Raw genomic sequence first — 72,089 nt, forward strand, 5'->3', positions numbered from 1 at the left:
CACCAAACATCCATAATGTTTGCCTAGAAAACCAAGTGATAACTAACATAAACTAGGGGAATTGGAGAAAGGGAGTTTGTGGTGATGGTATAACAAGAGAAAGAGAAGAAGATAAAGGGAGAAGAGAAATATAGAAAATGAGAGAGAGAGAGAGAGAGAAGGCATCTTGATCGCCGATCGGAGGGGCAGAGTTTGTCGCGCCTGGGTCAGATAAGCGGGGAGAGAGGTAAGGAAGCCTTCTCTCTCTTTAGATGAGTTCCGGTTGCACATATACGTGCCTTCTCTCTCTCTGTCAAGAGGCACATATACGTGTAACCGGAACAAGATAGAAGAGGCCTATTCTATCTATACGTGCAACCAGAACTCATTTATCTTGTTCAATTGCAAGAGCCTCTTCTCGCCCGTTGCTTCCATGTCAATTTTCAACTTTCTAACTGCCCAGTTAGCTTTGTGTTCCAACTCAATAGGTAGGTGGCACGTCTTCTCATATACAAGCTTGTACGGTGAGGTACCAATCAGCGTCTTATATGTAGTTCTATATCCCATAGAGCATATCTATCTTTTTAGCCCAATCTTTCCTGTTTGTGCTCATGGTCTTCTCCAAAATTTGTTTGACCTCTCTATCCGGTACTTTAGCTTTTCTACTAGTCTATGGATGATATGCAATTTGCGACCTTATAGTGGACTCCATACTTTGATAGAAGGCTATTCAACAATCTATTACAAAAGTGCATCTCTTTATTACTGATTAAAGCATGTGGAGTCCCAAACCTTAAAAATATTTCTTCCTCAGGCCACTACTTTTGCGTCATTAGTAGGCATCGCAACAGCTTTCACCCATTTTGTAACATAATCCACTGCTAGAAAAATATACTTGTTCCTCGAGACAATGGGAATGGTCCCATGAAATCAATATCGCAAATATAAAAAAATCTCCACCTATAAAATTTAAGTCAATGGCATCTTGTGCCTCCATGTAATTATTCTCGTTCTCTGATATTGGTCACATTTCTTCACGAATGCATGAGTATCGCTGAATAATGTTGGCCAATAAAACCCCGTGAAATACTTCTGCAACCATTCTATCTCCCTCACGATGACCACCATAAGGTGACGCATGACAGCTGCACAAAATTTATTCCACCTTTTTTTCCGGAATACTCTTCTCATCAACTGCTTGACACATTATCTATACAAAAAGGGCTCGTCCCAAAAGTATAAGTTCACATCATGGAGGAACCGTTTCCTACCCTCAGATGGCATCTCCCGCGGAAGTACTCTACTCACTATAAAGCTCACATAATCCACGTACTATGGCGTGGGATCATGTGTGATGGCAAAAAGTTTCTCATCCGAAATATCTGCTTGAGTTTTTCTCTATCATCAAGATGCTAATGGTTCTCCAATCTTGACAAGTGATCATCTACTTGATTTTCTGTGCCTTTTTTATCACATATCTCCAAGTCAAATTCCTGCAACAATAAAACCCATCTCATTAATCTAGCTTTCAACTCTTTCTTAAAAAATAAATACCTGATTGCCGCTTGATCGGTGTGGACTATGATTTTGGTTCCTATCAAGTTGGCTCAAAACTTATCGAATGCCCAACAACCGCCAATTCGTTTGTGCATCACCAAGGGTCTTACTCGCATAATATATGGAGTAAAACATCTTGTCTTTTCTTTGGCCCCATACTACCCCAATAGTACGATCACTAGCATCACACATTATGGTAAATACCAATCCGGTGCTACAACAATCAGTGCAGCTACCAATTGCCCTTTAAGCTCTTCAAACACCTTGAGATAAGCTTCATCAAAATGAAACACTATACCTTTTTCTCGAAACCTGCATAAGAGAGTAGCAATTTTAGAAATATCTTTAATAAAGCATCTATAGAAACATGTGTGACCTAAAATAATATGAACACCCTTCACAAAATTTGGTGGTGGAAATATCTCAACCGCCTCAACCTTCACCTTATCCACTTTAATTTCATTCTTAGACACTCTATGGCCCAACACTATGCCTTCTTGCACTATAAAGTAATAATTTTTCCAATTTAGCACTAAATTCGTTTCTTCACACATCGCTAATATCTTCGCCAAATTTTTCAAGAAATCATCATAAAGATCAAACATTCATCCATGAAGACTTCCACAAATTCTTCTACCATATCGGTAAAAATGGCTATCATGCACCTCTGAAAAGTGGCCGGTGTATTGAAAAGTTTGAATGACATCCTCTTAAAAGCAAAAGTATCATAAGGATACATGAACGTCGTTTTTTCTTGCTTTCCGGATCTATAGCAATCTGATTATACCCTGAATAATCATCCAGGAAATAATAGTACTCGTGCCCTGCCAACCTATCCAACATCTTATAAATGAAACGGAGGGGAAAGTGATCCTTTCATGTAGCTTTATTGACCTACCTATAATCAATACAAACCCTCCAACCCGTTACAGTTCGAGTGTGATTTAGTTCATTATGCTCATTTGCCACAACAATCATTCTAATGTTCTTGGAACATATTGTACGGGACTCGCCCAATTACTATCCGAAATAGGAACAATAATACCAGCATTGAGCCATTTGATAATTTCTGTCTTCACTACTTCCTTCATGATAAGATTTAGCCTTCTTTGTTGTTTAATACTTGGTCGGTGCGCATCTTCCAAAAAAACTTTATACATATAAAACGAAGGACTAATTCCCTTAATATTTGCAATAGTCCACCTAATAGATCTATTATTCTCTCGAAGTACCCGCAATAACTTATCTTCTTGAAACTGTGATAGAGTAGATGAAATGATAACCGGCAAAGTTTTTGAATTTCCCAAATAAGCATAGAGCAAGTGCGATGGTAAGGGCTTAAGCTACAATTCTGTAGCTTCTACGATAGATGGCTTGTGTGGTGCCAATGACAATGGTATGTCAAGTGCTTCGAACAATCTAAGTCCATAAACATACTTACATGTCATATTAAGGACTTGCTAAATTTCCTCCACTAGCTCATCTTCACTTTCTTCTTCATCACCCAACAAGGCTCTTTCGAGGGGATCTTCTAGAGTCATATATGGAGTCACACTTGTCACATTGTCCTTCGCAACTGAATATGGCCAAATCTTCATAGTGGGCTAGAAACTTGAGTGCTCTATACACATTAAAAATATAATGACCCGGCCAGTTGTTTTGAGTTTTAGAACCTCATTCCCCTATTTGAGACTTCACGTAGGTTGGTTTGATGATTTATGACTTGTGGGGATGGATGATTTGGTTCCCAAGGGGATCGAGAGTGCTTTGAAATACTTAGTTCCAAACTTGAGGCTTAAAGTTGGAAGAGTTAACCAAAGTCAACATTATAGGTAAACGATCCTAGATTGATGTTTCAAAAGTTCTAATAGGTTCGTACGATAATTTTGGACTTATACACATATTTGGTTCGGGTCTTGGATGGCTCGGGGTTGATTCCACGCTTCTAGTCGAAAGTTGGAATTTTGAACTTAAGAAAGTTTGACATTTTTTATTTGATGCTTGATTCATAGTTTTGATGTTATTTTTAATATTTTGAGCCTTTGGACAAGTTTATATAGGGTATACATACTGGTTAGTATAATTAGACGGGGTCTCGGGAGACTCGGGTGAGATTTGAGGTAATTTTGGATCATTTTGAGCTAAGTCGGATTGCTGGTTTTCTAATGCCAGCAGTGTGAATCGCAACCACGTGACATAGGTCTCGATCGCATAGAAGGAGAGTAGGATAGGAGAGTTTAGGCTTCGTGGTCGCGTGGAGTGGCCTGCATTCACGTAGCTTGTGTAGTTGGTGAATCGCAATCGCGTGAGGGTTGATGGGATCGCGGGTAAGAAGACGCGATCGCGTAGAAGAAAGGACGACAACCCCACTGTGCATCGGGATCAAGAGTATCTTGGTCGCGATTGCGTAGACCAAAGTGCTGGCATGGGTATTTAATGTCCATATTTTGGGATTTTGCCAATTTTCAACATTTTCCAGACCTGAATATCGAGATGAGGCAATGTTTGAGGAGATTTTCACCCCAAGCTTGAGGTTAAGTAATTCTTACTTGGTTTTGATTATATATCTTGATTTCCCATGGATTTCTACACCTAAACATAAAATTTAAGAGTGAAAATTTAGGATTTTTTTCTGCAACTTAAGATAGTGTATTTTAAGATTTTGAACACCAATTTGGGCTTGGATTTGGAAACTAATCACTTATTTGGACCCGTGGGGTTATGGATCAATAAGATTTGACTTTGGACTTGAGTTTTGACTATGTGTGCCCAGGTTGACTTTTTGTTGACTTTTGAGATTTGATTAAAGATTGAAGTTTTATTGTTTGGAATTGGGTTCTATGAATTCATTAGACCTTGACTAGTATTGTTTGATTAGATTTAGGTCATTTGGAGGAAGGTTTCGATGGTCATTTGGAGGAAAATTTCAATGGAAAGGCGGTATTTGAGGGTTGAAGAAATTCCGGGAGGAGGTAAGTCTCTTGTCTAACCTTTTTAAGAGGAAATTTTCTACAAATTGAACTTATATGTTGTATGCTATGTGATTTGTGGGTGACATATATGCGAGGTGATGAATGTATATATGTACACTAAGGCTATATCATGTTTGAGGTAGTTTTAGGCTTCTTTATGCCTTGTTTAGTTGTTTGTTCTTCTAGACTTTGCTTTATTTGATTGTATAATTACGTGAGCCTATTTATTAATGCTACAAATTATGTTTTAGCTTATAACATCTTATTTGGGCATGATGGGATATTCTTGAGATGCTGATACACTTATTTTAGTCGTAGTCATATTTTATATCATGATCACTTATCTGCGTCTTTATTTATTATGTCCTTGTGAATTTTACTGGTTATTTCTTGAACATATACATATATTCGTAGAGATGGATATGTTGATACGTATTGATATGATTATGGCATATTTAAACATTTGAGCGGATTGATATTATTATGGCACGATAATTCATACTGTGCGATTATTGTGATATTGATATATTATGGCACGATGAATTTCTATGTGGTATATAGATCTGTCCCTCCAAAGTTAGGTGATTACCCATATTACATTGGGCCCTATGAGCGCAGGTGATATATATATCGTGTTGAGCACGTGGGACGCGCTGGATCATGTGGGAGCACATAGGATGTGCTGGATATTAGTTATGATTGAGTTTTGAGCATGCATAATCATCCTAGACTCATATAGAAGCATTCATATAGGTGTTACTTGGTGCATATCATCTTTATATGCGGATTTAGCAATTGAATTGTATTTTGGATATCTTGTTTGAGAAGCACACTTATCATATCTCTTATTTTTGTATCTCATTATTATATTTGTTATTTTTGGTTATTTTCTGTGATTGCATGCTATTATGGACGGTTCAAGTTGAGAAAGTGATACTCCCTCCGTTTCAATTTATGTGAACCTATTTTCTTTTTAGTCCGTGCCAAAAAGAATGACCACTTTCCCTATTTGGAAATAATTTACCTTTATGCAATGATTTATAGCCACACAAAATATATGTGCCTCATTTTACACCACAAGTTTAAAAGTCTTCTCTCTTTTCTTAAACTCTGTGCCCAGTCAAATGAGTTCACATAAATTGAAACGGAGAGAGTATTACATTTTTGTCAAAATCTCGCTACTACTTCTTCGATATTAGATTTGATACTTACTGAGTATATTTTTTTTTCATACTATACTTTTGGATATTTTTTGCAAATTCTGGTATGGGCACTAGTGGATCCCAGGAGAGTGTCAGTAGCTGACTTAGGAAACTTGAGGTACTGTTGTTGATCGGCCGCACGCTCTTGAAGTCACCTTCTTCTCATTATCATACTGCTATCATTCTAAACAGTATCTCTGTATTATGACTCAGTTGTATTTGATCTTAGTAGCTCATAACTTCGTACTACCAGGTTTTGGGAGTTATTATAGCATTTTCTGCTTTAGTTGATGTTGTGAGATTTATTATGCTTTATGTATATCATAATATTAGTTTACCCTGTATTTATCGTATTTTAGTTGATTTGGATGTTGGCTTACCTAGCGTGTTAGGTTAGATTACATCATGACCATTGGTGATATTTTAGGTCATGAAAGAAAAGGGCTACTCGATCACCCTCTCATCAACATATACCATTCACAAACATCAATGATAGCCCGACCAGTGGCCAAGAATGATTGTCCCAAAGTAAATAATGGGACTTCCATATTAGGTTCATAATAAAAAATAATGAAATTAGCGGGACATATGAATGACCCCACTTGAACCAACACATATTCAATCACCCCTTTGGGGCTAGCTAGAGATCGGTACGCCCAACTGTAAGATCATTGTTGTTGGTCGAGGATTTTCCAACCCCCACTGTTTAAACATGGATAAAGGCATCAAGATACTCGCCCCAAGATTATGCAAAACTTGCCCAACTGCATGCTTACCAATCGAAAGCTGAATAGAGAAGCTCCCTGAATCCTTCGACTTTTGAGGTAAATTGCTTTGCATTCTCGAACTACATTCTTCTGTGAGTGCCACAGTTTCGAACTCAGTTAACCTCCGTTTATTTTCTACAATCTCCTTGATGTATTTTGCATATTTTGACACCTCTCGCAAGATGTCCACCAATGGAATGTTGATTTGCATCCATTTTAAAATATCCATGAACCTCTTGTATGCAGCATTGTCCTTCATTTTTTGCAATCTCTGGGAGAAAGGAGGTAGTGGCTTCGCCACAACCTTTTTCTCCGACATTAACATGAGCTTTAAGGATTGGCCTTGGTGTCACTAAGAAGTGCCCTAGCTGGTAGGATATTTTGGGTGCTAGCAAGTCGACCCACTTATCTTTCCTGATTACAGATAACACTAGCTTGATTATGATTATCCGCCATTATCTTCTTAAGCATCTCTTCAGTACTATCCATCGAATTCTTGGACTGATCAACCTATGAAGGCTGAAACTGCCGTTGTTGAGCTGGTGGTCTACTATGGGTTTATGTCCTTTGATTGCAGCCCCATGAAAAGTTCGAGTGGTTTCTCCAGTTGAGATTATAAGTATCTCCATATTAGTTTATTTGGCCTCTATTTATATTACCCATAAAATATATCGACTCTGGATTTGCTGGGCATAAAGTGCTGGTGTGGCCTTCTCCAAATGCTTCAAAGAATGATTGTACTTGTTGTATCGGTTGACCTTGCTGTTTGTTCAGGACCATAGCCATTTAATTGAATTGGTTCGCCAAAGAAGCCATTTGTGCCAACAACGCAGAAACAATGTCTGACTCTAGTACCTGGTAGCCTCGTGAACTTTATGTCTACCTGATTCTCCTTGCTACTCCGGATTACTCTTAGAGAACTTACTTAGGAATGCGTAGATCTCATCAAAACTCTTCCAACACTTGACCACCTGCTGCATCATCTACCACTATTTTTGTTTCCAAATAAAGTCCTACAATAAAAGTATGAGCCAAGACTTTATTGTTTGATTAGGATGCGGACAATCTCGAAGCGGTCCCTTGAACCTCTCCCAAGTTGAATATAGTGACTCACCCTATTTTTGTGAAACTATTTCACTTCGGATCTTTGCTCTCTTAACGAATGGGAAGAACCTCACCAAGATTTCCATGATTTTCTTTTTTGGAGATGGGTGGATTTTCTTTTCTCCAGTGAGATTTTTGGCTTAGTTACCGGATTCTTCAAGTTTACAGGTGAGAGACACGATATTAGTTAGGGGAGAAGAAAAGAAAAGAAGAAAAAGAAAAGAAGTAGAAAAGTAGAAAAGAAATATTGTAAAATTTGAAAAACAAAATAAAATTAGTAATAAAAAGGAAAAATTACATGGCAAAAGATGGTTGGAGCGTGTATTACACTATTTCTTGTAGAACTGGTACTCATAAAAAAAGATGATATTTATTACCGTTTAAACAAAGACATGAGGGTTATAGGACCCCGCAAAGTATAAGAGTGCATATGATAAAGTGGGAGAATCCAAGGGGGTGATTATGTTTTTTCCAAATTTTAACTACAATTTTGGCAATGCATTCCATGGTATCAAAGTTTGTTACTATTATGCTTTCTCTTCACGAAGATCTGATTCTTAACAGCTTGTTTGGATGGTTGTTACCCATCATTTTATAATGTATTGTATTGTATTGTATTATATTATATTGTATCGTTTTATAAATACAATGTTTGGATATATTGTATTGTTTCAGTTGTTAAATAACATTTTACTGTTTGGTTTGACTGTATTGTACTGTACTGTAACTGATAAGTTTACTAAAATACCCTCAATTGTTTAAATATTAGATTTATCAATAATTACGCATAAAATTAATTTAATAAAACCCCGTTCTACAAATTTACACCAAATATGTCTTAAAAATAGATTAAGCAATTAAATTCATGCAAATTCTAACAAAATTAGCAATTTTAGGTTGGAGTTGGAAGCGACAGAATTTCTGGAAAAAAAGGGACGAAGACAAAGTAGGTTATAGATGAGAGATTTGGAGTTAAAAAAATTTAAAAAAAAAGAAGGTAAACGGTAAAATAGAATTATGGAGTAATAAATTAGGGCATAATTGGAAAGAAAAATAAGAAACAATCTCACCACACCAAATCGGTTGTTTCAAAAAATGAGACTTTTTATTGTTCCGAAACAATAAATTTAACAATACAATACAACCGATTTAAATGAAACAATCAAAACAAACATTGTTTTGAGATAACAATACAATACGATACAATGGGTAACAACCATCCAAACAAATTGTTAAAGTAATAGTGAGAAAGAAAACTTTTGACAAAAATGAAAATTTAACAAAGGTTTTAATCATTATGACTACTAATTTTGAGAAACAAAAACGAAAATTTAACAAAGGATTTTACTAAGATTAGGTTAGAAACATCTTGCTCCCAATATCGGCTTTCTTTATTATGAATACTGAGACTAGTGGAAGTGTATGATATTTGAAAAACATGATTTCTCGAATAGTCTCCTAATATGTGTAGTTGATTGGAGAAATGCTTATTACAGCAGGTTAAGCCTATTGCAGGAGCCTCTGGCTCTGAAATTATCATATTCCTCATAAAACTGGAGTAATTAAAAGCTCATATCACAGTTCGTATCCTGTAAATAAACCTGGTTCAAACAGTAAATAACGTTTCACTTGTGTCAGTAAAATCCCAGGCAATGTCAACGAGATATGAATTGTTATAAGGTATTCATGGAACAAGAAAGCATGATTATCCCGGTAGCTACGAAAAGGATCCAATTTCCAGTTTATTTACTGGTGGAGATCTGAAGACAAGTCTACTCTAAACATCCAAATCAAGTTAAACTTTTCGTTCAACTTTGCAGGAGCCTGCTCATAGACACCTTTCCCCGCAGTGCCTGCATATCTTATCCATACAGTATAAGTAGATTGAAGAGGAATAGAATCTACATTGCCTTTCCTAGATACTAATATAGAGATAAAGAAACTATTCCGGGAGGAAGTTCAGGTTGATTTAATTTTTCGCAATGGACGAAAGCCTGACCGAGTAATGCCGCGTGGAGGTAGAAGGCCCAAGGGTATCTGGGGAATAAGCATTGGCTATCTCTGTGCCAGTCGCCGCGGTAATACAGAGGATGCAAGAGTTATCCAAAATGATTGGGCATAAAGCGTATGTAGGTGGCTTTTTAAGTCCGCCGTCAAATCCCAGAGCTCAACCCTGGACAGACGGTGGGGAGAACTCATGTCATGACACATGGACACAGATATACATTGATGCATTGATGCCAGTTTCTGATGTTTAAATAGAAGCTCTTGAAGATGTCAAAATAGTTGTTGCAAGGCATAATGCAGGGATTGTAATGAAGTGATTAATAATGCATCGATAAGTTATCCCATGTTGTTAAGCAATACCAAATTCTATACCATGATTATTTTATCCAATCACTTGAACCATACGAGTATATTTGCAGTAAGAGAACAAGTTGATTCAATGTATAAAATGCAATAGCTATCAATTTTATCTCACTGGACCTGGTAGAATCATCAGCAATTAAGCTACTGAGAACTAAACTAAGGACACCTCCATACTCCATAAAATTTATCAGTTCATAATTGAAGATAGACTAGACCAAATATTCTCTACTCCTTTTCCTTTTTAACCAAGTCATGATCTTATTACCACTTGTAAATGCAAAAGTTACAGTTTGAAAGCAGGAGGGTATAGCCTGGCCTTCTTATATGAGCTGCGAATTTTTCGCAGCAAATTCATAAAAGCTGAGAACAAAAATTGAAACTTCAAAACAAAGAAGCGGTAATAAGGCTATGAATTCATGGTGATTCATAAACCTGAGCATCTTCTACTCATAGCACCAAATGATTTATATATCATATTCAACTCTATAAGTGCCAAATAATTTCGGCAGCATAGTTCTAATTCCTTATTATGAAGTAGAATTCTGTAGATGCACCGTGAGCCAGATGCAGTGCAGAAATCACAAGAGACTGAAATAACTGCAATTAATATTCAAGCATCTACCCAACTACATGCTCAAGCAGGTAAAAAGTTTACAAAAATATAAAAAAACAAAGATCACAGTGAATGACTTTTGAGAAAACAATATAGCACCCACATAACATTCTGCAACATGTACATGCATGTCAAGTCTCCTATTCCCCTGTTTAGTAAAACAAGTTACTTTTAGTACTTTTTCCATTGGCAGAAATGAATAGGAAAATTATTACTCCCTCTGTGTTTAACTAGACACGGAGCTTAAGAAATAAAGAATGATTTTTTAAACGTGTGATCTAAAGCATGCCATAGACAATTGTGTGGCTATAAAATTATATCATTAAGGGTTAAATAAAAAGTTTAAAGTTAAATTGTCCTCAAATATTTAAAAGCGTCATCCTTTTTTGGACAAACTAAAAGTAAAGTATTTCATACAAAATGGGACAGAAGGAGTATTAAATAAGCAATGGTAAGAAAATTTTGATCCCGTCATTGGACCTCAAAAGATGCCCTATAATGAAACAGACAAACCGAAAACCTGCTATGGATTTCTCAGGGTCATTTGTAGACAAAACCTGTTAGGAAGAAGGCAAAAATAGAAAAAAAGGGGATAATAGAAGAACAAACACAAGTACGGCAAAAAATAAAAGGATCAATGAGTAGTGGATAATAGAAAAAATGCAAATTAGCTAGTTCTTTGAATAATACAAATGAAAATTACAGCTAAACCTGTCGCAAGCAAATTTCTGAAAGAGATTACATATTACCAGCAAAAATCACTTATGTGAAAACAGTAAATATCAAGCTCGTTTGCCAGTTCTAGGTGAAGACTTTGGGGCGAGTTCCCATCGGCCCTTTGCACGTCTTCGCTTAATAACAGCTCTGCCGCTGGTGGTGCTCATACGCTTACGAAAACCATGAGTCCGAGCCAATGACTTCCTTGATCTATTCCTCTTAGTTTGACAAAGAGCATACTTCTTTGCCCTCACCACCAGCCCACGCCTTTTTGTGGTGCTCACTCCAATGTTGGAATTGAAACCAAATCCAAGTGATGAACCTAAGCCAGAAGTTAACTACTAAGTTTGCGCCACTCCCAATGCCAATTTAATACAAAATTTTGACCAGAACTACTTTCATAAAACTCGCATTTGTGACTAATGCAAACGCTACAAATTGGAAAAGATTTACACACTAACGGCTATGATAAGGGCAAAGTGATTAGAGTGCTGCATGCTGCACGGGTTTCTCATAAGATCGACCATAAGGATATTAAAGGATGAAAATAATGACGCATATTTAGCTGATTAGATCACAAGATAAAAGTTCAAGAAACATAAGTGGAAAACAAACGCTTTCATTCCATACTTAATACTAGGAAATATCAACACAATGTTAACCTGCATATATTTATCACATGTGAATGCCTTTTGGACCTTAAGGTTTTCCTCGCTTGAGTTTTATGGTTCAATTGTTTTATAATCTACCTTTAAACAAACCGAGTTTGACCATAAAACTAACAGTACGATTCAATATTTTCATTAGCATTCCAATTTCAAACCTATAACGTCCACAATAGAACACTATCAATGAACTGTAGAACGTTGAACAAAGGAAGAAACTAAGCGGACCATGGTTTAATTTCATACCTATTCCTAGGAAATATCAACATAGAATGTTAATCTGCATATATTTATCATATTCCCCCAGGTATCTTCCTTGTTCAAAATTTTACGGTTCAATTGTTCTATAATCTAGCTTTAGCCAATGGATTTTGACCATAAAACTAGCAATACGATTCAATGTTTTCAGTAGCACGCCAATGTCAGACCTAAAATATCTACAATAGACAATCCAAATGTGAATTATGTGGAATACAAAACATCACAATCAAGAATTGCAACGTACTCTTTTTCTCTCCTTTTTGGTCAAGCATTACTATAATACCTTCAAATCTATACGTGGATATAATCCAACAGTACTAGGATAACATAAGCTTCTTTAACCATAATCAATACAATTATTGGTAGTTACAATGTACCCACAAGAAGCAATTTGTTTTATGACAGTGGAGTCTAGGCTAGCTTACGCGCATCTCGACTATTCTATTGAGTACCTAGTAACTCCCCCAGAACAGGTAACGAATAAATTTGTCCACTAAGGCTTAGACAGATGGAAATCACTAGGGGATGTACTATTTTTATACATAGCAAACCATGACATTAGAAATACCATAATTTTTAATACATGGATAAGCATGTATAAAGATAGAACTGCCCTTTCAAAACCTTTACTATACCAAACCAAACAGTCGATAAGAAATAATCTCAGCATTACTAATATACCCTATTCAATACACCCTGCCAAACGACCCCTTAGTGTTTTTTGCGTCCCGTGGGATTGAAGTTGAGCTCATGGTTCTCCTCCCACCTCATTAATCACTAGGCTACGCTGTTAAGTAATTATAATGTATCCACACGAAGTAATTTAAAGCAACATTAACAGGAACCAAGAAACATCAACACATTACCAATCCAATCGACAACTGAAATCTCCAATCTCCACAAGACCCAATTCAGCAAACAGAATAAAATTAATAATTAATTTATCTTTTCCTATTTTCAAATCAAAATTGTGAATAAGATTCAAGTTGCAAAACCAAGATAGAAACTTTTCAGCTGAGGGTGTCGGCGAAAAGGAAAAAGTGATTGAAAATTTATAGGACTTACCGGAGAAAGAAGAAGAAGCAGATAGGGATGAAAGTGCAGAAGAAGGAACAAAAGAGCAGTGAAGCAACCCAGAACGAGTTGATGCCTTAGCAGCACAAGGTGCCATTTTCAAGGATACGGAGCCCGTTCTTGAAGAACCAGTGAGTAGAGAAAGTGAGGCTGATGGCACATGCCTTCCTATTCCTGAACAAACCATTGACAGAGAAGCCATTCTTTCTCTCTTTGACAAACTCTCCCTCCTCGTTATTCTATCTACAAAGGTACTTATGGCCGTTTTAACGCCTTATCTGCAGAGCTGGGAATCGGAGAAGGATAACGGGTCCATTGGTATTCAATATTCACCTCTTTTGCAATTCACACCCTAATCTTTTCTTTTTTCCTATTTACGGCCTAGTCTTTTCAAGTTCTTTTCTTTTTTAGGCAAATACCACTAAGCAGAGTACTTAGTGACTAATTTTATAAATACAACAATAACAACAACAACAACCCAGTATAATCCCACTAGTGGGGTCTAAGAAGGGTAGTGTGTACAGACCTTACCCCTACCCTGGGTAGAGAGGTTGTTTCCAATAGACCCTCAGCATCTTTCCCTCCAAGAACTCCCGACCTTGCTCTTGGGGTGACTCGAACTCACAACCTCTTGGTTGGAAGTGGAGGGTGCTTACCATCAGAGCAACCCACCTTGACTAATTTTATAAATAATTAAAATAAAAGCAAATTTAAGTATTACAAAGTGAAAGTAATTAGAACTTGCAAACGAATAAAGCCTAAGATTACCTTAGAAATATTAACATATTTTGGATTGAGAATTAAATAATAAAATCTAGCAACTACTAAGATGATCAAACATAATGTAACTCATTTTATTTTCTGGATTTAAAGTTTTCTACTCGTTTTTTTGTGGGGGCAAAATATGTACTCCCCCTATTCCAACTTACGTGATAATGTTTGATTTCGTACGAAGTTTAAGAAAGTTCAAAATTTGTGATTTAAAATAAAATATATATCTTTGCGTGGTTATAAATCATCTCATTAAAGATAAAATATACTTTAAAGTTATTATTACTAATATAAAAATATATTATTCTTTTGTGATCGACTAAAATAAAATAGTAGACAGAATAGATAGTTTATTCTTAAGTTTGAGACTACATTCCTATAACACACCTTTTACACACTAATTTTTTTCAAAATGTGCCTAAATACACCACTTGAGTGAAGTGGCATGGGTGTTTCTAACAAAAAAAGCAGCGCGTTAGTCTTGTACTCCTGTATAAAGTTTGTCCCAACACTTATTTAAGTATCATATGTCAAAATTACTGTATTTTTTATTTGGTACCCAATCCCTTCCCATCATCTTCTCCACCCTAATTATTTGGTCCCCTTCTTAACTAGCCACCGGCCAAGCCTCCCTCCTCTAATCTTTTCTTTTCTCTTTCTCATATTAAACCACTAACAACCCCATATTTAATTTATTACCTCCATAAATTCATTAATTCTTTAAATTTTTTAAACCTTATACAGCTCAAAATTCTTCTGATCTTTCATTTCAAAACTCATTCCTTAATAAGTGTATCTTCATTTCCTCTCCACTGAAAAATCCAATATTGCTTTGAATTATGGGTTTTGCTTCTTTGCATTCTGTTTCTCTAAATATGTATTCATCACTTTTTTGCTTTTTCTATTAATGATTTAAGTGATTTAAACAAAAAATCATGGTATAAACCCATTTATATTTTAGTTCAATATATCTTCAATAATCGATATTACTTCCATTCAGCTAACCCTCCAACAAGAAGAAAGAGGAATTTAAATTTCGTGCAATGAAGAAATTTCAAAGTTTCAGTCAACGATATCTCAAACAGAGCAATATTAAAATAGAAATCAGCCCGAAATGAAAACTACATCCCCGAATGGAAACTAATTATACAATTAGGTACTCACATAATATTTTTTTGTCATAAGTGATGCATTAAAGTTTTAAAATATTTGGTCAAAATCTAAAACTATTATCGGTAGTCTTAGAGATTATATGTCTATAAAGATGGCTATTATAAAGGACTAAATTTTATAAAAAGCGTATTGTTATAAATATTAATATAGTTATAGGTAAAAAGTTTTTATAAAAAAGTAAAATATAACATAAAAATCAAGAAAATAACTTGATTTTTATAGTGATTATATAAAGTGGTTGTTATATAGAACTAAATTCAAACCTATAAATTTCTTTCCTATAAAAGTCAAGTTCGCTAATCGAAAAATCTCTAAATTTCTTCCCTGCTTTAGCTCTAGGAAGCTACCCTCCCTGCATACGGGTGTTTAGCTCCGGAAAGCTTCGTTGATGACAACCCTCCCTGCATATAGGTGTCAATAATTTCTTTTTGAATAGTACTATTTTTCTCGGATGTTGTTCCAACAATGGTTTGAATTAATTGTGATGTTTTAACTTCAATACCACACAAGAAGGAGGTGATTTGTGTGGTGTCTAATTTTTCGCGTGCACAGATTATAGAAGGACCTGGTTCTTCTATGTGTTCCTTATACTACTGTTGCGGAATAATAAATGCAGAAATTAAAGAACACAAGTATTTTACGTGGAAAACACCTGGCTCAAAAGGTGAAAAAATCACGACCTACTTCCCAGTAGGATTTTTCCAAACTCTCCACTAAATCACTGAGCCAAAAACTGCATTTACAAAATACTTTTGTAAACCTAGGATTAACTCTAATCCCGTTGTGGCAACCAACCTCTAACTGTTGCGACAACTTCAAGTTAACTCTAACTTGAATACTCTGAGTACCTATTACAATTGCCTCTAGATAAAGCTGAAAGATATAATATAAAAACACCTACTACAATTGAACTAGAATAAAAGACAGACACTTGGAACTAGTTCTTCTATCTGGTTCATGTAGCTTCAGGTTCGCACACTTGAATCACACACGAACTGCTTGCAAAATGCCTTGCTATTTTGCTCTCAATTCACGTTTAATTTCTGTTTTTGTGCGTCACTTGTAGAATGAGAACATCCTGCGATTTATAGAGTTAGTAGAGTAGAAAATAACTAGAGTTCTAATGCTACCCTTTCTTGGTGGAAGAGTTCTAGTTAATCTCAACTCCTAACTCCTTCCTTATCTTGGATAATGTTCTCGTTGAGTAAGGAGTCCTTCTCCTTATTAATTATGTAATCTTTTCGATAAGGAGATATCTATTATTATGCCAGATTTCGTTTATCTCCTGCATGTGCATCTCACATGCTTTGAATCTGCCTATGTCTGTGCCTACCAGTGATGGACCTGGCTTATCCCTGAGTTCCTTTGTCAATCTTCAAAACTATCATTTACTTGGGCCAACAAATTCCCCCTTTTTGATGATGACAAACTCTGTGCATCCATAAGCTTAGGCCCTGTTTCAACTTAGCTCAACATCAACACAATGTTAGAAACATTTTTCCTTTTTATCACTAATCATCAAGGACAAGGTTTATTAGGTTATAAATATCACTGTTCAAAGTGTAAAGCACAACATTTCCCCCCCTTTTGGCATCATCTAAAAGTTGCATAAAAATGTGAGATAATCAGATTTTAAAACTTACTTATGGCCACTGGGGCTACTTCAAATGCAATCATGGATTAATCATCATAGATCAAGCTAAGACTTTTAACCATCAAAGAAATATAAACAAACAGTTAGAGCAAAAACAGTGAATTTCACTGACGATTGATAAGATTCTACCACAAAGCATAAGTAGAAATAAAAACACTAGAAATATGAGCAAACAAAACATATCCCAAACTGGATCACTGAAAGGTCTACACTGGGCTAGAAGTTTAAGGTTTGGAAGAACTAGGTACTTGGTTTTTGGCTTGGAGGAGTTTCAACATATCCCGAAGAATGCCATCATTCTTCTTCTTTTCTCTTGCCAGCTCAGTTCTGAGAGCATCTCTCTCAGTCCTCACCTCTACCAACCTCTTCTTCAACCTCTCAATCTCAGCATCCTTAGCCCCACTTTCTTGCACCAAGGCTCGCACCTTGCTATTCACTGGTACCTTCTTAGATGAACTAGGTTCTTTAGGAGTGACATGAACTTCATAGTCACAAGCAGGCAGCGTATTTGCCCCAAAATGATCCTTGCTTGTACCAACCTCCCTTTCTTCTTTGGATTATAACTTTCAGTCACTCTCTTCAGTAAGTCTACGAGGGTTTCCTGTTCAGATGAAACAGGTTCATCTATATTTTTCCCAAGTTGAACCAGCCCTTCAGCGGCTTCGCCAGACCCACTTCCCCCTGTTTTCTTTACACTCTCCTCTACTCCAGCATATTTTCTCCCCAAACAACCATTGCACCTGTGTCTTTGGTTAAACTCACAGGAGTGGGTGAAGAATCAACCACTCTTTTACCCTTTCCCCTCACAGCACTTTGAACACCCTTGCTCTCTTTTTCTTTTTCTTTTTTATTTTTACCTCCAATTCCTCCATACTCTGTAGTTTCAACACCTGCTTTAGACCCTACTAGTATAAACCTATTCTCCAAATTTGTTCTCTCCCCGCAACAACGTTGCGAGCAAGCATCTTTACTCTTTTCTTAGAGGTTGGGGTGGTGGAAGGGATGATAGTGGGTATGAAAGTCTAATCAAACTGAATTTCAGTTTTGAAAAAGACTTTGGAGTATATCCTTAGAATCTAGGTACTTCAATTCGATTGAGACTCTTTTGAACAAAACTGATTCACTTGTAATGGATAAGTTCAAAAGGAGTTTGGAATTAAGTAGGACTCTACGCATGATCCAAATATTATTATTTCAAATTATGCAGAGTGTAAAAAAACATACCGTGTTATCTTGATGAACCAGGTTCTTCACTGAGAATACTCTTGTGTAAGTCTAAATTTTCCAAAATAGAGAAAATATCATTAAAGATTAATGAGTCATTTTAACACATGACACAAGAGTATACTAGTGAAAGTATGAGACTGAGCAAAAATTAATCTAATTATGTACACAATTTTCAGATTTTCTAACCAATTTTTTTTCGTTGTCTACTTTGAACTGGTCCTTTTAGGTGATCTTAATCATCCCTAATTCTAACTAGTTCCTTTCAAAGTGATCTCTACTTAGGGCTTTTGTGAAGATGTCAGCTATTTGTTTGTCAGTAGCACAAAATTTCATGGTGATCAACCCCTTTTTATAGTTATCCCTCAAAAGGTGATGCCTAACATCTATGTGCTTAGTTCTCTTGTGGTGAACCGGATTCTTGGTCATACTAATAGCACTAGTGTTATCACAAAAAATGGAAATACAACCAACATCAATTCCAAAGTCCTTAAATTGTTGTTTGATCCATAACAATTGAGCACAACATGAAGCAACAACAACATTCTCAGCTTCAACAGTAGATAAGGCCACTGAATTTTGCTTTTTGGTGGCCCAAGACACAAGATATGAGCCAAAAAAGTGTGCCATACCTGAGGTGATCTTTCTATCCACAAGAAAACCTGCATAATGAGCATCAGTATATCCTAAAGATTGAAATTACTACCTTTTGGATACCAAAGACAAAGATCAGTGGTGCCTTTTAGATATCTCAAAATTCTCTTGACAGCAGTCAAGTGAGACTCCTTCGGGTTTGCTTGAAATCTTGCACGAAGGCCTGCACTGAAAACAATGTCAGGTCTACTAGCAGTGAGATACAACAATGAGCCAATCATTTCCCTATACAACTTCTGATCAAAAGATGAACCAGGTTCATCCATATCCAACTTTGTAGCTGTTGCAATAGGAGTGTCAATTTCTTTGGAATCTTCCATTTTAAACCTTTTAAGCAACTCTTTTACATACTTCTGCTGATGGATCATAGTTCCATTTGAATTTTGTTTAATTTGTAATCCCAAAAAAAAATTAAGCTCACCCATCATGCTCATTTCAAATTCACTCCCCATTAGTTTAGCAAAATCTTTACTTAACTTATTAGTAGTTGCTCCAAAGATTGTATCATCAACATATATCTGAACTACCAAGAGATCTTTACCTTTTTCTTTCAAGAACAAAGTATTGTCAATCTTACCTCTCTTATAGTCATGCTCAAGTAAAAACTTTGATAATCTTTCATACCATGCTCTTGGCGCCTGCTTGAGCCCATAAAGTGCTTTGTCAAGTTTGTACACATGATTAGGACTCTCCTTGCTTTCAAACCCCGGAGGTTGCTTGATAAACACTTTTTCCTTTAGATAGTCATTGAGGAAGGCACTTTTGACATCCATCTGGTGGAAGGTGAATTCTATATAAGCAGCAAAGGCTATGAGGAGTCTTATTGCTTCCAACCTTGCAACTGGAGCAAAGGTTTCATCATAGTCTATGCCCTCCTCTTAGCTATATCCTTGAACCACCAATCTTGCCTTGTTCCTTGTAACAGTTCCATCTTCATCAAGTTTGTTTCTGAAGACCCAATTTGTGCCAATTATTGATATGTCCAAGGGTCTTGGCACCAGATGCCAAACTTGACTCCTTTCAAATTGGTTGAGTTCATCTTGCATTGCATTTACCCAGTCTGCATCCTGCAAAGCCTCAGCAATATTTTTAGGTTCAATAAGAGATAAAAAAGCATTAAAAGCACAAAGATTCTTTAATGAAGATCTGGTTTTGATTCCAGAGGTTGGATCAGTAATTATGTTCTCAATGGGATGAGAACTTTGATACTTGTAAGGTTTCACAACCAATTGGTTTCCCCTTGATGTTCCTTCAATGATTTGTTGCTGTGGAACAGGTTCATGGACAAGTTCCCTTGAGGTTTGAGAATCATTTCCTCTTTGTTCTATTCCCCCTGTCAGGTTGCCCTGGGTAGAAGGACCTGTTCCATCACCTGTTCCTTCTTTCAGTGCAGCTTCAGTCTGGGCTATGGTTTCATTTAAGTTTCTTACCAGCCCAATTGCTTCATCATCATGTTCCTGTCTCTCAGAAATAATGTTAGTTTCATAAAAAAACATGAACACTTTGTTCAACACACATAGTTCTTTTGTTATATACCTTATATGCTTTACTATGTGAACAATATCCCAAGAATACTCCCTCATCACTTCTGGGATCAAACTTGCCTAGGGAGTCTTTACCATTGTTGTGCACAAAGCACTAGCATCCAAATGCCCTAAGATGGGATATATTTGGTTTTCTCCCTTTAAGTAACTCATAGGGAGTTTTCTCAACAAGAGGTCTAGTCATGCACCTATTTATGATGTAGCATGCAGTATTTACTGCTTCTGCCCAAAAGTTATGGGGCAGTTTACTAGAAAGAAGCATAGTCCTAGCCATATCTTCAAGTGTCCTATTCTTTCTTTCAACTACTCCATTTTGCTGTGGAGTCCTAGGAGCAGAAAAATTATGATCTATGCCATGCTCATCACAAAATTCAGCAAATTTAGCATTTTCAAATTCAGTGCCATGATCGGACCTAATTGATGCAAGTTAATTACCTAGTTGTTTCTGAGTTTTTCTAACAAAAGAAGTGAACATGTCAAATGCTTCATCTTTAGATGTTAAAAACAATGTCCAAGTAAACCTAGAGTAATCATCAACAAACGTATCTTTTATCACCTCTGCTTAATGTTCTCATTGGACCACATAGATCCATATGAACCAGTTCCATCGTTCTGGTGGTACTTACTACTTTCTTGCATTTAAAAGAGGATCTTACCTGCTTCCCCCTTGCACAAGCATCACAAACTTTGTCTTCCTTGAACTTAATGTTAGGTAGTCCTATCACCAAGTCCTTGGAGATTAATTTGTTGAGCTGACTTAGACTTGCATGTCCAAGCCTCTTATGCCAAAGGAGATGATCACTATCCAGCACACTTAAGCAAGTTGGTTCATTCTCTGAGAGTATGGACAGATCTATAATATATATTATTTACTCTTTTACCCTGCAAAACAATCTTGTTAGTGATAAGATTTATCACAAAATATTTAGTAGAGGTGAATGCTACCAAATTACCTCAATCACATAATTGTGACACACTGATTAGGCTATACTTCGAGCCGTCTATCAAGTAGATATTCTCAATGGAATGAGAGTCATCCTTACCTACCTTACCAACCCAAATGATTTCACCTTTCTTTCCATTTCCAAAGGAGACATTTCCTCCTTTGAGGTCCTCAAGTGAAAGGAACTGGTCCTTGCTTCCTATCATATGCTTTGAGCAGCCACTGTCCATGTACCATATTTGGCTTCTCCCCTTCACTTGAACCTACAAAAGGAAATCAGGGGTTAGTCTTAGGAACCCAAACTAGTTTGGGTCCCTTTCTATAGGCAAAAGGATGAATCAAATTCTTTTTAGCCCAACCTGGCAGCCTATTTTTCCCTTGAACAAACTTTTTATTCTTTTGACTAGCCTTTTCTTTTGCAGTGCATTCACTTTTATAGTGACCAGTCTTACCACAGTGTGTGCAAATTTTGTTCTCAGGAAGTGTGAGATACTTGCTTTTGGCATCCCATTTAGGTGGCAGATTCCCAAAGCCAATTCCTCTTCTATTGCTACTGTGATGTTCCTGTAGCCATGACAGTGCATCGGAGGACCTGTTCCATTTACTAGTTCTGTCTAGTTCATGCTTGACCTTGCCTAGATCCTCCTTTAGCAATCTTACCTACTCATCCTTCCTATACAACTCATCTTTCAGTTTGCCTACATTTTCTTCTAAAGTGAGTTGTGTGCAATCAGTTGTCTTCTTACTGGTTCCTAGTTTCAGTTTTAGATTTTCAGATTTTAACTCATGAACATTTGCTTCAAATGTATGAACCTGGTTCTTCAGAGCGGTATTTTCACTCACAGTGTCACTAACTATGAGCTCCAGGTTCTTACACTTTGCTTTTAAAATCAGACAATCCTTAGACAACTGTTCTTTTTCTTTATTTATTACCTCAGATTCATCAAAGAAATCTAGCAATAATTCAGAGAGATTTTCTTTAGACAAAAATTTAATCTTGTCTTTGAGATGAATTATACTTACCTCAGATTCCTCATCTGATTCTCCAATTGCCATAAGTGCTTATTCATCTCCATCTTCATCATCTGATTCCTCATCTGAACTTTCTCCCCAAGCAGCAACCATAGCCTTTGTTGATCCTTTGTTCTTCTTGGGATGAACCTGTTCCTTCTTCCTGTTCCTTCGTTCAGATCTTTCTTTCTTCCATTCAATTTTCCATTGAGGGCAGTTCTTGATGTGATGATCAGTCTTCCCACACTTGTAGCAGCCCTCATTGGTCGTTTTTTCAGGAACCCTTGCTTTGTTGTAATTTCCACCTCTTGAAGAACCTTTTCCTCTCATAAGGTATTTCTTGAAGTCCTTGGTGATGATAGCCATTTCATCTTGATCTTCTCCTAAGGTGTTAGCCTTTTCAAGGATAACCTGCTCCGATATCAATTGATGTTTTGACTTCAATACCACACAATGGGGGAGGGTGATTTGTGTGGTGTCTAATTTTTTGTGTGCACAGATTATAGAAGGACCTGGTTCTTCTATGTATTTCTTATACTACTGTTGCGGAATATAAATGCAGAAATTAAAGAATACATGTATTTTACGTGAAAAATACCTGGCTCAAAAGGTTAAAAAAACTACGACCTACTTCCCAGTAGGATTTTCTCAAACTCTCCACTAAATCACTGAGCCAAAAACTGCATTTACAAAACACTTTTGTAAACCTAGGATCAACTCTAATCCCGTTGTGGCACACAACCTCTAACTGTTGTGACAACTTCAAGTTAACTCTAACTTGAATACTCTGAGTACCTATTATAATTGCCTCTAGATAAAGCTGAAAGGTACAATATGAAAATACCTACTACAATTGAACTAGAATAAAAGACAGACACTTAGAACTGGTTCTTCTATCTGGTTCATGTAGCTTCAGGTTCGCACACTTGAATCACACTAGAACTGCTTGCAAAATGCCTTGCTATTTTGCTCTCAATTCACGTTTAACTTCTGTTTTTGTGTGTCACCTGTAGAATGAGAACATCCTGCGATTTATAGAGTTAGTAGAGTAGAAAATAACTAGAGTTCTAATGCTACTCTTCCTTGGTGGAAGAGTTCTAGTTAATCTCCAATCCTAACTCCTTCCTTAGCTTAGATAATGTTCTCGTTGAGTAAGGAGTCCTTCTCCTTATTAATTATGCAATCTTTTCGATCAGGAGATATCTATTATTATGTCAGATTTTGTTTATCTCCTGCATGTGCATCTCACATGCTTTGAATCTGCCCGTGTCTATGCCTACCAGTGATGGACCTGGTTCATCCCTGAGTTCCTTTGTCAATCTTCAAAACTATCCTTTACTTGGGCCAACAAATTGCTATACCTAGTCATCTAATAATTCCTATGAGGTATTCTCATCTTTTGACTGTATTGGTGGAAAAATAGGCTCGACACGTGGAGTGATGATATGGTGACAAGTGACATTTGTATTAGATTAATAAAGAAGAATGATGAGGCACGGTTAAAACAGCTACGGGATTTACTGAAGAAGGTACCGTAACTGACAACTGGAAGGAAGAAATAGGCACGAGATGCATGAAGGCCATAAAAATGGGAAGATTCATGAACAGTAACGAATATGAAAAGTGAATCATCATTATCCCTGATTATACGCAATCAGATATCTATTTTACCATAACCGTTACGAGTAATTTTAGTAACAGGCAATTAATGCAGTCAATGTTAATAACGGGTAGGAATTGAGTGAGGAAAAACCGTTACATATTTGTATCCTTATATAGAGGTCCTTACCTTATCTTGTAAGATTATCAGAATACTCACGAATATATGCAATCGGTCTTTTATTTTTACATCGTACTTGATTGAAGATTCTTGTTCACAGTTCTTGGGAGAAAACATCGACCATCAATGAGATTTCTTTTCTCAATAAATCAAGAATCCGGATTCGTTGATCAAGATCATTCTCTTAACTTCCAAACCTTCCAACATTTGCCAAACCCGTCTGAACCGTACTTAGACATTCCGGATTCCAACCAAATTTTGCACACAAGTTCCAATCAACTAAGTGAACCTATACAAGATCTCAAAATCGCAATAAGAGTCCGATTCCAACCAAATTTTGCACACAAGTTCCAATCAACTAAGTGAACCTATACAAGATCTCAAAATCTCAATAAGAGTCCGATAATACTGAAGTCAACTTCTGGTCAAATCTATGAACTCTCCAATTCTTCAAAGTTGCCAACTTTCGACAAACAGAGTGAAAATCTCCTACAAACATCCAAATTCAAATCCGACCATACGCTCAAGTCTAAAATCACCATACAAACCTATTGGAATCTTCAAATCACCAATTCGAGGTTGTTTACTCAAAAGTCAAACATTGGTCAAGTCTTCCAACTTAAAGTTTCCAAATTGAGAATCATTATATCAAATCCATCTCGAACTACTCGAAAATCAAAACCAACCATGCACACAAGTCATAATATACTGTAAGAAGACACTCGAAGTCTCATATCGCAGAACGGAATACTAGAACTCAAAATGACCGGCCGAGTCATTACATACACCTGCGCACCAAACCTCGCATGTGCGACACACCAGCACCAGAACTGCTAACAACACCAAAATGGTCCGAAATCAAAATTAAACACACCCGAGCCTCCTGGGACTTTGATCAATCACACCAACAAGTACGGATACCTAATTCAAACTATTCCAAGGCTCAAAACATCACAATTAACGTCAAAACCACAAATCGAAGATCAAAATCCAACTCTTACCTTCCAAACTTTCCAACTTCCACAAACACATCTGAATCATGCCTAAACATTTCGGATTTTACCCAAACTTCACACACAAGTTTCAATAAAGAAAATAAATCTATCTAAAGTCTTGAAACATCAGTCAGAACCCGATAACACCAAAGTCAACTTCTGGTCAAAACTATGAACTTTGCAAACCTTCAAATTACCAACTTTCGGCAACTTGGGCCAAAACCTTGTAGGAACCTTCGAATCCAAATCCGAGCATATGCTTAAGTCAAAAAGCACCATATGAACCTTTTGGAACCACCAAACTACCAATCTGAGACTGTCTATTCAAAAGTCAAACCTTGATCAATTATTAACAACTTAAGCTTTCAAAATGAGATTAAGTATCTCCAATCACTCTCAAACCTTCCGAAGCCAAGCTAACTAATTCCGCTAGTCGCAAAATAATAAACACATATACAGAAAGCATTAAATAGGGAACGTGGCTCAAATACACAAAATGATCGACCGGATATTACAGAAACCTAACCGATGGAGTACAACACAAGTTAAAGGAGAAGGAAATATAACTTAATTCAAAACTCGTGACAAATTGTCGATCCTTAAATATGAAATCCCACTTTTTTCAAATGACGGTAAGCTTTATTAAACCACAAATGAAGAAAAAATATATATACATTAACTGTTATCTGTCTGGCCTCAAGTGTACTTGCCATTATAGCTAAAAACGGAACAAAAATTAACACTATGAACAATTCTCAACCTATGTTCTATCTACAAAGAACAACAACAACAAATCCAGTGTATTCCCATAAATGGGGTTTGGGATGATCTATCTACAAAGACATAAAGATTTAACAATACCAATAATTCATGTGGTACTTCGACGAGATGAAAAATTGGTTTTCACCACCTAGATATACAAGTGCTTAACAATTTTCTTAGTAGATCTGTCTCAAATGGCTTCTTCGAGTCCACAACTCATACATAACCATATGAAAAGCATCAAAATCTTTCGTAAAAGAGTTCCACTGAAAATGCTTCTGCACTTGCATTACATTCTTTTGAAGCTCCACGTACCGATCATACCCTATTTCTTCAAGAATTTTTTTCAGTATTGGAATATCAAGAGATGAAACGATAACGGAGAAACTTTCCCAGTTAAGTATGTCAGTGTATGGAAGGTCGTAATGATCGGCCAATATCACTGGAACACAACCGTAGTAAAGGGCGTCACCAATTCGGGCAGTGTTGATCTCGAAACCTTTAGCGTGAATACAGTATTTGCTGCCCAGTAACGCCTCCGAGTAGGGCGTTTTCATGCGGCCGCTGTGGACCATGATCTCGGAATTGTTTCGCCATACTTGAACTAGGTTTTCACGTACTCGGGAGTTCATTGCTCCAGCGAAGAAAGCTAGCTTTTGCCTGAAGTTTCATATTACCAAAAAAAAGGACAAAAGAATCATAAGGATAATCTAATGATCTTCCTTAAAAAAAAAAAAAACTAAATAATGATTGAGAAGTAGAAAAATAAGCAGGTCCCTCCGTATTATTTTATGCGTCTTAATTTGACTGAACTTGAATTTATGTAAAGAAGACTTTTGAATTTCGTGGTATTAAACTAGAGGTGTGTATAACGTACCAACACGGCCTTAAATATATCATGTCATTCATTAAGGATCGGATAAAATGAGAATGTTTGGATTAAAATCTTACTATATTTTAAAAAAACAAAATTCTTGTTGAAACAAACGTCCAAAGTGAAAAGCACGACACATAAATTGAGATAGAGGGAGTGATACTTTTCAAAGAATTAATTATAATATATATTATTTCTTATGTCTTAGTTTATATGGCACACTCCTTCTACGTATTACTTGGTATAGTTTTGATCAGTTTGTCTAAATGTTCAACTTCATTTAAACGAAGATGTCATTTCTATCACACACTAACTTATTAATTCTACATCCTTCCCAAAATGAATTCCATAGGTTCAATTTCACGTAAACAAAATTTTCATTTCCATCATAAACTAACTTAATTACTACTTAGTAACTTTATCCTTAATTCCCAAAACGAATTACAATATAATTCGGAAAACTAGCATTCAACTCTTTAATCTTTAATTTGCATTTGAAAGTCGCACTGCCGTTCCTTCCTTGTGTTGCTTTTTGGTATATTGAAATATATCTAAACAAAAGTTCTTGCAAAAAGAGAAAACAAATAAAACGAAGGGCAACTTTTTGTTCCGAAGTTACCTTTCTGAAGGACCATTTTTAGGGTGTACTCCTTTTCTAGGCCAAATTTGAGGAATGGAAGCATCTTTGTGAGCAACATAACCAGATAGGAAGTAACTTGAAGAGCAAACCACTTGGATAGCATTTAACTTCACATGAATAGCTTTCTCCATTGCCGTCCTTCCAACAGAATGACATGCTACATAGAAATGGTCAGCCCCTCCTGACCTATTCCAATATGGGTATTTTTCACTAATCTCAAACACATAATTTTTCACAAAATCTTGGATCCCACCAACCCCTACCCTCTTGTCATTCCTTAGACTTGCTATAGAAAATGGAAGATAAAAAAGGTCAGCTTCTTTGGGGTCATTTGTGATGAAATGGCTTTTATAAAGGGCTTTCTTGAAATAACTCTCACTTGCATAGTTCCCTGCTGGTTCATAGTCAACTGGTAATAGCACATTTGCAAAGGGGTCATTCATCTTATGGGGATACACATATATCTTTAGGGTTCTATTCATTTCCTTGTATTCTTCTTGGAAGAGATCCTTATCATGAAACACGTCTTTGTTCTTCACGAATTTCTGATCTGAAAGGAAATAAATAATTTGTTTTATCTACACTATATATAGTATAACATATTCGTCCATTTTGATGGAATCCTATGTATGATGATGAGCGGCTGCTATCTAAATATAGTATACAACTACGTACCTAGTATAAACTAGATGACATTATATGCATACAGCATCAGTATATATTTGCGCTGATCTATTAGAATTGACAATTCCAGATGAAATTATTCTAAAATTTTCCTTAGCCTGATGTATACCATAATTATTATGAAAAATAATATCAATCAAGGACAAGGAAATGACAGATCAAACAAACTCATGATTATCACGTACATGCTTGAGAAGTTGCAAATCGAGCTTAAGTTGATATTGTTTCAATTTGGTTATTGAGGTTTAAAATTAGCTTTTAATCTTAATTCTGGAGACCAAGTTGATATAAAAACGGAATGCTATTTATTTTCTAATCGCAAGGTTGTTTTTGAGTTTTGGTAAGTCTTTTAAGATACCTTTCCTATCCCTAATGTGCCTAAACTATCTACAAATTTGTTTTATAAGTAGTGCAATACTTGACAATCCTTTTTAATAAACAATGGAGTACCATCTTTAAGTTGTTTTAACAGAAAAATTATGAAGCAAATTTATGAATATGCTAAGATAGCGAGAACACAAATCAGACTAGCTTATGATCATTACGTACTCCCATGCACCCACTGTAAATGCTCGAAATGCCTATAAATTCAGCTCAAGTTGAAGTTCGAAATCGTTTTTTTTTTAATTTTGGAAGCAAAATTCCATTTTCATTTGAAATATATTTTATTTAAATTATATTTAGAACTATATTAACACTCAGGTAGTTAGATGATGTAACGGTTAATAATTCTACAAACTTTTAAGACACAATGGGAGGGATTTTCAACTTGAACATTCGCACAAATTGAAGGTTAAATGTGTTTAGTCTAATATTACAATGATCAAAATCAAAACTGACCAATAACTGAGAGCCTAAAATGCTATTCTCCATTAAAAATATCTAGAAATGAAGTTGATATAATTCTGAAAAGTATCTAAAAAATTTTATGCATTTTATGTGATCTATTTGACTAGTCACACGAAAAAAAAAACTTTTGAAATTCGGAATTTTAAAATGCTATGATATTTAGGTAGCTTTAATACTTCTTAAATATGTGGTCTTAAGTAAGTCATGTCGTTCATGTAACTATTAATCATATCATTAAATGTAAATTTTAAAATTTAAAGTTAAATAATTTTCTTTATTGCTAATAATAAATAAGTTTAAAATTAAATTATTTTAAATATAAAAGTAAGTCAATTTTTCTGTATAGATTAAAATGAAAATAGCACCATTTAAAATGGAACCTATAGAGTATGTTTTTCTAGAAAAAATGATTTTCTAAAATGGTCAACTAATATGTTAATGGAGGATGGAGAATCTAGACTTGAACTAAAAAATTGACAGATACTCCGTTAGCCGCCCAGGCCACCCTTCCCGTCATACTCAACAACAGTACTAGTGAAAAAGAAAAAGTAGAACTCTGAAAGTGATTTAATTAAAACAAAAGGAAACGAATAAGAAATAAGATGATATTTATCGTATTCATTGTTCTTCAACGAATCGAAGAACAAGGAAAACACAAATCAGACCACCTCATGATCATCTCATACTCACTTACCCCCAGTAAATGCTCGTAATGCTTAGAACTTCAGTTTAATTAAGTTGATTTTCCAATTCGGTTTTGATTTAATTTTTGGAGCCAAATTTTGTTTTTTAATCCAAACGTTCTTTTTTTGGGGTTGAGAAGCAAACAAAATGGGCTTAAAGATTTCTTAAAATGATCTTGGTAATTAAGAGTATCCTGAAGTTACAAACCTTTTATGATCGCTGTATACAAAATACGTACAATCTTGAAAAAATATCTTCTTTTCTTGAAAGAGCTATTTTCTAATATGGCAACTAACTGCAATAATGCAGGATAAAGCTAGACTTTTATTGAAAAATGACAAATACTTCCATATCAGCCACCTTCCCTTCAAACTCAACATCAGAAGTTAATTAAAAGAAAAAGTAGGACTATGAAAATGATTTAATTAATAGTATATAAAATGAATTAATAAATAAATAAATAAAATGAATTAATAAGAGATAAGATGAAGTCAGCCTCCTCAACACCTTATCCTTCCCCCAACTTGAAATTTATCGTAAGAGGTCTTCATTTTTCTCTAACGAATTGAAGAGAAAGGGGAAAAGTACATGTATCCTCCGAAAAATACTTACTCATGTCAACTTACCATATTTAACTGATAAAACAAAATAAGAATGTATACTAATTAGCTATTGTTAAAAAAAAAGGAGTATTTTGTAAACACATATTATCTATTTATACATTTAATATTAATATCGGGTGAGTATAATTAAGTTTTTTCTGGTTCCTTCTTTCTATGCCGCTCCTTCCACCCCCCCCGCTCGCTGAAAAAAACATTTCGAAATTTTGTTTAAAGCTAGTAGAATTTCAGCTACTAATTAAGATCCTTCTTCTTTAAGATTTTCTCAAAGTTCTGCCTAAATGGAAGACATTTTATCTTTCTATCCATCTAAAAGTCAAAGTATATTGTTTTCAGAGAAGCTACCACTATCATGCATGTTAGACCGAAAAACAATTAATGGGTAGAAAAACAAAACATTGTTGAAAATTAATATGCTACTTTGCTTGCATCTTTATCGGTTAGCTAGAATTGGCAACTCAATCAAACTGTCAAAATTTAGAAGATATCTACCATCCTTTCCTTGTTCCCTTCTTTAGACCAGTCGGCCAATTTGAATATATTGGCTATTTATTCCAGCTTATAATAAGAAACTAAAATACAAAGTAAGATAAACAAAACAAAAAAATGAGCGTGTTGGCCAATTGATCCGATATACTTTTATAGCCAAAAAAATATTATGAAATATTAAAGACCATAAATTTAAAAATTCTTTCTTTCTTTGCCGAGTCAAACACTGTTACACAGATAAATAGAGTGGTTAAATTTATTTTCATGTATTGGGACAACTTTATGAAATGATGGCAATTTAGATATAATTCAACAAGCATGTAGCCGCCTATACTAGTATTTCAAAAAATTTAATCATTGAGGCAAGATAGGTAGCAACATAAATATTGGTCAAGATTCAACAAATTAATTTAGGACTTTAAAGGGGGACAGGGAGTAAAATAATTAAGCTTCTCACCTCTTGAACCGACTTGAAGCTCCGGTTTAGCAATTGGAAATGGCTCTGGCAAAGGCAAAATGGTAGTAGTATTCTGTAATAAAAGAGTTAGAGTCGTTTCATCATCTTTGATTGGCTTATTATGATGATCATCAACAAAATTTTGCTGAAAGGATCTGTTAGATTTCTGTATTTCTTGAACCAGAATTCTCAAATTAGAAGAGCTGATTCTTGAGGAATCCAATGGTGTTTTTATGTGAAGCCGAGTTTGATGAGGATGAATATTGAGAAGTCTTGAGGTAGAAAAAATGTAGAATACTATCAAAGTTGAAGTTATGAAAGCTAGAATAGTTGGTTTTATGAATGAGCCTTTGAACCTACGATTCCATTGAGATGAAACAGCCATATTGGTTAAACTTTCCCTCTGGTTCATGAACAAGGTTTTGGTTTATAGTGTGGAGAAGAGAGGGAGCTGGAATTATTATAAAAGAAAACCTTAGCTTGAAATGAAAAGTACTCTTATTAATATTTTGTCTTAAAATATGGCATATTCATTGTTTGATTTTCTTCTTTTTTGCTAACTTCCTCATTAGTTTACTATACTTTGTGATGACCGCCCACAACTTTTATCAAATTCTATTTCTTCCCTCAACAGCTTTTGTTTCATGAATTTAATATTCTAACGTCAGCACATGATTAAATTGCATGTTTAACTAATTGGTGATCTCAACTTGATCGATTCTACGTCAATGAATAAGGATTAAAATTATATTTTAAATGATAAATAAATTTTCACTACTAGAAAACTGCCTAAAACCGTCCAGAAATACCGACTGAAATCGGTCGAAAAACTAAAAAACCGACCGACTTTATTGCGTCGAAAATATGTTGGTCGGTAAAAAATAGCAACCGAAGTCGGTCGGTATTTTTAATAATGCAATTAAAAAATACACCGTCTGAGACTCGAACCAGGGTCTGTACTGTGGCAGGATACTATTCTACCACTTGACTATTAGTACATTTTGGTTTATGACTTTCTTTTAATTTATTTGCATTCTTTAATTTCATTTTCGCGCGAAAATAACCGACCGATTTCGGTCGGTTTTATTAAAAATATTAAATTACCGACCGAAGTCGGTCGGTTTTTTAAAATGACTGACTGAAATAACCGACCGATTTCGGTCGTTTTTTTGAATATTAGTTTTAATTTATTTTATATGAAAAACCGACCGATTTCGGTCGGTTTCTTAAAAAATAAATTTTGCGGGATGCTAAAATAGTTTTCCGCATTTTTGCGCCAAAACAAACTGACCGACTTCGTAAAAAAAATTAAAAAATAAAATATTTTAAAAAACCGACCGATCAGTCGGTTGACCGCGGTCAGTTTTGGCCGAATTTCTAGTATTGTTTACTTATAAATTTTAAAAACATGAAACTTTTGAAAATTTGAAAATATGTAAAACTGAATAAAAGTATTTGAGTTAACTCTCGAGAAGCTAAATATGAGTTCAAATACTTTTTCTTTCTTTCTAAAAAACAAAAAAAAAACAAAACAAAGAGGAGTGGATGAGTTAAGTTTTGGATGGAAGAATTATTTCAAAGGTTATTTTTTGAGGAGCTTTAATTTGTTTGACAGCAAAATCACATTTCTAACAACCGGAAGATTTATAGAGGAACTAATGTAAATAGCAATTTTGTAGTAGTACAAATCAAGAAAAAAAGTCATAGACAGATTAGACTTACTAAAGGGATCCAAGAAGCTCATAGGTGTAGTTTTTAATTCAAAGATTATGTAATTAGTTTTCTATTGGAGGCCTAAGCAGCTAAATTGGTTCTTAGGTGCTCTGTAGTAATTTTCAGAGTTATTACCAAACAAGATCACATTTCTACTAGTGATGTAATAAAGACGATAACACACAAAATGAATGTAAAATTTTTAATTCAAAATGATTATTTCATCGTTCACCTTATATATTTCTGAAGCAAGTCGTTATGAAAAACGACAAGGGACCACTAAGAAAACATTCAAAAAAACAAATTAACGGGACAAAAGTGAAACCAAAATGCACGTAATGTTATTAAAAATTTATGTATAATTTTCTATAATAGTGGTAGGTACATGAGAAGAAATATGCATCTTGTCTTGACCTAAAAGGAGAGACCATATATACTAATATGGAGCTTAGTGCAACTGACGGTAATTAAGAAGGTTCAGAATAGTTATATAAATTTCGGGGGAGATCGCCATAATTATAATAGATTAAGTGGAGGTTAGCGTAAATTGCTCTTTTATATTCTTTTGCCCTTTCTTGGCCTGCTTTTAAGAATTATAATAAAACAGATAGTTGGGATTTCAGAAGCGATTATTTTATATTAAAAAGTGGTTCTCCATTTAGAAATGACAGAAGATAAAGATTGATATGTTTCTTTAACGTACACGAAATAGGCAACGAATAAGTTCAAAAGAAAATTAAGATATTTTATCACTATGGTTTAACAGAATAATATAAGTATAAACATTACATTTTTATAATTCTGCTATTCTTATGTTTACGTGGCTGGTCTTTCATCGGGTTTTAGGTTATTGTTAATTGAACACTTCTTTGCTTGTTTGAAGGGTTGTAGATAGACTTGGTCACATTCTTGGTTCTAAATGGTTATGAGTGCTGAGGACTAAATTCAAGGACCAAAAAAAAGTGAAATAGCGACTAGACCTTTATCTCATTTTTTTTAGATTTTTCGTGATCACACTCATGGTTTATGATAATTGGTAAAAACTACATATTTCTGAGTATGTTTATATTCCAGATGTCATGTGGTTTGAGGAATGTATGGTTATTAGAGTGAATTATGCTCATTACGTGTTACTTATGTGTAGGAACGTGTTTGGATGAAAGTTGATCCAAAAAAGGAAGATTTGGCGCAAAATAGAAAGTGAAGATACAAAGAAAGAGCTGAAGGTAACTTGTCCACTAGTCGCGCACCGAGGGAGAGGCATACGAGGGGAGTTAGCCTTACGCAAAACAATAAATTCAGCCCCATCACACAACACATCCCGAGGAAAAGAAGAAAAAAGGAACTGGGAGCTCATTCGTCAGTCGCGTGTAATCAGAAGAAAATGATCGGGCAAGGACAGTTATCTTGTCTGAATTTGGATTGTATTGGGCTACCTTCTAACCACCCTAGGTCATATAAATACTCCATGAAATGTCTTTTGAGGGGGTTGCACATCGTTTGAGGCAAGAAACGTGCAAAGACCCGGAGACCGCAAATTCTGCAATGAGTTCACCTATTTTTTTCTCTCGTTCGTTTGTGATTTTTAACTATTATTTTAAGAACCACGTTATGAGTGGCCAAGCACTTTAGTTCTTGGATTGTGATTGTCATGAATACTGATGTTTGTTGATTATTACTTTTTTTTAATACGAATTATCATCATAGGTTGCTTCTTTATTTCTAGGTTTAATCTGCGAATTTTATGGCCACCAATACCCACTTTGTATGTTAAACTTGGGAAAGACATGTTCAGATTATAGTAGAATTAAAGACGCCTGTTTCTGAACCCGTGTCTTAGGAAAAGATTTTGCTGTTAGAATAAGGATATACCTAACGATGTCGCCTCAGTTAGATGATGTGCTATATTCATTCATGATAGATTTAATATCGCAGAGATATAGGATTGTGTAACGACCCGATAGGTTGTTTTGAATTCTAATTTTTCTTTTCGTAATTTGAGGCCTTGAATTTCTTCATTTGATATTTTATGATTTGTGTGCATGGTTCATTTTAATTTTCGGAAAGTATAGATGTGTTTTGGGAGAGAAATTCTAATTCTAGAAGTTAAATATTGTTGAAGTTGACCACGGTGAACATTCTTGGTAAACGAACTCATATTGATATTTTGACGATTTCTGTATGTTCATATAATCGGAAATAGCCTCTCTGTCCTTCCAGGGGTAGGGGTAAGGCTGCGTACAACTTACCCTCCCCAGACCTCACTTGTGGGAAACTACTCAGTTTATTGTTGTTGTTGTTGTGGGATGTTCGTATGATGATATTTGACTTGTACGTATGTTTGGTTGGGTTCCCGGGTGACCCGATGCTGTTTCGGCGCGTCTAATTGAAAGTTGAAATTTGAGTTTATGAACATTTGAAATCTTTGAGTTTTGATGCTTGATTCTTAGCCTTGATATTATATTTGGTATTTTGAGCTTTCGAGCGAGTTCATGTTAGGTATATAGATTTGTTGGGATGATTGGAATGGAGCTCGAAGGCTCGGGTGGGTTTCAGATTGATTTCAGATATTTTGATAAATTTTGCTATTGCTGGTCCTATTGCTATCGCATTAGCAATGACAGGTTCGCAAATGCGAGGTCGCATTTGCGACTATCACCTCGCATTTGCAAGAAAATGGGGAAGCTCATCAATGTCGCATTTGCGATGCTATGTGCGCAAATGCAAGGTCGCATTTGCAAAGGTTGGCTCGTATTTGCGAGGAGCTCAACACGAGAGTATGTTCTCATTTGCAAGAAATTGGCCGCAAATGCGATGGTCGCATTTGCGAGAGCCATGTCACATTTGCGATTTCTGCATCGGTAGTTTGCTTTTGCGGACCATATTGTCGCTTTTGCGAATGTCGCATTTGTGAGAGAGTGTTCGTATTTTGCGACATCTGTAGCTTGGATAAAGGAGGGGTTTGGAGATTAGCTCATTTTACTTTATTTTTTAGACCTAAACTACGTGAGGAGGTGATTTTCGAGTAGATGTTTTCCCAACTTCTAAGGTTAGGAACTTTAACTTAGTTTTGATTAATTTCAATGATTTTTCATAGATTTTCAACCTTAAATCTAAGATTTCAAAGAGTAAAAATGGGACTTTAAGTAAAAACTTAAGAGAGTAAATTGTGGAGATTTAGACTTCAATTTGAGATTTGATTTTGAAACAAAATACATATTTGGACTCGGGGAAGAATGGATATTCAGAATTTGATTTTGATTTCGAATTTCGATCATGTGGGTCCTGATTGACTTTTTGTTGATTCTTTTAAATTAGGTAAATATTGAACCTTTTTTATACTAGAAGAGTTCCTAAAGCTTATTATGACTTATTTGAGTATTAATTGACTAGATTTGAGTTGTTTGGAGGTTTGTTCCAAAGAAAAAGTGGTATTGAAAAATTAATTTATTCCGAAAAGAGGTAACTGTCTTGATTAACCTTGATTTAAGGTAAGTGTCTTGGTACATGATAAAAACTTAAACTTTACATCAACTGATACCACATCAGTGTCCAATAATACCGCGGACACATGACCCAAGGTAAAATGATGATCACGTGACTCCGGAGGAAGAATCCAAATTCATGTGCCAACTCAATATCAATATCTCATAAATCAATCATTAATTCGCATGAAATGTACCATCGTTCCATAATCATAATAATCGCATGGAATGTTCCATCGTGCCAACCTTAGACCATATCAGAGAATCATATGCAAGAAGATATGCATATGAACAAGAGATAAGCATGTATGATACATATAACAGAGATATATTCATGTGTACAAATACGACTACAGTTATAACATATAATCCAACATATAAAATAGCTCATCCGTCCAAATAAAAAATTAAAATCTTAGACATGATCTCTAGCATGAATAAAGTTTCTCAAGTAGTCATAGAAACAAATAAAATATATAACAAGAAGAACATATCTCGTATAAGGAATGAGGAAGCCAAAAATCTATACTGAACATGGTATAACCTTGACGCGAGCATCTTGCCATCTCGCATATACGTCACTCCCAAACACATAGTATTTAGCATATAGGTCACTTTTTGGAAATATTCTCTCAAATCGAGGTTAGCCAGGATACTTACCTTATCTGGAGTAGGCTTCAACCTTATATAATATTTTTTCATCTATCCTCCGCCTCCAAACTCCCAAAATCTAGCCAAAAAATACGCAACAAAGTCAAATAAAGCTATAGAAGTCAACTTCAGATGATAAAGCTTCAATATTTAACAAAACCTCAAAAGTCAACCGCGAGCCCACTTATTCAGAACCCTAGACCAAGATCGGATCTTGTTGACCCATAACCTCACGAGTCCAAATATATGATTAATTTTCAAATCCGAGTTCAAATCGGTGTTCAAAATTTTAAAATACGATTTCAAAACTTTCAAGTCAAAAATCCTCTTTTTCTCCTTTAGATTACTTGATTTGGAGCAAAGTTAATGATAGATCCAAGTTATAATCATAGATATAGGTTAGAATTCCTTACCCCAATGACATAGATAAAATTTCCTTCAAAACTCTTCCAAATCCGTGACTTATAGCTCCCAAATGATAAAATAAAGTCTATGTACGAAATGAGGTTATATAAGAGAGTGCTGAAATTTCAGCAAAGTACCTAGGTATTGACGCCACCCTGCACGTGATGCATCCCCCCTCACGTCCTCTCCTACCTCTGCAACAAAGGGTGGACGCTTCGTGTCCACCTTAGCCTCAACCCCTATTGTAATTTTCTGCATTTTCTTATTTTCGAATCACGCAAAACTCGTCCCAGCCCCCCTCCCCCCCGAACCTCATCAAATTATCCCAACTAGTTATTATACCCTATACAAACCTTTGGGTGCTCAAGACACACACAGAAACACCACAACTAAGGATCAAGATTCAAATCAAAATATGAATTTTCTTAAGTTCTTCAAATTCTAACTTTCACAAGATATGTCTGAATCACATCCGAGCCCCTCGAGTGCTGAACCGAACAAACATACAAGTTCAAAATTATTATAGAACCTATTAGAACCTTCAAATCACCAATTCAAGCTCGTTTACCCAAAATTTTAACTTTTTAACTCTCTTAACTTAAGGCCTCAAGGTAGATATTCTAAATTACTCCCGAACTTCTTAGGACTAGAATCACCCATACCCGCAAGTCATAAAAATACTAACTAAACCTACAGAATGTCTCAAATTGGGAAACATAGTTCGAGAACTTAAAAAAATCGATTGCATTGTTACATTAGATAGTTTTTGAGTAAAACCATAGAAGGGCCGGAAGGTGTCCTGGTGGTGTAAATGAATCAATAGCTAGGAATACCAAAATATAGAGAGTGTGAAACAAAAGAATAAAAACTAAAAAAAATACAAGAACAACCAAAAAAAATAAAAATACACATCCCATCCATCTTGATCTGGGCGAGTGAGTTATCAATTAGGCTATGTGCTTAAAGAAACAGAGCCTACTTTTTTCATGATTTCTTAGCAAAGCGTTGGGAAATTGTATGATGACTGGGCGCTTGAAAAGAAAGTGTAGTGTATAAAAGTTCTTAGGAGGATTAGTCACTATTTTTTTAAATATTCCCTGCCCGTCCATTAGTCAACATTACAACCCTTAAAGACGTAATTGATTCTAGTCCTTGCGAGCTTAGATTAGTCGATCTTACACTATAGGAGAGTCTATGGTACAACCTTGGTGTCACGACCCCAGTTTCCCATCGAAGGATATCGTGATGGCACCTAGTCTCTAAGACTATGTAAGCCTAACATGCATAGAGAAATAGCGAAAATAATACTAAAAGTTCAAATTGAACCTCTACACTATTATAATAACTCAACAGTACAATAACCAACACTTTCCTAAAATCTGGTGGAACGGAGTCATAAGCTCTACAATAAAGTAATAATATTCTCGATATACAATACTGTTTGAAATAAAAAATAAACAGTAATATGTCTAAAATAGAAGGTGACTCCGAGGCCTGCGGACGTCGAGCAGGTTTACCTTGAAGTCTCCAGAAGCAGCTACTTAATCAACCTCTAGCGTCCGGCACAGGCAGACGTACCTGGATCTGCACAAAAATGTGCAGAAGTGTAGTATGAGTACACCACAACGGTACCTAGTATGTATCAAGTCTAACCTCGGTAGAGTAGTGAAGAGGCTAGGTCAAGACACCTACTAGGATATAATAAACAGAACAAAATATAATAATGAGAAGTAATGGAAAACAGAGAAATAAGTATTATGAAACAAGTAATAACATAGGCTAATGACAGGATTGTAAGCATATAGATATCATAAGAGAAGCAATTAAAGAAAACCACAATGATCATATACAGACAAAGCTGATAAAACAAGGAAGAAAAAAATAACAAGAAGTGTTTCGCCAATAACTCTTTGCAACATAAGATAAACAACAAGAATCACAACTGATGTACCACCTCGTATTCACATTTCTAACTTTCAATCACAATCTTTCCTTATACCGCCGTGTGAGCCTTACATTTAAATAGTTTTGAAAATATTTTTTTTCGAAATAGCTATACACACTTTAGCTCACCTTATGACGTTGTGTGGCTTCAAGTAATTCCCTTACAAGCAACACATACATAAGTCCCACCTTATGCTGCCATATGCACATTAACCCCTATCCTTATACCGCCTCATGCGCATCAATATCACATCACAATTATAACTCGCACCACAAGCTTCCATATGCCATAACTTGTCAATAATCAACAATATCAATATTTTCACAATAATAGCCCATGCATCAACCATAATGTTTACAAGAATATCAACAATAGCAATGAATGTAAATTTCTCAACGATAAAGATATCTCAACAATTAACACTTCGCCTCAATATGATAACGACTTTCACAATTTCAACACCAATAACTCAACAATGATAAAGATAATGTATAACCACGATATTATATAAGAATAACTCACAATGGAAGAGATAACATGTAACGATGACTTCAAATAAGGATAATCAACAATAAAAGAGATACCATGTAACAATGACTTCAAATAATGATAAATCAACAATGGAAGAGACAACATGTAACAATGACTTCAAATAATGATGATAAATCAAAAATGGAAGAGATAACATGTAAAAATTAAAGATGCAACAACTTCAATTAAAGCGTGAGAGCAAAATATAAAGTAAGATGTAGAACAAGTGTTAAACAAGTCATTTAAGACATGTAAGGATAGACTAACACAAGTAAGAATAGATTGACTATGAGAATTTAGAACATGATATGACAATTCAATTAAAGCATGAAAAGAGTCTAAGTAGCCTAAACCAGTCAAATACCATATATAACTCGTGTACCCACTCGTCCCCTTGCGTGCACGACTTTCACATAACACAAATGACACAATCACTCCCAAATCCTAAGGTGTAGTTTTCCCCACACAAAGTTAAGCAAGATATTTACCTCAACTAGGCCAATTCAACCCTCGAAAATAGCTTTTTTCCTAAAATTCACCTCCACACGGCTCAAATCTAACCAAAATCAACTTAATATCATCAAACAATGCAAGGGAAATCAATTACAATAGATAAAGCTATGATCTTTACACTTTTTCCAAAAAGTCATCAAAAGTCAACTCGGGGCTTGCCCGGTTAAAATTCGGGTCCAAGGGTCTATTCCGACTACCCATAACCCCACGAGTTCATATATGTGATTAGGTTCAAAATCCGAGTCCAAATCGACTATCAAAACTCAAATTCTTATTTGTCAAAAACTTGACAAAGTTTCACAAATTTTCTCTTTTGATTCACATGATTTTGTTATTAAATCTAAGATATATTGATAAAATATAGTTGAAAATTGATTAAAATTACTTACCCAATATTTGTAGATGAAAATCCTCTCTCCAAATCGCTTCCTATCGATCCAGGATTCTAAAATGAGAGAATATGTTGAAACATTTCGTCTCCCAGCCCTTATGACTAGCTGCAGATGTCATATTTGCAATACAGAATTCGCATTTGCGAACTCTCGCAATTTCGAATCACGGGTCGCATTTGCAAACCCTGACAGCCTCAAGAAAAGTTGCATTTGCGATAAAGGCTTCGCAATTGCGAAGCTGGCTACTATCGCAAATATGACCAAGTGATCGCAATTGCGAACCTGCCCTCAGGCCTGCTGACTTCGCAATTACGAAGGGGCCAGTCGCAATTGCGACATCAGAGACCCCCCTGTCACCTTTGCAATTGTGAGGCTGGTGCTCGCAATTACGATAATTGAGCACCAACAATGGCTGCAATTCATTTTCAGTTTAATTCATTCAGAAACTTGTCTGAAACTCATCTGAGCCCCTGGGTGTTACGCCTCATGTTTTCGTACGTAAAAGTACATCGTAAATCAATTGATGTAAGCTCAAAAATGAGATCATCTCGAAAGTGCACAAAGTAAGTTAATAATGTTACTTTTGAGGCTACAAACATTAAAGATCATGGATAACAAGTACCAAGAGGGTTGGAAGATATAGAAACTAAACGAATTAAAGAAAATAAGTTTCGTCAAAAGTCGACAAGTTGGGAAGGTTATAACGTGTACTTTTGGGCTGAGACTAGGGTGCTTAACATGATAAGGGGATTATTGTATGAGTCATTTTAGTCATATGATAGTCATGTGTTATGTTTTGAAGTCAAGCGAGTTGTGGAACAAAAGTTTGCAAAGGTCATCACAAGTCACATTCATAAATTTGCTGAACATTAGGTCAAATGTAGTTGAGCTTTTCTCCCGATGTACTTTGAATTATGGGGTGATCCACATACCAAATTGAATATCTATTTGTCTAGTTTGTAACTCATTAAACCTTTCATCAATACGACATTGGTGTAGAGAGATATTTACGTTTTCGCGAGACTTTGCAGGAAGCCCCTATGGGACCCACTTGGTCGGTGGCCGATCTTCACTTGTTTTTATCTCGTTTTTGGGATGATCTTTGCTCATTTTTCATCTTGTTTTCATCCTCACACTCTCCAAACCCTCCCAAACAGCTCCCCAAGGCTCCAAACAAATTTTAAAAAATTACACCATAATCCAACATCAAAGTTAGCCAAAGGTGAAGAATAACCCCTATATGGTGTTGTGATGTCAATAAGGATAATGGTGAGCTAAGTTAAGCTTAGAGTTCGAATTTTATCTACTGCCTAGGGTATATTTAACATCTTTTTGATGGTTTTTAAGATTAATTACATGTTGGTTGTGGTGTTGGAGTGAAAGATTACAAGATAGCATTTGAAAGGGGAAGAGATGTTGTTATCTTTTGTTGGGTTGTTTTAAGGCTATATATATATATATATATATATATATATATATATATATATATGTATATATCTATATATATATATATATATATATATATATATATATATATATATATATATATATATATATATATATATATATATATATATATATATATATATGTGTGTGTGTGTGTGTGTGTGTGTGTGTGTGTGTGTGTGTGTGTGTGTGTGTGTGTGTGTGTGTGTGTGTGTGTGTGTGTGTGTGTGTGTGTGTGTGTGTGAAGTGAATTAGTGAAAAAAACATATGAAACTTGAGATAGGAAGTGAAGATTAGCTTAAGTCACTTCTATGGTGTTGTATTGCCATTGAGGGTTGTTGTAAGCTAAATGTAACTTGGATTTCGACTTGAAGCTACTATAGGAGGTATGTATATTGTGTTCTTGCATATTCTTAAGGTTATCTTGATGTTGATTAAGTTAAATGGATGGACTAGACATGAACTGGTGAATAAAGTTGCTAATTGAGGATAGTTGGAGTTGTGGATTGTTTCCTTTGTTATAAATATATGGTATTGTCACGCCCCAACCTCGGGGAGCGCGACCGGCGCTCAAACGAGCGAACCCGGTCGATCAAGCCTATTAAACCTTTCCTACCCGACTCATTCATAGTCCAAAAAGGGATCGCATCACCGTTTGTATAACCGGGGAGAGATCAGTTATATGAACATTGCTAGATCATTTTTCTTATATACATTACGCCATAGTTGAGTTTCCAAAATACAACTCGATCCAACGACCACCCCAACATACATACACGACCCACATAAACGTCTACGGATCCTCTAAGGATACAAAAGAGCAACATGACAATGCCGGCAATAAGGCCCCGGCTATACCTCAAAATGTGAAAACTTATACAAAAGAATGACTACATGACCCCTGGGAGAAATGGGGCTCACCAAGACTGCTGTGAGGAGAGAAAGAGAGCACCACTATCTGCGATCAGCACTACCTGCGATGGAACCACCTACATCCATTCAAAGATGTAGCGCCCCCGGCAAAAGGGACGTTAGTACTATCGAATAGTACTAGTATGTAAGGCAAACACCAATCTTAGTAGAATGAATAGTAAAACAAAGAGAAGGCAGTCACAACAATCAATAAGTACTTCACAGAAATACAAAGAAACATCAAGTAAGGATCATATAATTTCCAATTCAATCTTTCCATCTTTTAGGTTAATAGTCTTTAGTGCCAAAGCCACAACTCATAATGCCACCGTGTTTTTAAACGGAGTCCGGTCTCGGCCCGACCGGCTAAGCCATCCCAAGTGATACATATCCATATCCACAATGTAAATCAATAATTCCAACACAAATGCCACCATGTGTACGGCATGGCGTCCGATCTCGGCCCGATCGGCTAAGCCATCTCACTTGAGACATAACCTCTTTCAATTATTCACTCAATTCAAATCTCTTTCCCATCTTTCATTACATGGCACAAAAGCCTCATTTATTAAATAGTTCTTGGCACTTTGGCACATTTTACAATTCAAGTCTTTTCCTTTTTTATTCGTTCAAGTAACATCATCATTCGTGTCGATAAGTACCATCACATAAGGCATTTCACACATAAGGGAAGGGGCTTGGAAAATCATAGTTACGTTCTCAAATAACATGATGACATGGTAAACATCTAAAACAATTAGGGAATATGAATCTTCCAACCCAACATACTAAGGCAAGCAATTCTAGTATGATCAAGTCGGAACTTACACCAAATATTCGGACACCGGGAGTTTGATTCTAGGAAGAAAAGAGTTAGCCATATATACCTCAATTGCGCTTCTTTAGACTCTACAATTATTCGGAACCCTTCGCAACCTCAATCTATTTTAGCAATATACAAATTGAACCCAAAATTAGGTAAATGTTCATAGTTCTAGTTCACTTTTTATTTTTCTCACACTCTTTATCACATGCATGCAGGATGAATCACTCTCATACCCATGAAGTATTGCCCTAGTACCCCATTATAGCTATGTTTGAAAATAAGAGCTGGGGTGATGAAATCTTACCTCTTTGGATGAAGAATTTGGTCCTCTACTTGAGTATTTCCAAGCCTTGAGTGATGGTTAAAGATTAATTGATGAAAATTAGGCCCTTCCTCTAGAACCCTCTCTCTCTCACACTAGAAATATGAGAAATGAGCTTCAAAATGGACTAAAGGGGTGTTTTAACGGAATGGGGGTCAGGTTTTAAATTAAGAAAATGGGTGCCCCGACACAGGTCTGCGGTCGCATATGCGACCGCATAATGGTTATGCGGTCCGCAAAGTGACCGCAGAAATGGCTCTCAGGGGCCTAAACTTTCGGCTCAGGTATGCGACCAGTATGCGGTCCGCATACTCGTTCTGCGGTCGCATAATGCACCGCAGAACTCCCTCCTTAAAAAACCAAGAGGGGTTATGCGATCGATATGCGGTCCGCATATCGATTATGCGGTCGCATAAGTAACCGCAAAAACTGACCTCAAGTTGGCCAAACTTACTGCTTCACTCTGCGGCCATTATGCGGTCCGCAGAAATGCGTTCTTCTGCGAAATATTTTCCTCTACTATAATAACGCAGGAATCTATATTGGCACCACGAAACCCCGAGTTTTTGGTTAAAATATTTACGGGTCCTTACAGGTATAAGGCTGGAATCATTGATGAATGACTTTATTATCATGTTAATGATACTTTTAAGTTAAAGTAAGCAGTCTATAAGGGGGATATGGGGTATACAGGTTCTAATCGGAGATTGTTGCTCGTCGTGAAGTAGTTATGACTTATTGTTGTTATATGGTGTCTTGTTATTAATAATTATATGTTTCTAGATTTCTCTAGTTGTTGTTGGTATATTGTATTGGAGGAGGTTCTTATTACAGGGGAGATTCTGCCGAATTTACGAAAATGAGCTACTAGCTTAAGTTACGGACTTAGCCTTTACTCAGCACTGATTTTGAATCTCCTTATGCTATGGTAGATTGAGTTGAGTTGTTTGAAGAGTTACTTGGAAGGTATTAAGGACTCAATGCGGTCAAGGTATGTTAAGGGTATCCTTTGTTTCCGTTTTTCATGATCCATATGATACAAACGAAACGAGCAAACACACAACTTTCATAAATGACTCTATTCATAGAAGTACTAAGGGTGCCTATGTTCTTGATTCCCCATGTGTCCTATTATTATATCGTCTGTTAATGGGTCTCAAAAAACTACGTAAGTTGATAAAGTTTATCTGAAAGCATATTGATCTTATGACATTCCGAGAGATCCTATTGACTTACTTCATTATGCATTGCATTCATTTATATATGTGCATTGACCCATGACCAGATGACGTTATATATGCGTATATTATATGTATATGGGGTATGGGAAAAGGTTACGGTGTTATATAGGCACCACCACCTGATAAGTTGGTATACGTTGATAATTTCGCCTACAGAGGCCGAGATGATATGATGGGATGCCCTCAGAGGCTTGATGATGTTATGTATGCATATACCTATGAATGATATGACATGTATAAGCACATGCATGGCATTATAATAATGTTTCATGATTCACAGAGCTATTCAGACTTACAAGTTGAGCCCTTTACTCCATGTTTCTTTCATGTCTTTTATATACTGCTTTTCATGCCTTACATACTCAGTACTTTATTTGTACTGATATCCCTTTTGCCTGGGGACTCTGCGTTTTATGCCCGCAGGTCCCGATAGACAGGTTGACAGTCCTCCTAGTAGGCTATCAGCTTAGTGGAAGGTGTTGGTGCACTCCACTTGCTCCGGAGTTGCCTATTTGGTTAGTATGCTTTGGACATGTATTGATTGGTATAGTAGGGCCTTGTCCCGACCTTTATGACGTTTATGTACTCTTAGAGGCTTGTAGACAGATGTCATGTATATGGATACTTGTATGGCCTTACCGACCTATGTTTTAAGTGTACAAATGATCATGTTGGCTCTATAGGCCTGTATGTCACATGTATAAGTTTGTATTCCATGTTAGGTCGTCCTATGTTGAGTATTCCCTTATGTTCTATGTTGGTTATATCATGACGGCCCTTCTGGTCTATTTACCCATGATGGTGTAATAAGAAAGATACGTTACGTTGGTACTCGGTTGAGTAAGGTACCGGGTGCCCGTTGTGGCTCTCTGATTTGGGTCATGACAAAAAGTGGTATCAGAGCAGTTCTGTCCTGGGGAGTCTACAAGTCGTGTCTAGTAGAGTCTTATTTATGGGTGTGTTGTGTACCACACTTATAAGCAGGAGGCTACAGGGCATTTAGGACTGTCACTCTTTCTTATTACTCTAGATCGTGTGGTAGAGCTCAGTTGTAAGAATTCAAACTCCTAAATTCTATTTTATTCATAATACAATGATACTTATATCCAGAAAGATAGCTGGTAAGAGATTGAATGTGGTTGTGGAAGAGTTGAGTCAGAGGAACTCGATTTTTTATCATGCTTATGATGAGTAAATGTGAGGTCTTCAGTAGATCATGTGTGTACTAAGACGTGTAAGCTTCTTGATAAGGAGCCCTAAGGAATGAATATCTATCCACCCATATGGTAAAAAGCAATAAGAGAATTAGAAGGTAGATACAAGTTTCAACAAGTAAAAAAAAGCAAGGTGAAGAAGGGTACGAGGTGACCAGTTAGTGAAGATTATCAGTATTTACAATTCAAGCAGAGAAATGTAAACATTCTGAGTTAGTTTCAACAGAGATATATACAATTAATCACACCTATCTCAATTATGCCCTTTGGGAGCTAACAGATATAGTATAAGAGAAAGATAGGATATCATGATCCAATTGGGGTTAAACCCAAATTTGTGGATGGCTTGTTATCATTAGCTAACATTTCCGAAGGATAGTGAAAAACAAGGTAATAGTTCTCCTTGTGAGATATCCAGATGGTGCACTCTAGAATAGTACAGTCAGATATGAATACTAGAATGTTCAAAAATTTTAAAAGATAGGCAGTGGAATCCTAGGAGGAATAAATATTTACGTTAATATGACTCACGCCCCTAGGAAAAAGAGAACTTTAGGCAACTTGAAGAGCCAGTGAGATGAAGCAAGGGGAGCTAAAAGTGAAAGAATGTTTTGTTGAAGTTTTCAGAATAAGGTAATAGATAGAGATATTAGCAGGAGAATAAGAAGAGAGTTAATGAAGTATTATGAGTAAGATGTGATAAATGGGTGATAATGGTAAACTAAAATATGACAAGATGGCAGAGTCTATAGTCAAGTGAAGGAAAAGACAAAAAGGGACAGACCTTGAGACTATAAAAGATTATAAACCATAAAGTTATATCCTCATTTCGAGAAATGAGTTGGTGATTCCAACGCGATTACCAGAAGGCTAAGTAAACCCCTGGAGTAATAAAAATCAACATGGGCTAGTAAACAAGATAAATTTAGAGACCAGAGGATTTGATAATAGTCGACATCGTTAGAATTTCAGAGACCATGTTTTGTTAACAATAGAATGGATAACAGAAGATTAACCTTTAAAGGTCATTCAGGAAGACACTTCACTAAAAGCAAGCACTGTGAGCAGAGTTAAGCTTAAGGGAGTAAGTGTGCTACATACACTAGGTATCCCCCTCGTACGTAAGAAATTCAGTTATCCCTAGTATAGAAGGGTTACTTCAAGGCGGGTAGGGTCATTGAAAATATGGAAAGACGCCGAAGATGAAGAGGTAAAACATCTGCATGTAAACTTCAGAGCATTAAATGCTAGTACTCCCCTAAAGGGGGAAAGATGGTGTGATATGATATTAAGTCGGAGTTAAGTGGTTCAGGAAACTATGAAATGGTAAAGGAAGAATGCGGTAAAAAGGCGAAAGGGATAAGATTGCATTTACTGGGATCCTATAGATATGTTATGACTCCACAATGTTATGTAAGGACAATGCCGAGAATAGGCAGTAAGGGTTCCCTGCCAGGATTTTAATTAGTAAATAAGTACGAACGGACACTTGATACATTAGGAGCTAGTACGAAAGGTAAGTTAAGACAAAAGACATAACCTAAGAGAGGTTACGCATAATATAGATATGAGTATGGACTGACGGGTAGTTAGTAGTTGATTCAGGAAGGGCCCAGTTATGGCTAGACAAGATGTCGCAGTAGATCATGCAAGATAAACATAGCAGATGCGACATTGTAATCCTTGAGAACTATTCAAATAGGAGTTGGGGTAGTTAAAGATACCGTACAAATGTTACGAAAGTATAAGAGAATGCCACTGGGGAGACAGTCAAAAATTTCAGTTCAAAAGCAACCCTAGGAGCATAAGAGTGCAGAGGTAAGTAACTAAGGATAATTATGGGCGAGTAAGAACATCAAAAAACTCCTGCGGTTATACGATGTAATAAGCTTGCAGCTTTATAGGAGTCAGAGGGTGTCCCCTAAGTACTACAACAAAAGACTAGCTAAGGAAATAAGGAAGATGGCTTCAACCTAAGCATAGTAATTTGAAGAAGAAATGGTCTTATAATAGAAGTCTTACTACAACATTGTATGAACTCTATAAGAAAGTGGCACCTATCGTGGCTAATGAACGGGAAGTAAAATCAAAAGTAATATTCGAGATCATATGAGTTGCACGAAAATTCTGGCATGCGTGGGAACTAAGATAAGCCAAGTATTCACGCAGCAAGTGACAGAATGATCAGGAAAAGTAATTGCTTACATTTAAAGACAATTGAGAAGGCATGAAAAGAAATATATGGTGCTAGCAAGTTAAAGGAAGGTTGCGAGTAGTATAAATAGATATGTGTAGGTTGCGAGGTAAAGTACCATAGAGCGACAAGGTTTTAGGTAGATAGGAGTAAGGATAAGAAAAGGTGAGTGAAAATGTGACTAGAATATGTAAGTCCTCAGGATTAAACCCATCAAAACAAGAAAGTTGATGGTTTCTGTAAGTTATAAAAATCTCGGTACAGCTTGAATGAACTCAGAGGAGTCTAAGACTAGGAGCAATTAGAAGAGATGAAATCATGCCCTGGTAGTAGAATAAGGGCGTAATGGTGATAGATAGGAGGATGACGTTTAGGCCTTTGATTGAGTAATGATTTTAAGAAAAGGAATTTCATGAATTGCACGAGATTAGAATACCCTCATAAGATTAATCACGTTGGGATACTGTGAAATACGCTTATTGAAGTGTAGTATCATCCCTAGGTGGATTAGGTAAATCAATTTAGATGTTCCCCGATGAGACGTGAGCCCTAGTGACAATGTGTTATGTAAGAGGTTTCAATTTATCATTGGTAGATTATAGATAAATATTGAGGTGAATCACCAATAGATGGATAAAAGTTCCAAAGTATGAGAAGAGATTAGGCTGTCATTCTTAAGATGAACAGTAATGAGGAAGCATTAAAGGACTTAGATTTATACATATAGGATAAGCAGCGAGAGAATAACCTGGGGTTGGGTAGCAGACCTCGATAATAATAAAACCAAAGTAAGAGTTATGGTATAGTATGACCTACCTAGAAGTAGCAAATCCATAAGGATAGATAACCGAGTCTATGAAATAAAATATAGCAATAGTCGTAAGTTCGACAAAGTACCGAGCGAACAACTTTAGTACACCTACAGATGTGCAGAGGGACAACTTGCCATAGTACTACATATGTTCACAAAGTGAGACCTACAGATTGGCTAAAAGTTGGAGGAAAAAGGAGAGAAGATAGCATAGGTACAGATACAAGGACAGAGTCGTACAAGCTGCATGACAGAAGGTAGCAACAGTTACGAGATTGGAAGAATTCCGACCACGGGTCGTGGTGTGAGAAAGAGGCCTAAAGGGGGAAATGCCCTAGCCTTTGGATTTATTCACAGAATGGTTTCCTAGATGGCAAGTATAGTACAAAATATTCGTAAGAGCTATCCGGTTATGATACTGATTAGCGCATCAGTCAACATTCGAGGACGAATGTTCCAAAGAGGGGAATAATGTTCCACCCCATGTTTTCGTACGTAAAAGTACATCGTAAGTCAATTGATGTAAGCTCAGAAATGAGATCATCTTTGAAAGTACACAAAGTAAGTTAATAATGTTACTTTGGAGGTTACAAACATTAAAGATCATGGATAACAAGTACCAAGAGGGTTGGAAGGCTTAGAAGCTAAACGAATTGAAGAAAATAAGTTTCGTCGAAAGTCGACAAGTTGGGAAGGTTATAACGTGTACTTTTGGGATGAGACTAGGGTTCTTAACATGATAAGGAGGTTATGTTATGAGTTATTTTATAAGTCATATGATAGTCATGTGTTGTGTTTTGAAGTCAAGCGAGTTGTGGAACAAAAGTTGGCAAAGGTCATCACAAGTCACATTCATAAATTTGCTGAACCTTAGGTCAAATGTAGCTGAGGTTGTCTCCCAATGTACTTTGAATTATGGGGTGATCCACCTACAAAGTTGAATATATATGCGTCTAGTTGGTAACACATTAAACTGTTTGTCAATACTATATCGGTGTAGAGAGATATTCGCGTTTTTGCGAGGCTGCGCAGGGAGCCCCTATGGGATCCACTTGGTCAGTGGCCAACCTTCACTTGTTTTTATCTCGTTTTGGGGATGAGCTTTGCTCATTTTCATACTACTTCCATCCTCACACTCTCCAAACCCTCCCAAACAGTTCCCCCAAGGCTCCAAATAAATTTCAAAATAATACACGACAATCAAACATCAAAGTTAGCCAAAGGTGAAGAATAACCCCTCTATGGTGTTGTGATGTGAATAAGGATGATGGTGAGCTAAGTTAAGCTTATGGTTAGAATTTTATCTACTGACTAAGGTATGGTTAACATATTTTGTATGGCGTTTAAGGTTAATTATATGTTGGTTGTGGTGTTGGAGTGCAATATTACAAGATAGCACTTGAAAGGGGAAGAGATGTTGTTATCGTTTGTTGGGTTGTTATATATATATATATATATATATATATATATATATATATATATGTTGTTATGGCTGGAAAATGGGTAAAATAACTTGATTATGATATGGCTTCTGTTGTTATGCATGTCTGTATGTTTATCAAGTGAATTGGTGAAAGAAACATATGAAACTTGAGATTGGAAGTGAAGATTAGCTTAAGTCACTTCTATGGTGTTGTATTTCCATTGAGGGATGTTGTAAGCTAAATGTAACTTGGATTTTGACTTGAAGATACTGTAAGAGGTATGTATATTTTGTTCTTGCATGTTCTTAAGGTTATCTTGATGTTGATTAAGTTAAATGGATAGACTAGACATGAACTAGTGAATAAAGTTGCTAATTGAGAATAGTTGGAGTTGTGAATTATTTCCTTTGTTATAAATATATAGTATAAGGCCGGAATAATTGATGAGTGACTTTACTATCATGTTAGTGATACTGTTACATTAAAGTAACCAGTCTATAAGAGGTGATATGGGGTATACAGGTTCCAATCGGAGCTAGCCGCTCGTCGTGAAGTAGTTGTGACTTGTTATATGGTGTCTTGTTATTGATACTTTGCTCTGGTTGTTGTTGTTGGTATATGTATTGGAGGAGGCCCTTGTTACAGGGGAGATTCTGCCGAATTTACGTAAACGAGCTACTAGCTTAAGTTAGGACTTAGCCTTTACTCAGCACTGATTTTGAATCTCTTTATGCTATGGTAGATTGAGTTGAGTTATTTGAAGAGTTGCTTGGAAGGTATTAAGGACTCAATGGGGTCAAGGTATGTTAAGGCTATCCCTTCTTTTCTTTTTGCGTGATCCATATGATTCAAACGAAACGAGCAAACGCACAACTTTCATAAATTACTCTATTCATAGAAGTACTAGGGGTGCATATGTTCTTGATTCCCCATGTGTCCTATTATTTTATCATCTGTTAATGGGTCCCAAAAAAAATATGTAAGCTGATAAAGTTTATTCGAAGGCATATTGATCTTATGACATTCCGAGAGATCCTATTGGCTTACTTCATTATGCATTGCATTCATTAATATATGTACATTGACGCATGACCAAATGGCGTTATATATATATATATTATATATATATATATATATATATATATATATATATATATATATATATATGGGATATGGGAAAAGGTTACGGTATTATATACGCAACACCACCTGATCAATTGGTATACGTTGATGATTTCGCCCACTGAGGCCGAGATGATATGATTGGATGCCCTCAGAGACTTGATGATGTTATGTATGCATATACCTATGCATGATATGACATTTATAAGCACACGCATGATATTATAAATGTTTCATGATTCACAGAGCTATTCAGACTTACAGGTTGAGTCCTTTACTCCATGTTTCTTTCATGTTTTTTATATACTGCTTTTTATGCCTTACATACTCGATACTTTATTTGTACTGACATCCCTTTTGCTTGGGGATGTTGTGTTTCATGCCCGCAGGTCTCGATACACAGGTTGACAGTCCTCCTAGTAGGCTATCAGCTTAGCGGAAGGTGTTGGTGCCCTCCACTTGCTCCGAAGTTGCCTATTTGATCAATATGCTTTGGACATGTATTGATTGGTATAAAAGGGCTTTGTCCCGACCTTTATGATATTTATGTACTCTTAGAGGCTTGTAGGCAGATGTCATGTATATGGATACTCGTATGGCCTTACCGGCTTATATTTTGAGTGTACAAATGATCATGCCGGCCTTATAGGCCCGTATGTCACATGTATAAGTTTGTATTCCATGTTGAGTAATCCTATGTCAAGTATTCCTATATGTTCTATGCTGGTTATATCATGAAGGCCCTTCTGGCCCATTTACCCATGATGGTGTAATAAGAAAGATACGTTACGTTGGTACTCGGTTGAGTAAGGCACCGGGTGCTCGTCGCGGCTCTCCGATTTGGGTCGTGACATCGGGGATCCAAACCAAAAATACACAAGTTTATAAATATTATACGAACTCTCTTGCGCCATCAAAACACAAAAATAACATCTACAACTATGAATTAAACTCTAAAACGCATGAATTTCAAAGTAAAGTTCAAGAACATCTAGAATTGCAACTAAGCGTCTGAATCCTATCAATTCAACTCCAAATGATACCCAATTTTTCAGACAAGTTTTAAATAGCATAACAGACCTATTCCAAGTCCCAAAATAAAATTCTGAGCCCGGTAGCTTAAAGTCAACCTATGGTCAAACTTTTCAACTTCAAATTGCCAAATTTTGGCAAAATAATACAAATCAATCTATGGACTTTTGAATTTAATTCTGGGCATAAGCCCAAGTCCAAAATCATGATATAAAGCTATCAGAGCCATTAAAATACCGTTCCGATGTCATTTTTCACAAATGTCAAAATTTGATTAACATTTCTAACTCAATTTTCTAAGTCAAGAATCAAAGGGTCCAAATCAACCCGAAATCTTCTTGGATTATATGTTGGACGTATAGTCCTATGGCCCTGTGATGGAAGACACGGTGTTTTGATAAAGGTATAGGCCTCGTGATGCTGTGGCGGCTCAGTATAGCCGTGTGGTGGAGGATAAGACATAGGCATCTCTGAAAAGGGTGGAAATGAGGTAGTAGTATTATCCCCAGATTCTACCCTCCTCTTTCCCTTCCTTGCCTTTTCTCGACCCCGAGAACTAGTAGGTTCATTGTTACTTTGACCCTTGCCTGCCATCTGCATAATATAATACATATTTAGAATGAAACTTATAAGAAATTAGTTATAATACGAGAGTGCTTTAAAAACCAACTTTTTAATCCTCGTCGACGTATTGTTCCTCGTCCAAGAATTCTTCATTCTCACTTGTTTCAATTTTATCAGTTGATTCTTCATCCTCATTTTCTATAATTGTTACTTCATTTATATCAACTTCTTCCAATATGCGTTCAGGATGTTCCAAATAATTTTCTAATTGATCGTCCACTATTTGGTGAACACTGGAGATATCGTTTTGATATGCAACATCTAAAACATTCTCGACTTCCACCCTACCTACAGGCTTAGTTTTGATTACAACCCACCAATCGGACTTATTCCGCCGCAATGGATAAGGAGCATAATACACTTGCCTAACGTTATGTGCAATTATGAAAGGATCATAACGATCATACTCCCTCGTATGATTAACCTCAATTATGTTGTATTGGTGATTTACTTTTGTACTTCTTGTTGGATTTGGGTCAAACCACTTGCATCTAAAGAGTATCAATTTCTTATATGGCCAACCTGTATATTCTAGTTGTAATATTTCTTTGACCACGCCATAATAATCAATATCTCCAACTTGGTTGTCATCACCACCTTGAACCCACTCCCTATTGTTGTAGATATTTTTATTCTTAGAGCAATCCTCTTTATGAAACTTATAACCATTCACTACGTACTTAGACATTGTTGTGACCTGAAGCCCAGGTCCCCAAGATATATCTTTTAAAAATTAATTTATACTATTATTTAGATTATTTACCTATATAGTATTAAAAAAAACTCATAAGTTAGCATAACCGAATATATATATATATAGAGAGGGAACTTTAGAAGTACATTATCAGGATAAACTTACAAACTATTTGAACCACATATCAAAACTCGTATATACATCATCATGGCCAAATTGATCCACGAAGTGACTGTGACACATCAAAAACTTTTATTAGTTGCATCAATATGTAATCACTATAAATTTTATATTTTGATTAGTAATAAATCAATACTTACTTAAGAAATGGTTGAACTTCAGGACAATTTAGCAACACATGCCTTGTAGTTGACTTGTACTCCATATCACTCAAACTTCTCTTTCTAACATCCTTAGAATATCGGCCTGGTTGATTGAATATGGACATTGGTGGATATAATGGATCATTCACACATCGACAGTGTGCCTATTCCTAGAACATGACATGTTACTCTCAAAATAGTAAGAACAAAAATGTGAAGTTTCATTTGCAAGATAGGCTTCGCATATAGATCCTTCAATCCTATTCCTCTGCTTAACAAATTATTTGCATTTGCCAATTGTCCTACATTATGTCATGTTAGCCAAGAACATTCAAATAAAATAGAGTATTACATCAAACTTATAATATTACCTCTCAAAGGGATACATCCATCTGCATTGAACAGTCTCTCCAAGTCGTGCCTCGTGTACAAGGTGGATTGAAAGGTGTTCCATCACATCAAAGAAACCACGTGAAAATATTTTTCCATCTTACTAGAAGTTACATGAATGTTCTGATCCATCTGAAGTAGGTTTTCTTCCCTTAAAGTGGTAGAACACAAGTCTTTGAAAAATAAACTAATCTCTGTGATGGGTTTCCAGATTCTTTCAGGCAAACTGCAAAATGCAATAGGCACTAAGGTCTCCATGAAAAGATGACAGTCATGACTTTTCAAATGGCTCAACTTCCCTACCTCCATAGCTACGTTGTTTCCCAGATTCGAAGCATAACCCTCAAGCATCTTTAATTTCGTAACCTAATCACAAATTTGTCGTCTTTCCTCCAAAGTGAATGTGTAACTTGCTCTGGGCTTGAACACCTTACCATTGTTCGCTGTCTGCAAGTATAATTTAGGTTGCCTGTAATATTCTTGTAAGTCCATTCTAGCCTTCGGGTTATCTTTTGTCTTACCTTTAACATCCATCACTGCGTTGAATAAATTATCAAAATAATTCTTCTCAATATGCATGACATCAAGATTGTGTCGGAGAAGATTATCCTTCCAATAAGGCAACTCCCAAAACATACTCTGTTTCGTCCAATTATGAGTAACATCATATCCGGGGAATCTAGAAGGTGGAGCCTCAGTAACTTTACTGAAGTTCTGGACCCTCCCCCAAATTTCCTCACCCAAAATATCGGAGGTGGCAAATCATGTTCCACTTTATTCCTTTTTAATACATTTTTCATCCTTCTAAAATCACGATCATCAGGCAAGAACTGACGGTGACAATCAAACCATGATTGCTTTCGCCCATGTTTCAAAGTGAACGCTTTACCATCTTCCATGCAGTAAGGACAAGCTAGTTTCCCATCAATCATCCACCCAGACAACATTCCATACGCAGGAAAATCGTTAATAGTCCACATTAAATTAGCACATAAGTTGAAATTCTGCTTGGTTGATATGTCATATATTTCAACACCATCATACCACAACTGTTTTAGGTCATCAATCAAAGGTTGCAAATATACATCAATCAAACTTTTCGGATTACGTGGACCGGGGATAATAGAATTTAAAAGTATATATGGACTAGTCATACACAACTCAAGTGGGAGATTATAAGATGTAAGAAAGACAGGCCAGCATGAATATGGTGTCACAGATATAGAAAAAGGCATAAAGCCATCAGCACACAAACCTAACCGAATATTCCTTGGTTCACTAGCATAATCTGGATATAACCTATCAAAGTGCTTCCAAGCTTCTCCATCTGAAGGATGACACATAACACCAGGTGGTCTTCTATTTTCAAAGTGCCATCTCATATGAGGAGCAGAACTCATCGACGCATATAACCTCTTTAACCTAGGTATAAGAGGCAAATAATACATCGTCTTCACAGCAACCATATTCCCGCCGGAAAGTCTCTTGAAACGAGGCTTTTCACAGAATTTACAACTTTCTAAATTTGCATCATCTTTATAATATAACATGCAACCATCTTCACAACAATCAATTCTCATCGACGAAACTCCTAGCTTAGAAACCAATCTGTTTGCCTTATAAAATCACTAGGTAAGTTGATATTTGGATCAACTAGTTCACTCATAAGGTCAATGAAAGAGTCCATGGCCGTTTGAGAAATATTCCAATCAGATTTGATACTTAGTAATCTAACCGCAACAGACAGCTTTGAGTGCAGACTTCCTTCACGTGGTGGACGACTAGCTTCCTCTAATTGTTCATAAAAACGTTTTGCATCATCATTAGGAGTTTGTTCAACATTTTCATTGGGCTCGACCCCGGAGTGCATCCCAAAAGCATCCGTAACCATATCATGAATTCTAGAATCTTGATTCCTATTCTCCACCGACCTACTACTTTCACCAACAACCATGTTATAAAATATTCCACGGCTACTATCGGTCTCTTCATGATTAGTCCACATAAAGTAATTCTCTATAATCCCCTTCCTATAAAAATGAAGCTTAACTTCCTCCTGTAATTTAAACTTCACACAATCGCACTTGACACAAGGGTACCTAATTACTCCTTCAATTTGGTATGATGAAAGTGACATTGCATGTCTAATAAAGTCATCAACTCCTTCTACAAAATCATCTCTCAATCCCCGCCGATTAGGATACTTCCTATTGTACATCCAAGTACGATGTTCCATCTATACAAATAAAACAAAAATAAATTGAGATATTTCTATAATTATTAGAACTACTTAATTTATTCTACAATTATAAATTAATTAAATTATTTTTAGTTAATTAAGATAATTAATTTTTACTAATTATACCAAAATTAAATTATAGTAAATATAATTAGTTATGATTCATTCAATTTAAACATAAACTATAAGTTCAATTCCCCAAAAAGTTCAACACTTATCCCTAAAAGTTTAATTTATATCCAAAAAGTCCAACCAATACCCCTAAAAGTTCAATTCATATCCTAAAAGTTCAACCCATACCCTAAACAATTCAATTAACCTCACAAACATAAGCTCTATCCAAAAAGTTCAACACTTACCCCTAAAAGTTCAATTCATACCCTAAAAGTTTAATTTACAAGAACAAATCCTAAACTACTCAAGTCAATACAAACTTAAAAATTCAATTTACACCCTAGGTAATCAATTCAATTTTAACAAGATCTAAACCCTAGATTTCAATAAAATTTAAAGTTAAAAAATCAATTTAAACAATAATTAACTAATTCATAATTAACAAAATATTAAAATTATACAAAACAAAGTAAGTTCAAATTGAAACCTAAAATTTTAGGAGGTGGAGAAGGAGGGGCAGTGGCGGATTCTGAATGCAGTAGTAGCAGCAGCGGCGGGGGCAGTGGCGACGTGTGGTGGCACGGAGGAGTGGGGAATGAGATTTGTGTGAGGGAAATAGATAAGGAGTGGGGGAAGAGTGTTGTGTGTAAGGGAGAAGAGAGTGAAGAGTTGGAAAATTTTGGGAAGAGAAGAAGAGAAATGAGGGGAAAACCCCGTATTTCAGATCTGAAATTAAAGGTATCGACCGACGTCGGTCGGTACACTTAAGTGACTGTTGACTGTGTTTGACCACAGTTAACCGACCGACTTCGGTTGGTTATCTTAAAAAGAAAACCTAGATTATTATTTTTTTGTGTTATTATTTCTTAAAATATTATAAAATTTTAAAAAATAATTATAAACTATAAGCATATATTTTATTCACATATATATATTTACTAATAAATAATTATAAACTATAAGAATAATCTTTGTAAATATTTATATTAACTAATTACTTTTAATAAACTATAAGCATATATTTTATTCACACATATATATAATTAATCAATCATAATAAACAAATAAAGGTATATATATGAGACGTTTATTTTATTCGAATTTCATGTTTCGTCTTATATATTCATTTGTTTTATAACTAATTACAAATCACATAGATTAATAAATATCGGTCAAGACGTTTTACCTTTTGTATTCTTCTATCTAAGTTAATTTTCTATGTTATAATTAAGTATATGAGTCATTTCACGTACACAAACACACACATACATTATATTGTAATTGATGATCAATCACATACATTACTACGCACGAAAACATTGGTAAACTAATATTATTCTATTTTAAATATGTTTAGTCGATTGTTATATTAACTCGTTTACTTAATGATAGTAGCTTCTTTCGTTTATTTAATTTGTGATACATATATACATGTCAAAGAAGTTTAGTATTGTTCTATATTTCATTCATTCATCACTAATAATGCATGACATAGATTAATCGATATAGGTCGAGATATTTTATTTTTAATATTCATCGATATAGGTCGAGATATTTTATTTTTAATATTCATCGATGCATCTAAGTAACTTATAAGTCGATGAATCAATTTACAAATAGATATATTTGATGATGATCAATTATATATACAAATTAGATTATTGCTTCTTCACAAGTCTATCCCCAAAAAAACCCGACCTTGTGGCCCTAGCGCTTCACGTATATATTTACACACTTCGTTGTATAACTATATATAGCTTGTTATAGTATATGTTAGTGCATTCATTATTTGTATTACAAAATAAAGTGTTAATGGATTATATTTATATTATTTAGATAGTAAATTTTAATATGATTCAAAAGTTTGATCATGTTTGACCTATGAACCGACCGAAGTTGATCGGTTATTTTTCAGAAATTACAGCTACTGACCAAAGTTGGCCGGTAAAATCTTCTCCTGTAATAACCGACCGACTTTGGTCAGTAACTTCAACTATAAATTTTATAAAATATTTTAAATAATAATATAATTATTAAAATTTAAAAATATGGGTCCACCTAACCGTCCGATATTGGTCAGTAATCAAAAACGTGCTTTGACTAAGCAAGTCTGACCACTGTGGTCAAATGTTTGACCAATATACCGACCAATTTCGGTCGGTATGTAATTTTAAAAAAATATAAAATATTTTTTTGATAGTTTCCGTCTGCTTTGGACGGTTTTTTGGTCGCTTTTGTTGAGCGACCAACGTTGGTCGGTATGCCTCGATCGGATTCTCCCGGATTTCTAGTAATGATTGTTTCTCGTTTGTCCTTTAAATAATTCTCTTTCTTCTCCTGCTCCCAAAATAAAATAAAAGTAATTCTATACTATTCTATATATTATATGTCACGACCCGAAATCTTACCCGTCGTGATGGCGCCTATCTCAATACTAGGCAAGCCGACATCATCAATAACCCACAATATCTTTTAAATACGGAAAACATCATAATTAAGTTTTTAAAAAACCCACAAATACTAGGTAAAACATATTCCCAAAACCCAGTGTCACTGAGTACATGAGCATCTATATATTTTAAGTCTGGAAAACCCAGTTTATAATAATCTGAGACCAAATACAATAAATAAAATGATAGGGAAGGAGAGACAAGGTCTGCCTCTGAATCTCCAGAAAATCAACCGTGCGAAAGAATCAACACCCACTATGTCCGGGATCACCTGGATCTGCACACGAAGTGCAAGGTGTAGTATGGGTACAACCAACTCAGTAAGTAATAATAATAAATAAAGAACTGAAAGTAGTGACGAGTTTCTCAGCTAAGTCCAAATACAGTACTTTCCAATATAAAAGAGTAGGCATGCTCTCAAGTTCAACATTTAAGATTTTACTGAAATTTCATATCAAGTTTGACCGAAACAGAAAATAATATTTTTTCGAAATTTTCAAAATAGTGATATATGACAACTGAAATATATAAAATAATGAAATCAATGCATCCTCTCAGAGTAACAGTCACTCAGTCCTCCCATTCACTCCAACCTCACAGTCACTCTTTCCTCAGAGTCACTCTTTCCTCACAGTCACTCATCACTCGGGACTCGCACTCAGTAGGTACCTGCGCTCACTGGGAGTATGTACAGACTTCGGAGGGGCTCCTTCAGCCCAAGCGCTATATCAAACCAATCATGGCATAAATCAACGAAACATCCTGCGGCGTGCAGCCCGATCCCATAATATCCTCATAATTAGGCCCTCGGCCTCACTCAGCCATCAACTTCTCCAGTCTCTCGGGCTCTCAGAAAGCATGATAAGCAGCCCAACAACAATGATATGATGCTTCAATAAATAGCAACAGAGACTGAGATATGATATGAAATGAATGAACATGACTGAGTGTGAAATTATAATTTTTGAGCATATAATTCAATCACAGAAATGACCCCAGTGGATACCAACAATAACAGCATATGCCTAAGCATGATTTTTAATGCGAGTCTCAGCTCAATTTTCTGTAACACGTAGAAAATGTACATATATCAACAGATTATTCAACTATATAGTTCCATGGATTTTGACCAAGTCACAATTCTGACGGTGCACGCCCACACGCCCGTCACCTAGCATGTGCGTCACCTCAAAACCAATCACATAACACATAATCCGGGGATTCATACCCTCAGGACCAAATTTAGAACTATTATTTACCTCAATCCGAGCAATTCTTTATTCCAATAAGCCTTTTCCTCACGATTCGGCCTCCAAACACCTCGAATCGTAATCAAAATAATTCGATACAATCAACACGAGGTGTAGGAATCAATTCCATATGAAAATGCTAAATTTTACAAATAAATCCGAAATTAACTCAAAATTCAGCAGTGGAGCCCACGTCTCGGAATCCGATAAAAGTTACAAAATGTGAATGCTCATTCAACCACGAGTCCAACCATACAAAATTTTCTAAATTCCAACTCCGATTCGGCCTTCAAACCCTCAAATCAATTTTTGAAAGATTTCTATTCTAATCCCCCAAATCATGAAATAAGTGCTGGAAATAATGTTAGATTTATAAATAACAGACCAAATCAAGTTAAGATCACTTACCCCAGTCCAATTTGTGTAGTTTGCCTCTGAAAATCGCCAAAACCGAGCTCCCCAACTATTTTTATGTCAAAAATGGCCAAAAAATCCGTTTATAGAGCCTCTGACGTTTTCGAGTGCCACAGGCAGCGTGGCGCCATTTCTAGTATCCTAAAAATTCCCAACGCCCTACGCTACCCTGGGCGCTGGCGGCGACGGAAAATCATTCCCAACACGGAAATGGGCATAACTCTATCATACAATGTCCAAATTCGAGGATTCTTTTTGCTATGGCTCCAAAATTTCAATACAGGTCTAATGCTTCAATAAAATCCGAATTTGGAGCTCATTTGTTTAATGCGATACCATTATTTTCGAAGAAACGACGTCGGAACATTCTACATTCGATGCCGAAACCTAGCAATTCAAGTCCGATTGACCTCGAATTTTGCACACAAGTCATAAATGACATAATGGAGGTATTTCAATTTTCATAATCGGATTCCGGTCCCGATATCAAAAAGTCAACTCCCCCGGTCAAACTTCCAACTTAAATTTCTATTTTAGCCATTTCAAGCCTAGTTTAACTACGGACTTCCAAAAAAAATTTCGGACACGCTCCTAAGTCCAAAATTACCATACGAAGCTATTGAAATCATCAAAACTCTATTCGGGGTCATTTACTCAAAAGTCAAAGTTTGGTCAACTCTTCCAACTTAAAGCTTCCAAATTTAAAATTTTCTTTCCAAATCAACTCCGAACTTTCCGAAATTTAATTCCGACCACACGTACAAGTCATAACACCTGAAATGAAGTTACTCAAGGCCTCGAACCGCTGAATAATACGCTAGGGCTCAAGACGACCGGTCGGGTTATTACATTATATTAGACCAATTAGCATAGTCTAAAATTGTTGCAGATCTTGCCTCCTTAATAGAGAGTTTATGATTTTCTGTTTTTTTTCTTTTGTTATTTATAACAAAATATTTTCAATTGTTAGTAATTTACCTAGAGGGGAATGAGTTGAACTCTAGGCAAACTGTTAGCACACTCATTTGCTTAAAGTCTATATAACAAACATATTTAACTCCATGATTGAGTCTTTGGTTTGATGCGTTTTTTGAAGATCTTTAATTAGTCGGGGAAAGTGAAATTTTAACGAACTGAACAGATTCTTTCTATTTTCCTTTATATAATATAGTTTCTTTACCAACCAACCAATGTGAACGCTCTTTATGTACTATATGTACAAATATACAATTGATAAGTTGTCTCATCATACTAATAGGAGATTTAACCTTTATGTGTTCCCGTGAATCTAATAATTTTTGTCAAAACTTTATATTTGTATTAAGAAATTTACTAAATATTTATATATATATATATATATATATATATATATATATATATATAAAAACTCATAAACTTAATTTCTGGGTTTCACCTATTGCTTGACCAATTACAACATTCAAAAGTATAAAATATTGATATAAATTTGTTCCTGTAACTTAACATTTTTTATACAGAAGATTGTGTTTTAGTAGTTTGTAAAATACATGAGTATCCACTTTGTGTTTTACTAATTCGTAAAATACACGAGTCTCCAATTTCCTTACTCAATTTGAAATCAATTTTTACTCTCTATCCTAAATCATCTTTTTCCCCTTCCAGGTTTTTGATGATCAAATTGTACCGAATTTAAGAGCAAAATTGAACATGAACAATGCCATAATTTAAAACAATATTTGTATATCCGAAAAAAATTGAAAACACTGCAAATTCAAATATTTTTATTTCAGAGTATAAAGATAACTAAAAATTTTGGTATAATATTGATTCACGTAACTCTACATTACCACCAAAATGTGTTTTTGATCCGCATTTTAATGTATTTCTAATTTAAATAATTTAATAACTTTAAACTTTCTAAGTTACCCTAATAAAATTATTTATAGCTATATAAATATCTACGAATTTGTTTAGCCATAATTTTCAAAAAAACATCTTTTTTAAATTTCGTATCAAATCAAATACCACCACATAAATTGAGATAACAAAAACATAATATAATACTTACAACTTATGCCAGCTGTAACAAATGGACAATGATATGAGGGGAGACGACGGGTTAGGAGTTAGTATTAACAACTTTTATTCTTCACCATATACGGGTAGCTTCGCACTCTTGGTCTCGCCAAGCGAGACTCCACTTTCAAGGGCTTCTCGTTCTTTTCTCTCGTTTGGCGAGATCCCATTATCCTATCCAAATACTATATTTATAACGAAATATCGTTCGCTTTTTTATCTTTTGTAAGTATAATTAAGTTGAATAAAATTGTACATACAAATAAAATTTATTTTCACAAAAAAATAAAATTGCCATATGACAAAAAAGAAAAAAGAAGAAGAGAATAAGTAGGAAACTCCTTCAATTACTATATACCTAACAAAGAGTGATTATCGTCGGTTTAAAAAGGAAAAAGGAAATAGTTAATATCCCTATTAAGTAGAATTCAAATTGCCATACGTTCAAAAGGAAAAAAGAATAAGAGAACAAGTAGAAAACTTATATTTAATATCTTTATTAAAACCCGTAGGTTTATATCCCAATTTTTAATTTATTCTCCATGGACACTAAGGTTTAGTTTCCTTGTTGGTTAATGCATTCATCAACTTAATTTTCTGCTGGAGTACTTAAATTAGAAGTTTTAAATTTAAAATTATATATCTCTTATTCGTCAAGGATTATCTGTTGAAATTGGGAAGGAAGAATGATAAATTCTTGAATTTAGAGCGATAAACTTATAAAACTGAAACAACTTTTTAATTGAATATATTGACGGTCTATGAAAAAAGGGTTAGGATATAGGACAATATTTATCATGTTTAGGAATATAAATTTTTATTTTATAACTTAGACACAATATTTTAATACAATATTTATATAATTTTTTAAAAACTTTATCTTTTGAGATAATGTACACGCGCAGCACGCGTATCATAATGCTAAAACTACGTGCATTGATTTGGAGACGGTTCAAGTTTATTGATTCTTTTTTAAGTTTAAATTATGAAGTATGTATTTTAAAAAGATGAGAACGCGAGGTGAGACATAGCGTTGAGGCACTGGATGTAATCATCAGGATCTTTGATTTTATAAATTAATGTAACAAAAATAAATATTAAATTATAAAAAATTTAACAAATATATAATAAAGTAAAAATGTATATTGAACTGCTTCATATTAAAATGATAATCAGAATCAGCAGCTGACTAAAAGCTAATCATAGCTATTTCTTGAAAAAATTAATTAAAACTGCTTCATCAAAGAAAACTAACCAAACTTTAAAAAAAACGAAGTAAAAATCTTTAAACTAACTCGAAAGATCAACAAAACCTAAAAAGAAAGAAAAGCGAGACGAAAACCTACAATCATAAGCGTCCAACCAGAGCAAGTGATGGAGTATGCTATCACGGCTAGAAAAAGGCTAATTTTCGATCGTCAAATCGGTCGGAAATCGAGGTTTTCAAGATCAGTCGGAAAACACATGGTCAAGAAAAATTTGTATCTAAGCCGCCGAATTCACTGCACCGGAGACATTGCCGGACCTCCACCGAAGGGGAGAAGAGCCGCCGGATTCATTGCACCAAAAAACGAGTTAAAGAAATTGGGGCAAACACTATTATGGGGAAGGGGGGTGTTGGACGAGGGAGAGGGAGAAGGAGAGTGGGAGAGAGAATTTGTGTGTTAATTACCTTGTATAGAGAAGAAATAGGTCGGGTGGGGTCAGAAGAGGAGAGGAGAGTGATCCACGCCCAATCCACACTCAATAGTGAGTGAAAACGGTCGTTGAAAGAATAGTACCCAACAAAGTCGAGGTCGATTTTCACAGGGAGTTAAATATAGGTGTTAGGGTATACACTTGATGAGCGTAGGTGAAATAGCTCAATTACACTTTCAAACAACGGGGTTTTGTTATCTACTTCTAAAATTGACACTAGCAATGATCAACTAAGGAAAAGAGACTAGAAAACGAGTAATTGTTTTTGTTGTTTTTATCAAATAGGCAAAAGGCCTAGGGATGTAATATTCACCTAGGTGTTAGCCTAATGGGTAAATTATGTTACTTATTTTAGTGGTCGGGGTATATTATAACTCTCAACTCTAAATTACCCACTCAATACCTCTCGGTTATAGAGTGATTTTGCCCAAATTGACTTTCTCAAGCCCAATTGGGTATCAATTCAAATAATTGATATGAGCTCAAGTCGAGTTTCCCAATCTCTAGTTCAAACCCTTTAATTAGGCTAGCCGAAACCTTAACTAGCCCAATTTCTTGTTAGCCAAGTTTTCCTAGACTAAGTCTCTCTTTCTCAAGTAAGAACCAAGTCAAAAAGGCATGAATCATTGTTTGTAACCATTAATTCTAGAAATAATGCATGAACAAGACTAAATAATAAACACTCAATCATAAACAAGCATTAGATTAATTACCCATAAGGTTTACATACTAAGGTTGGATCACAACCCTAGCGAAAATCTAGCTACTCATTATAGAAATTAAAGAAAACAAAGAAGAAGAACTAATTAAAGCCATAATACAAGATTAAATTGATAAAGTAATGTGTTTTCACCCCAAAATGGTCACAAATTAACAAAAAAAGTAAACTATAACGGCTACGGCACAAACAGCTATAAAACTTGCCCTAAAAAAGTGTTTTCCGTCTATTTTGTAGTGGCCTAAAATTCACTGACAAAAATGCCCTTGGGGAGGTTCTGCGGTGGCACAATTCCATGTGCGGTCCGCACTTTTTTGGTTCTGCAGGTGGAGGATTTCAGCAGTCGCACAATTTGGTTTGCGGCTGCACTTCAGCTTCTGCGGCTACACTTTTGGCAAGGCTTCACACTTGATCGTTTTACACACTCTCTGAACTTTTTGAATTCTTGTCAGTATGACCATATTTTGCGGCCGCACAAATTGTATGCGGTCCGCACCTTTCCAATCATCCTCTGAGCTTCAACACCAGATCTGCGGCCGCAGAGGTAATTCTGCGGTCCGCACTTTCTCCTGCGATCACAGAATTACTTCCGCGGACCGCACTTTTGGCCTGCTGCACTCCTTCTTGCCTTATGAGCCGGAATATTCTTTTTTGAGTTAGATTTCTTCGTTGAGGTCCAATTCTCCAACATTCCTGCAATTTGTAAAATTCATTAGTTTTGGAAATAAAAATCAACATTTCCGAACTAAAACTAAAGCAAGAAGGTACTAATAAGTGGTTAAAATCCACACTTATCAACTCCCCCAAACTTAAGTCTTTGCTTGTCCTCAAGCAAATAGATTAGTTTTCACCTCCTCAAAGTGAAAAGTCATTTCAAAGAGTCAATTATAAGTCATCCATACTCAGTTGGGACCAACAATTACCCACAATACTCATGCATTTTCAACAAGGTGACAAATCACATATTATGCACATATAGTTCTAATTTGACATTTGAGCTTCAAGAATTGACTTTACTCATCAAGGACTCTTGCTCTATCATGTAGATCATGGTGGACTCCAAACTCTTCCTCTTCTACCTTCTATTTGCCAAGCTTACTTCAAGAATTAACACTCAAATTTTAGATCAATGAAAGGTTCACTCTTCTCTCACAAAAGAATGTCACAAGTAAGGCTTCAAGTACCATAGGCTTTCCCCTCATGTAGATCACCACTAATGTAAGCTTACTCGATTCAAAATCAAGTAGGACTTCTTTCGAGTTGTAATGAAGGCTTTTGGATTGGGGTAGGATACCATATGGGATAAGTGGTTACGCCCTTCCTTAAGCACTCCACATTTGCATTTCTTGGCTCACATTTACCAACTCTTAGAGGCATTTCCTTTTTCTTGGGGGCTATAGAGACTTGACATCACTCTTTCTTGTTCATTTCATTCTTTTTCTCCCTTGATGCTCATACTAGAGATAGTCGCCTCTTTTTGATTTCATCAACCTTCCTTTTTATTCTTTTTATGGCATTTTCTTTTTGTTCTTTTCTTTTCTTGCCTTCTCTTTTCATAGCGATCATTTCTTTTTTCTTTTTGGTGTCTGGATACCTGTCACGACCCAAAATCCTTGAAAGGTCGTGATAGCGCCGGACACTACTATCAGGCAAGCCAACAACAATAATTAGTAAATTCTCATTTTAATATTTTTGAAATCATAGTTATTCCCCTCAATTAAATAGCAGAAGATGGAGTTTATAAAATACGTAATAATGTCTTTAAAAGAATATCCAATACAGTACAACCCATAATCATCCCAAAATCCGGTGTCACAAGTGCATGAGCATTTACTAAGAATGTAAAATAAAATACAACAGCTGTCCGGAATACAATTGGACAGGAAAAATGTAAGTACTCTGAAGGAGACTCTGTTGGCTGCGGAACGTCGTATAGAATGCAGCTCACCTAAGTCCCCGCCATAATCGCGCCTATGCGCCCACAAGGTCGCTAAACATATGTGTACCTGCACAAAAATGTGCAGCAAGTGTAGCATGAGTACGAGAATCAACGCGTACCCAGTAAGTATTCCGCTTAACCTCGAAGAAGTAGTGACGAGGGGTCGACTCGGATACTTACTATGGGCTATAATCAATATACCAATGATATGATAAATAATGAATTTTTATGAGGCAACGGTAAACACAATAACATGAGACAGGTAAATAATTCTCTTGTTAATAGGGGATTTCCAAATTTATTTTCATCTTTTAACAATTTATATCTCCGGCCAATGAGTCCATATCAATTTATCTCAGACCAGGGAGGTAACATCATTATTTATAAATTTCAAGGCAACGGCCGATCCAATAATTATTTAAACTGTGCACTGCCAGAAAGTCGAATGGTATGAACCATAGATGCATCTATTTACTACCGAGGCGCTCGACCCGATCCACAAATAACAATTATTTTCAAGAAAACACAAGTTTCTCATTTACAGTCAAGTATCTCATACAAACCTTCAAGTAAGTGAATTTAATCTCATACCAATTCTTTTATCAATTTCTATCATGACTAAGTGATTATATTAGCAAGTAAGGGCACAAACATTCTAAGTATAGCATGATACGTGTCCTAAACTACCCGGACAATAGCATAATAGTAGCTACGTACGGACTCTCGTCAACTCGTACGTACGTAGACCCCCACATTTAGGTACAAACATTTATTTAATTCACCTATGGGGTTAATTCCCTCTTACAAGGTTAGAAAGGAGACTTACCTCGCTACGAAGTTCCATAACCGGCTCCCAAGTCGGAACCGATGCCCAACGCTCCAAACCTAGTCAATAATTATGCAAACCCATTAATATATACTCAAATACTCATTATAATCCTATTTACAACAATTCCCAACTCCGTTTGAAAAGTCGATAAAATCGCCTTCGGGCTCACGTGCCCGAATTCCGAAAATTTTCGAAGTTAATCATTACTCATAACCTTATGAACTCAAATATATGATTTATTCCCAATTCCATGCCCAAATTCATGGTCAAAATCTAAAATATCAAATTCTAGATTTTCTACCAAAACCCCACAATTTCTACTAATTTTCATATTTAAATCCTTATACAAATCATGTATTTAACTTATGATAAGTGGGAATCACTTACCTTAGAATTGATGATGAATAATGAGCTCCAAACTCGCTCCAAGACCCGCTCTCATGGAGAAGATGAGGTGAAAATGAGCCAAGCCCTCGTTTTTAAAGAACACACTGCCCAACCCCGACGTTCGCACCTACAGTACAATAGACGCTCCTGCGGCTCCACAGGTGTGGTCCAAATTCCTCTCCTACGGTCCTCACTGCCCAGCCAAGACCTCGCACCTGTGGAAGTTTCTTCGCTTCTGCGAGCTTCATAGGTGCGACCTGCTATGCGCATCTACGCAAATTTTACGCACCAGCGGTAGCTGCCTCGCGCCTACGCACACGCAGGTACGCTTCTCCAGTCCGCTTCTGCGGCTCCCCCAGCTCCAGTCCCTTCTCGCTTTTGTGAGCAATTTGCCGCACCCGCAATCTCGCACATGCGGCCAAAGTCACGCAGGTGCGATTACACCAGAAACATTAAGCTTCAGAAATTCTTAAGTCCAAAAATCGATCTGTTAACCTTCTAGAATCCACCCGAGGCCCTCGGGACCTCGACCAAATATACCAACATGTCCCAAAACATGTTACGAACTTATTCGAGCCTTCAAATCACATCAAACAATGTCAAATTCATGAATCGCACCCCATTCCAAGCTTAACGAACTTTAGGATTTCAACTTCTACATTCGATGCCGAAACATATCAAATCAGGTCCGATTGACTTCAAATTTTGCACATAAATCATAATTGACATTACGGACCTACTCCAACTTCCAAAATCAGAATCTGAACCCGATATCAAAAAGTCCACTCCCGGAAAAACTTCTCAAAAACCTTCAAATTTCTAACTTTAGCTAAATGACTCCAAAATGACCTACGGACCTCTAAATTCACTTCTGAACGCTCTCCCAATACCGAAATCACCATACGGACTTATTCACAGGCTCGAAATTCCAAACGGACATTGATAACATGGAAATGCACTTCAACCCAAATTTATGAAATTCTTCCAAAATGCTAACTTCTACAATAGGTGCTGAAACGCTCCCGGGCATCCAAAACTACATACGCCCATGTCTGAAATCATCATACGAACCTGCTAGAATCTTAAAATCCCGATTTTGAGGCCGTTTACTCTAAAATCCAATCTTAGTCAATTCTTCCAACTTAAAGCTTTCGAAATGAGAATTTTCTTTCCGATCCAACTCCGAACTTTCCGAAATTCAATTCTGACCATACGCACAAGTCATAATACCTGAAGTGAAGCTGCTCATGGCCTCCAACCACCGAACGACGTGCTAGAGCCCAAAATGACCGGTCAAGTCATTACATTACCTCTTTCAAATTCTTCAACTCTCCCCCCAAACTATGCCTTAAGCCACTTATTTCATAAGAGTATTAAGGAAGCTCTGGGTTCCAAGAGAGGATTACAACAACACGGGTAAAGGCTTGTGGGGTGGTTACCAAGTAAGCAAGGCTAAAGGCTCAAAGGGGGTTTACTAGGGATAACAAGCATTGGTTGGCAATAGAAATCTCGAACAGACCAAGGAAAGCCTACAATCATCTTCCAAACCAAGCAAACTTAGGATTTCGCCTTGAAGCATATTTTGGGCAAGTTCTAGACCATTCACACATATACTTGGACTAGCAACAAAAAATTACCTCACCCCTCTTGCAACTAGACCATAAAGGAGGATAGAGTCTAGAGCCTAAAACAATCACAATCAAGTTAAAGATCACTATGGTCCAATTAACCACTCAATGATTATCAAAGTCAACTCAAGAGTCTCAAAGTCACTAACTAGAGCTATTTTCTTTCAAAAATCTTGTTTCAAACCATAAGCACGCAGTTAAGTGTGTTGGTGCCAAATGAATCATGAATAACTCTTTTTAGAGAATGACTTAATTATGGATTTTATTCATTACTACTACTATTATTATTACCTAAACACAAAAACGGACTCATTCCCTTAAGAAGGTTGTCACACCATCCATCCTCGGGACGAGTCACCCGGTTCACACAAAAGACCACCTTTGGAAAGAACTGTGGTATTAAGAAAACCAAAGGCTTATTATCTATACTACTACGAAAAACATGAAAACTACTAACATAAAAAGAAGCTACTAACAAAACAAAAATCAAAGTAAACAATTAAAGAAGCTAATGAAAGCAATAACTAATTAAAGATAGATAAACTAAAAAGAAACAAAATTATCCAATTATTGCAGTCCAAATATATCTAAATGTGTCAAATGTATCAAATAAACTCCACCCCTCCCCAAATAAAAGTAAGCATTGTCCCCAATGCTTAACAAAATAAGAGCGAAAGGAGAGAGGGCGAAGAAACTCCCTAGGCATCCTTGGACATCTCAGTGTCCCCAGCAGCATCAACTCATGTTGGCTCAGCAAACTGTATATCATCATCATATCTGAGAGTGGCGGGAGTGGCAAACATCGCACGCACTACATCAGCAGTGTCGGTAGCAAGGCATGGCTCCTCAGACTGGCTAGCTAGTGCAAACTGTGCAGATGGATCTGGGGCGGACTGGTCTGGGCCAAGCAGCATATCAAACGGTAAATCCCCAGTTGTCGCTAGTCGGGTCACCTCTTTCCTAAGCTTATCCACTGACTCTTTGCTGGCTTGAGACTTTCTCATCTTCTTCACTTCTTTGGTCAAGTCCTCAATAACTGAACCATGTTGTACCAGAGTGTCCATGATCA

At 35.9% G+C, this 72,089-nt stretch overlaps 2 protein-coding genes across 2 annotated transcripts; both read right to left on the bottom strand.

Moving 5' to 3' along the window:
- Positions 1-11,190: 11,190 nt before the first annotated feature.
- LOC107775341 (large ribosomal subunit protein bL34c) lies at positions 11,191-13,604 on the bottom strand. Its single transcript, XM_016595071.2, has 2 exons — positions 13,273-13,604; positions 11,191-11,603 (listed from the first exon to the last, which is right to left on the bottom strand). Exons 1-2 carry the CDS (start codon positions 13,481-13,483, stop codon positions 11,347-11,349), a joined length of 468 nt encoding a protein of 155 aa, XP_016450557.1. The 5' UTR covers positions 13,484-13,604; the 3' UTR covers positions 11,191-11,346.
- A 12,083-nt stretch (positions 13,605-25,687) lies between these two features.
- LOC107775342 (putative glycosyltransferase At5g03795) lies at positions 25,688-31,640 on the bottom strand. Its single transcript, XM_016595072.2, has 3 exons — positions 31,090-31,640; positions 27,286-27,856; positions 25,688-26,452 (listed from the first exon to the last, which is right to left on the bottom strand). The coding sequence occupies exons 1-3, from the start codon at positions 31,499-31,501 to the stop codon at positions 25,969-25,971; spliced, it is 1,467 nt and encodes a 488-aa protein (XP_016450558.1). The 5' UTR covers positions 31,502-31,640; the 3' UTR covers positions 25,688-25,968.
- Between the last annotated feature and the right edge of the window lie 40,449 nt (positions 31,641-72,089).

The sequence above is a fragment of the Nicotiana tabacum genome, chromosome 19 (genome assembly GCF_000715075.1).
Source record: "Nicotiana tabacum cultivar K326 chromosome 19, ASM71507v2, whole genome shotgun sequence".
Lineage (NCBI taxonomy): Eukaryota > Viridiplantae > Streptophyta > Magnoliopsida > Solanales > Solanaceae > Nicotiana > Nicotiana tabacum.

Coding starts and splice junctions, on each gene's coding strand:
- LOC107775341 (XM_016595071.2), bottom strand. CDS start 13,483: ATGGCTTCTCTGTCAATGGTTTGTTCAGGAATAGGAAGGCATGTGCCA. Junction 11,604..13,272: donor TGCTTCTTCTTCTTTCTCCG/GTAAGTCCTATA, acceptor CTTCTGGCTTAG/GTTCATCACTTGGATTTGGT.
- LOC107775342 (XM_016595072.2), bottom strand. CDS start 31,501: ATGAACCAGAGGGAAAGTTTAACCAATATGGCTGTTTCATCTCAATGG. Junction 27,857..31,089: donor GCTTCAAGTCGGTTCAAGAG/GTGAGAAGCTTA, acceptor ATTTCCTTTCAG/ATCAGAAATTCGTGAAGAAC. Junction 26,453..27,285: donor AAAAATGGTCCTTCAGAAAG/GTAACTTCGGAA, acceptor ATGAAACTTCAG/GCAAAAGCTAGCTTTCTTCG.